A 72,089-nucleotide genomic window follows, 5' to 3' on the forward strand; every position below is an offset into this window, starting at 1 on the left:
TGACACGATAATGACCTGGATCCGGTTGCACAACAGTTAGTCAAATTTAACTAGCCGTTATCTTTGTGTAAAATTTGTTTGACCGCTCCATTATTTTTCAGGAAAGGAGAGTTCGCAAATTACATTGAAAACAGAATTTGTTGTGTTTCTTTTTCTCCTTCCTGTACCTCTACCAGGGAAAGAACTTTGACAATTTTAACAAGTTTATTTTCACACAAAGAAAATAAATGTGGCATTGTGGAGAATCGAACCCGGTACCTTCACCATCGGATTCAGGTACTCATCTCATTACGCTATCGAAGCTGTTGAATGAAAGTGGATTTAAATAACTTCAGTACATTTTTTTCGCCTTACGTTCTCTCAGTTTATAAATAAATACTACTTATATGTTAAACGTATATGTTTAGAGTGTATCTTATAAATATTCTTTATTATATATTAGCAAACATTAATTACAAGCATTTAAAAAGGTGGATTTTACTCGGGTTAATATACTCGTAGCGCTCCATTCCTTAAAAGCAATGGACCCCGGCCCCTTCGGAGTCTCGGCTCCATTACTTTTAAGGAATGGAGCGCTACTCGTACATTAACCCTTACGTAAACGCGATGATCTGATTTGTTAGCCAAGGGAGATAATTTGAAAAGAAACGAAAGTAGACAAACGTAAAAATCTACTTTTAAGGAATGGAGCGCTACTCGTACATTAACCCTTACGTAAACGCGATGATCTGATTTGTTAGCCAAGGGAGATAATTTGAAAAGAAACGAAAGTAGACAAACGTAAAAATCTACCCCTAATCATGTTTTATATGGCGAACTGGGTAGATATCCAGTAGAAAAATTTATTAAGTTCAGGGTTATTGGGTTTTGGCATAGACCTATTTGTGGTAAACAAGACAAAATATATTTTCTCTTATATAAACTGTTATTAAAGCTTAGAGAACATGACTTAATGCATTTTAATGGATTAAGTATGTTGAAAAAACACTAAATGACTATGGAATGTCCGAGTTATGGTTACAACAGTATTCTCCAAAGAAAACGTTGGTGTCAAAATTGGTAAAAACTAGATTAATTTAAGCAGAATTGGTATGTCAGTATTTTTGATATGCCAAAAATCCTTAAGTGTATGTTATTTAAATTAGAACATTGTTTTGAAAAATATTTGATTTATCTTCCAAAAGATTTGAGAAAAGCTGTATGTAAATTTAGATGTATGAATCACAGATTTCCAATTGAGAAAGTCTCTTTTGGGGTGTTGACAGAGATGATCGAATTTGTGATCTTTGTTCCTCTAACAATTTAGGAGAGGAATTCCACTGTCTTTTAGAATGTGCTTTTTTCAAAGGAGAACCAAAAAAAAAAATATATATATATATATATATAAATGTATATAAAAAACTTGTTCCAAATATTTTTTTATACTAACACTAATGTTATTAAATTCGATGACCTCTTAAATTGTAAGGATGTTAAAGTCATTTTTGGACTTGCCAAATTTTGCAAAATTTTATTGTCAGTAATAAATTAATCATAACAAAACAATTGTTTAAAATTTGTTGTAATACATTTAGATTTATTTAATACTAGCAGAGGCCTTCTATACTTTGATGTTTTGAACTATACATGTATATAGTAATTAACATGAGTGCCACTCATTTCATGCTTGTATGTTATTTTGTTGTACCATTTGGATTCATATACCCCAGTTGGGGTCTTTGTCTTAAATAAAAACTTGAAACTTGACAAGTTTTGAAATTCAGGAAAATAGAGTAAAAGTATTTCAGTTTCTTTCACAATTAATCTGGAAGCGGGAAATATATATGTAAAGTCAGCCAAAGTAATATCGGCTGCTAAGTGCAAGCGAACTACAGATTCTATTGGTGCATTTATCAAAGAATTTTTATCCAATCAGAATCAATTATTTTATAGAAATTAAATGATTCACTTATTATAAAAAAAATTACATCACTGTTATCGAATGAAAAAGATTTTAAGCATTGAAATCTCAAAAAAGTTCCAGAGTAAAGTTTCATAGTAGGTCAGGTTATCAAAGTTTTTACTATAGTTAACTATAGTAAACTATAATTAAGTATAGTAAACTATAGTTAACTATCGTTAACTATAGTAAACTATAGTTAACTATAGTAAACTATGGTAAACTATAGTTAACTATCTTTAACTATAGTAAACTTTTGTCGGGGATACTCTAGTTAAAATTAAAAATTTAAGTAAAAATTGTATCTGCATAACTTGAAGATTATGCAAAGTGCTGCTGCTTTAAATAAAATTCGCATTAATTAGTTTAAATTTTAAGTTATTTGGGTCTAGTCGAAATATGTGTGGCCTTTACTAAGTATTCTAGGCATTTATTAAGTTATGCTCTCGATTTCAGGAAACCGGCAGCAATTTTCAAGTTATGGAATATTTTCGTTAAGTATATTCAAAAAATGGTCATGATCTATTAGGTGTATGCCCTTGCGAAAAGACGATTTAATTAGGTATCTCGGCGTGAAACATGTAAACCCTGTACACAAAAAACACGGTAGAATTAATTTAATACATTCTCTCGATAGTTTTCAAATAATGGCACTAAACAAAGGTTTCAGATTTGTATTAATTTTCTATACCTACGATTTGCAAATAATATTCTATTTAATAATAAAATGCATTTTTTACTGTGGAAAAATTACTTGATTTGCCTCTCACTGCACATAAAATGCGTGAAATTTTATCGTGATGACGTCATGTCAACAAGTGCTTTGCGATTAGTGACTTGTTTTTAGCTTGCTATGTGGGAATTATTTAGGACAAAAATGAATTTTGTGGTAGTTCATTACTTTCATGCAATTTAAAATCGCAAATTATTTCATTTTCTGTTATTGTGAGGAATTGCTATATTTGTGTGATGTCATAGTAAACATTTCCCTATAAAGTAGGCCCCGCCCCCTTAACATCCTTAACAGAGCCACATAAAACAAAATTAGATGACTTAAAATTTAAGTTTTGAAATAATAATTTAAAACTTTTGACGAATAATAGCATTTTTAAAAAGTCTTGATTGTCACATTGTGGTGTAACTCATGTTCATCCTGATGAAGTCATTAAGTTTGTTAATACCATCAGGGCGGAATGACTTCAGCCTGTGCAACCAAACTTTTTCTTTGCTTTTTCTCTTGGTATAGGTCCATTTTGGAATATGGTCAATAACCACTACTGTCATGTCCTCCAATTTGTGACCTTCGAGGTTGAAATGTTCTCAAACGAGTGAATTGATTTTCTTGGTCTTAATGGCCGAACGGTGATTATTGATTCTCCTGCGGAGATCTCCCGTTTCTCAAAAATACTGTTTTGAAAAGATATGTTTACATGCTAGTTTTTTTGGTTTTCATCTCTCAGAAATATACACAGTACTGACCAGACACAACCTAACACCAGAGCAGACCCCAAAAGCTGACCCCGAGTTCGTTTTGTGTCTCGTTTGGGTCTGCTTTTTTAGTTCACCTGAACCAAACGTTCAAGTGAGCTTTTCTGATCACTTGTTGTCCATTGTTTGTCTGTCTGTCTGTCTGTCCGTCCATCTGTCTGTAAACTTTTCTCATTTTTGACTTCTTCTTTGAACCACTCAGTGGGCCAAATTTAACCAAACTTGGTACAAAGCAATTTTATGGTATAAGAAAAAATCTTTTAAAATCTTCTTTTCAAGAACCACTTGGCCAGAAAAGTTAAAACTTATGTGGAAGCGTGCACGTGCAGTATAAAGTCAAGTTTGTTCAAATCATGATCACAGGGGTGGGGTAGGGCTTCTGTGTGTGTGCTTCGATTGGGGGTCAAATTTTTACATAGGAGTATATAAGGGAAAATCATAGAGGGTGTGAACTTTTACATGGAAATACTAAGTATAAAAAGGAAAATCATTATTACTTTAATAGGGATTTAATGTTTTAACATGTGTCAGAAATTTAAAAAAAAAAAAAAAAGAAGACATATTTTGCTATATTTTACAAATATTTTTGTATTTGACCCTTTGATTAGACACAAGACAAGTACAACTCTGTAAGTGTATATCTCTACAATTTGTATTAGGGTATCCTTGGTGTTCCATGGGGTTCCTTGGGGTTAAAAGACTCACTACTAACTTTGAATCGACACCTGCACTTCACCATGTCTTTGTTTACTTCACGAGACACCTCAGGAATTTAGGTTCATTGGAACTACCAGTCAAGATTTCAACAGCAGTGATTTCATTGACTAATAAAAAGTTCGCTCTGAGATAATCCCTTACGGGATGTTGTTATATAGAACTTGTATAGCGTATTGTAGAGGAGCGATTTTACCAGTCTATTTGTAAGTAGATTGTCCCAGAAGCCCCCATAATCATAATTAGAACTCCAGAAATTCATTTTCAGAAGTTGGCCTTTGGTGCCCTGGACTTATGTGGAAGCATCCTTTGGTAGTGAAGATTCAAGTTTGTTCAAATCATGATTCCCGGGGGTAGGGTGTCGCCACAATGTAGGGTAGAATCTTTTCATAGGAATATTCAGAGAAAAATCTTGAAAAATCTTCTCAGAAACTATTTAACCAGAAAAGCTGTGACTTTTCTGGAAGCATTCTTGGGTAGTTAAGATTCTAGCTGCAGAACTGTAGCTCTTCAGTCAGAAAAAAATCGGATGGGCGACCGTAGAGGTACAGTTCCTCCCATACAAAAAAATGCAACTTATGGCGCACAAGTAATTATTGCGCTAATTTTGGGCTGATGAATCTTATTTCGAACACATTTTGTACAAATATCTGAATCCAAAAAATTGCTCGGACATTTTGCTACAGATATTGTCACTTTACCTGCGTGTACAAAAGAAGGTCTGAGGCAAGTAAAGCGTAGTAAAAAGGTAAATGTAGTAAATGCCTGGGGAATTTAATGGTACTAAATATCTTCATAGAATTTGGGTGGAAATAAGTTTAATCGGTCTAAAACTAGCACAATTTTTTGTGCGCCGTAAATTGCTTTCCTGATTGGCTGTTATATATCATAATGTCGTTATTAATAAAGAAAGTATGGTTGACGTTGTAAATGGCTTAAATCTCAAATTACCCAACTTTTAGTTTCATTTTTGCTTTATTAATGTAATGGCTGACTTTTGATACATTATGGAAAATACAGACAATCGGATGATTTAGATATTCGGAGACTAGAGATGTTATTAGTCTTCTTTAAGAACGAGCAACTTTCAATGAAATACTAAAATCTGTATTAAGAAAACAAAAGTGGGCTTTTTTTCCGACAATTGAAAAGAGCTGGAGGGGGGCGCTTATTAGGGATAATATGGTAAAGTTGCAAGATCTTTTTATATCTTTTTCTCTCTTCACTTTTACTTTTTTATTGGCTTATATTTAAAAAGTTATTCAGATAAGAAACACCAGCAATCTGATAATATGTCTAATACAAAACACCATTCCTTTGGCATCATTTAATGATATGTTTAATATTCAATGCATTTGGAAAAGACAAAGTTTCCTGGTAAAAGACTGTTTTGATAAAAATATTCATTGATATTTTTGCAAAATTCAAATCCAAGTCACAATTAAGAATACCGGTGGTTACAAAATCTGCAAGTATATATAGCAAGTGCGCATAAGGAAGTTATTGTCTTAAAGTTTTCATTTTATATAACCAATATTATTTTTTTTACCCCTCTTAACTAAAATAGAAATGTGGAAATTCATTTTTTTTTTCCATTTACTACATTGTTATACTTTAACAATGGTTTTAAAAACTTTGCGGCCAATTTAATGTTTTGCATCAATATTAACTTCTTGTTTCTTTACCTACTTTTTATTTAAAGAGATTCTCAGTGGTTTTGTAAATAGTAAAACTGAAGAATTTGTAGGATCAACAACTCAATATCATAGGATCTCAATATTAGGCCATCTTTAAAATAATGTTTGTTTGCCCTCTCCCGACTCAGGGTAAAATCATTGGGTCGGTAGGTAATTGGGGGCATCTTTTTTCCAGAAAATTTCAACGTATTTCTTGACGGAAAAAAAAAATATCGTGTCCTGGAATGAAAAAAAAAAGCTTTGAATGAGCCGGGCCATTTTTAGTCGGTCGGTCGGGAGAGGGCAACCATTTTTTTTTAAAGATGGCCTTATAATACTCACAGAGGGAAGAAAGAAAGATGCAGAGACCAGACAAATGAGAAACACTAGATTTAGTCTAGACTTCAGAAACTGGACGAGAACTGGCTTATTTTCTTGTAGTATTTTATTCCTTTACCATGCAGTTCAGGATCAAGAAGGAACTGAAGAAATTCAAATAAGTCTTTACAAAAGAGTGCTGTCAATAAGTCGTGATATCGTGCCTCCGGTTACCTGTCAAATTTTGAACACGTAATAAACACATAAAAAATAAAACTATAATATATTATAGGACGAGTTCACCATCTTTACTCACAGGGGCTCGTTGTCGGATAGTAAAATATTATTTTTTTTTCGAGGACTAAAATAAAAAAAAATGATAATCTTATATGTGTTTTATAATGGAAACAACTCACAAAATTCCAGTATTTTATCTTTTTAAAAAATGGTATCACAATGTACTTTTAAAAAATAGTTTTTAATGTACATACGTGATACATTTTTTAAACGATAAAATACTGTAATTTTATGAGTTGTTTCTATTATAATTCACTGAACCACACATAAGATTATAAATTTTTTTTAAATTAATTTTGTCCTCGAAAAAAAATAATAACTTTTTTTATGTCCGACAACCGAGCCCCTGTGTCTTTAATTACTTTACTTTGCAAAATAATTTTGAAACGCCTGGGTTTTCAAATCCTCTTTATATCGTTGTGCATTAGTCAATTAGTCGCCCATTTTCAGAAATAATGTGCAATTAATGTTTTACCCTTGTTATCCGATATCTAATAACATAAGAATGTTTTTCAGTACGAGCAATTAAACATATATAAATGTCCATAAACATTCAGCAAAAATATAGCAAAATCGACAAAAGTCTTCCGAGATAAATACGTCGCTCAATACATGGAAACAAAACATATTACTGCTAGATCCGAGATTCAAAATTAATACATATTTGAAAAACTTTAATCTAATAGAGGTGTTTTTTTCATGCACGGGAATTTAATGCACGCCATATTAGATTCATATATAATCATAAAACTAATATTAACTGATTAAACCATCTGTAAATGACAATTTTTTGCAGTTTGTCGTCGCCAAACTGTTCGATACATACGTAACAATCTTGTAAAATGGATCTGATATTTAATTTCATAAAAATATTTTCAAACGACGCATATGCATATTAAATACTTCATCGGTTGTATTTTCGCCTAAACATACGTTTATCATCATTCTAAAATTATATAAATGTGTTAGGCCCTATTAAGTATGCTTCTATTCTTGTAAAATGTTCAGATTTTTTATTGCATATAATGTACGAATTTGGAGATCACTCTCAAAATCTGAAAAATGCAGAGTTTATTAACTTACCGAAAAATAATACGTTACCAATACTTACGTTATCAAAAGAATATTACGCATATTCTTGTATTACGTTTTTCCTACACGATGTACCACATTACTTGCTGTTAAGTAAGAAAATCATGGTTCTAAATACAGATATTTAATCAGTATCAATGTAGTATATGTACAATATATATCAATAGTTCTGATATTTTCGGATACCTACGTAACATTCGGTGACGTAGGTATAAACTGAGCCTTTATCATCTTTCTTTTTAAGAATAAAAATATTATTGTTTTATAATTGGGAGTTACATGTACATGTATGTTGACAATAAATGTACCTTTTTGAATGATAGTTAATCTTATAAATTAAACTTTATTATCTACATACCTAATACTCCTTTTACTCATTAAAAACTCTTTGATCTGTTTTGTGCTTCTTTATTTATAAATGTCCCCCAGTTTATTTTGATAGATGGCCGAAATTGTTGATTAGGTTACAAATACAGTTTGATTGTTCTATACCATAAATAAAATACACACAACAATTGCAAGATCTTCAACCTTAATTAACCCAACAAATCACATTTAAATCTTTTTCATGCATATAGTTAGTCACGCATGTGTCGGTTTTTTACATGTACATTAGGACAATAGCGTAATACAATGTATTTTATCATTCAAGTTGTTATATTCTGGTTCAGTTATAGTCTGGATATTCAAAATGGTATTTGAACTTATCCATATCAGGTATTCAATCAATAAAGTCTAATTAGAATTGATAGTTACCAAGATACGTTATTACTTAATACTTTCGTTACCATGGTTACTTTCTGATGTACACAACTTCTGAGGCCGTATATTTTTTTGAAGAAAAAAAAAACTTATTACTGTGATCATTGATTTTTCCATCATCCACTTATTTTGATAATATCCCGTTTTTCATTTAAACAATTAGAAGAAACACAGTATTATATAACATGCTACATTATTCATGTTTTTACACAAACTGTGTGTGAATAGTAAAAGAGAAATTAAAAACAACAACAGCGAGATTTTTTTTTATTTACACATAATAATTTGGTTTTTTTTTAATACCAGTGGCGGATTTAAGGATTCAAAGTTAGCGTAAATCTATACATGTAGTTTCGTCGAGAAAATGTAAAAATGTGTACTCGGTAGACCTCATTTTTACCCTACAAAATCTCTAGAATCCAGGAGCTTCCGGGGGCTTAGTCCCCTGGGCCCCCACCAGGACTTTTGCCTGGACACACTGGGGCCTCAAGGCGGACCCCAGACCCCCTGCCTACTTTTGGCGCCCCCTCTAACTTCAATTCCTGGATCCGCGCCTGAATACTCATAATGTTCAGTGATGTGTGCTATCATGTTTATCATGTTTATGGCAAATATAACGGATTTCTTCATGTTCTTTGAAAAAAAGTTTTTAAACCCTAGCCTACTGTTTCCACAGGTACAAATGGGGGGGGGGGGGAGGGGGTATACAATCTACCTCTCTCTGTCTTGCGTACGTTGACAATAAACAATGTACTGGTTGGGCTTCTAAAACAGTTAAATTGCTTAATTTTTTTTACACACATACATACGTTGTGAGAAAACAGTGCAAGCTAATGAATTTTCTAAAACACAATATAGAGAACTGAGAATTAAAAAAAAGATTTTTTTTTTTCTTTGCGGCATCCAAGATCGATACCGGTCAATCTGCAAACAGTGAACAGATCAGTTATGTCGTTTCTTAAAAAAAAGAGTAGGCCTCATATTACATTGTAAGTCATTTTAAATTTAATTCCCCGTCGACAGGTGCTCAGTGAGCCTCAGTTCTTTGACACGATCCGACTTGAGCAGTCACCTGGTCACCGTTTGTATGCCAGCATATATAATGGGGCGAAACTACTCAGCGCGAACAAGTATTCGGCGCGAAACCACCTGTCACCGTTCAGACGGTAAAGCCTACTTTCAATTTTGTGAAATCATGCTCACGGTAACAAGAAGAAGGTTATTTCAATGCGTACAAATCTACCAAAATTCATCCAGACGCGTACATGTGGACTTAAAGGAAACACTGAAATCAGCTTTGAGCAATTACGCGGAATTGAAATTGACTCCACTTCGAATTTCAAATTGTAAGTTAGGAAGTAGTTTTTCCAAAACATTTCTGGATTATGAAGTATTCACGAACCCCGATGACGATGCCCTTTATCATGTAAAATTCTCCAGTGTTTTCAAGAAAGGGTTTGACTGTTTAAACAAATATACAGAGAGCAATGTGGGTTTCTTTGATACTTTCCGTTTAAATGGGGTTCCAGACGATGAAAGAGATCATTTTCGTGCTTTAGCTGCGCTGAGGATGTTTCTGTACGAAATGGGTGAGTGTGTACGTATCATTATGACCGTATTTGTCCAAACTTTCCAAACATTTTGCTTTCGCATGAAAATATTATCAATTAATTCATGAAAACATTATGTTGATTATTTGCATTGTTTATGATCATGATGATGTACAAATCACAGTGGCCTGGCGGTAGCAAGTAGTTTCGGCCTTTCTTACGTTCGGCCTGTGGTATGTTAGGCGAGAACCTATTATATAGGTCCCTGGTTAGGCCTACAGTTTTTTTTTTCGGTTTGTTAGAGTTTTGGCTTTAGATAGCCAGTAGTTTTTAAAGAGAAAAAAAAGTGTTATGTGTGGCTGTATAATGCCTAGTCCGAAATATCTGATGTTTTCCTGGCTTTTTTATGATTTTGATATTTTTACATGGCATGTAAAATATCAAAATCGTAAAAAAGCCAGGAAAACGTCAGATATTTCGGACTATATAATGCCCTGATTAGTTTAATGTCCCTATGACCTAATCGCATACTTTTTTGTGAAATACAACTTCAAAAAAGGTTTTAATTCTGGAACTTGTTGAATTTATTGTCAAAATGACAAGTATTATTATTATTTTAATGCATGGTTTGTTTATGAACTTTAAAAAAAAAAATTAGATGCCAAAATTACAACTCGTGCAAATTTTAGCAGTATTTGGGTAGGACTCGGAGGAACCCTTTCCAAACCTTAACCTGATCAACTTTGGGCCAAAATAAAATTATTGTTTGTTTGGAATTGCCTCCCGCCTCATTGAAATGACCCCTCCTGGAAAAATTTTATTGGCCAAAAATAAGATTTTTTTTATTCAATTAATTCTTTGCCTGTTACACTGTACCACATGTGCCACCAAATCACTTAATAAGTGTAGGATCTAAGCAAAACGGGTTCCTGGTTGATGGGAGATACCCCTTACAAAAAGGGAGAAAATAATATGTTCATTCCTTACTGAGATTTTTATCATCAATTTTTAATTTCACTTTAATTTTGAAAAAAAAAATAATTTCCCTCCCTCCCTCCTGGGTCTGAAACCTCCCAGGCGGCAATTCCAAACAAAAAAATGTTTAAGGATGGCCTTGTCAAAAATCAACCCCCACTTATGATTCACCTGTTTTCTTGTCATATTTGGAATAGATAACACAAACTTGTGTAAAAATAAAACATTCATGTAATAATAATATAATTTTTACAAATGCACACCCTTTTTTTGAAAATTTCTATACCTGCACATGGCGTTGGAATTACATGTACATCACACTCTAATGAGCACCACTTTAACCGTTATCAATATTGGATTGTGTTATCATTATTAGTGTGTGTTTTAAATGGATTTATTATTCTATAAAGTTAACAGTACCTATAACGGGTGGTAAGTACATTTATATGAATAAATATTATTTTAAAAGTTTAAAACAGGGTAAAATAATTACTAAGGCCATCATCATGATCATTAAAAATATCTTTAATTCCCCTAACTCGAGCCTAGAATCTGAAGTTGGGTAGGTAGATAGGTAAATATTTATTTTTTTCTGACAATAGCTTTGAAAATACATTATGAATTTCTGATAAGAATGGGGTGTGATGAAAATGTATTTTATAAAAGTTGATAAACATGAAAAAAAAAAAATATTTAAATAATCTTCTTTTAAAAAAAAACTTTTCAGTCGGTGGGATTTAATTGGGTCGGTCAAATAAGATCATTGGAATGCCACATGCAAATTATACATTGACTCTAAGGCAAGTCCCTGGGGTCATTCCCACTCTTTGGAACCGGAAACAATATAATAGCCCCTAAGTCATCTTTGTATTATGACAGGCAGGGTTGGAAGTGGCCTCTGGGTACAAAGTGACTGTTACAGTAATTCATATGAGCTTCTTAACTATGACAAAACCTTCTAAGCATGTCCAGAGTTTTAAAAATTGAAAGTCAAGTTTTAATGCTTTACAATTTTAAATTTCTTGGATATCATTTATTTATTGTCATATATTATACATATATTATGAAATGGAGAATCTTTTGGTTAGATATATATTGAAAAAATTGTCTAGAAAATATAGGAGCAAGAGATATAATATGAAACAATTAAACTCAACATATGAATTCCAATTTCATTCAAAGAAAGATGTTTGTGTACATGATGTATACACATAATATCTAATAATTTAAAAGTCAAACTGTCGGCAACAGAAGATTAGCTCTCAGCAATTTAAAAAAAAAAAACAAAAAGCAAAAAACAAAAAAAAAAACAGTTGTTCTATCTGTACTGTGAATCAAGCACTAAATATCCAAAACAGTTAGATCACAAAAGCTGTAAAAAAAAAAGGCCAATACAAAAAATCAAATGAAGCAATACAACTTGTTCTACATAATTATACCTGTTAATTAAACAGGTTTTATACTGTACATGTAATATATTTATTGTGATAATTTTTGGAGGTCATTTTGAGGCAGAGATTCCATAAATTTTTTACTGCAAACTATACTTTCTGCATTGTAAAATATGGTATTTGAATGGTATGCTACATTTTTTGCATTACAGAATTCCATGAGAAATGTTTGAAAAACCCAAAGAGAAGTGCATTTAATGGCAAAAAGAAAGGAGAAACAGCAGCACTGTTGACCAACCATTTATTGTCACGCTTAGTTTATGGAAATAAATACCTTATCAGCAACAACTACCAAAATCAGCCATCACAGTGTCCATGTTTAAATCCAAATCTATGTTTGGAATATATTTCATATGGCCATACAGGTTTAGGTAAGTTGTGTTTAAAAAAGAAATTTAAGCATGGTATTCAGCCTTTTAACAAAGTTATGGCAATTTTTTCAATCTGGGTTATACAATGACAAATAAATGAAAAGTAGGGATATGTGAAAAAATTTCAAGATTTAAGACTTTTTTCAGTGGTATCTGGTACACCCCTGAGCCAAACACTGTGTGAATTTGGAATTATGGAATAAATACTACAGATTAATTAGACTAAATTCCAATAAATCCAAATTAGTTCCAAATTTATGATTTGAATAAAATAATTCTGGATAATCTATTCAAGAGTTATGGAACATTGCTGAGGATCAGAGGCTGTTAAATTGAAGCTTAAGATTCACATTTTTAGCTCACCATAATAAAGTCAATGGAGCTTAAGCTATACTCTCGGTGCTGGCCTGGAGGTTATAAAACTTCTTGAGTACATACTCTGTGCTCAAACTCATACTCCTTTCTCTAAAACCTTACTCATACTCAAATTTTATATACAAATTAGAGAGGAATTTTTAGCATGAGTATGGGTTTGGAGTACGGAGTTTGAGTTTAAGCACTGAGTATATACTCAGAAAGTTATATAACCTTCAGGCCTGATTACATCCAAAGTTAAAGCTTGTTAATACCAAAGAAATCTGAATTTATACACACTATTTTATCATTACCATGGCCTTTACAGACCTTATTACTAATACAAGAGTCTGTAAACCTCGTTACCCTTGTAACCCTGTTCCTGAAGATACAAGTCTTAAGAGTAAGTAATGACACTTTTGTGATATTGATTTAAGAAAAAGAAATCACAACTAGAGCAAAGCTCTTTGCAACACAACTGTCTGTCTGTTCGTCCATCTGTAAACTTTTCACATTTTCACATTCTTCTCAAGAACCACTAGGCCAATTTTAACCAAAGTTGGTACAAAGCATATTTTGGTACATGTAAATGGAGTTTAAATTTTTAAAATGAAGGGCTTAGCCACTTACAAGGGGAGATATTCAAGAAAAGACAAAAATAGGATGGGATCATTAAAAAAATTTTCTCAAGAAAATAGGAAGGTTACTTGTGGCATTAAATGATTGACTCAGTCAAACTCGAGCAACGAACGGCTGTAAAGTTTAATGTGTATCTTGGAAATTCCTTTGCAGTAGCATATAATAATTTGTACAAAGTTTACAAGGACAAAAGACTTCCAGGAGTTCAATCATTAATTGGATCATTTGTTTTAGTGAAGGAAGGGAGATGGATAGAAATGATGTTTGTTCTGTTGCCCAGTGAAAGCAAGCTGGGCAAGAGATGTGTCCTTAGTTGAGAAATTTGTTATGAAAGACCGCCAAGATAGTTGAATATCTTAACAATGATATACTTATTAAATCCCTAATATATCTTTTACTTTAGACTGTAAACATATCAGATATGATATGATATACTTATTAAATCCCTAAAATATCTTTAACTTTAGACTCTAAGCATATCAGATATGATAAAAAGAAGGCACCCATACTTTACCCACATTGGATAAACGACACTCCCAAGACAGAGGACTTGGGTTGTCATGGTAACCTTGCTCATTCTGGGAATGGATATCCTTATCCACCCATCTTATTGACGAGATTTGGCCATTTTTGACAAATGGACTGTTCTTGTTTTAAAAAAAAACTTGCATGGTAAGAAATATAAGACTCTGAAAAAATCTTTTAGCTTCTGTGAACGGAATGCTTCAGAGCATGTCACGTGACCACCTGTATCACGTGATTCGTGCATGGACAGAACAGTGGCTGATGTGCATTTAAATCAGAGAGGACTTCTTTAAAAATAATGAACACTGAAACTTAATTTCATTTCTGTTATGGAAGTAATTCAGTTAGTTCGCAAACTTTTTGATCACCCCTCGTATAGAAAAAAAATCTTTAAAAATCCTCTTATCAAGAACCACTGGGCCAGAAAAGCTGAAACTTATGTGGAAGCATCCTGGAATAGTTTAAATTCCGAATTGTTCAAATCATGACCCCCAAGGGTAGGATGGGGCCACATTGGGAATCCAAGTTTCACATTGAGATATATAGGAAAAATCTTCAAAATCTTCTCCTCAAAACCACTGGACCAGAAAAGCTAAAACTTATGTGGGAGCTTTCTGAGATAGTGTACATTCAAAATTTTTCAAATCATGACCCCCAGGGGAAGGATGGGGCCACAATAGGTTTTACAAGGAGGGAATCTGGTGAAGAACAGCAACAAGGTTACTCAGGAGAGCAAAATGTGACCCATGGGCCTATTGTTTCTACATTATCTAAAAATCTTCTTCTCAAAAACCATAAAGCCAGGAAAGTTGAAATTTATATGGAAGCACCCTAAGGTAGTGTAGATTCAAATTTGTTCAAATCAGGATTCCTAGGGGTAGAGTGGGGCCATATTGAGAGGGTCTTATTTTTACATTATAGGGAAATTATTAACAATCTTATTCTCATGAACCATTTGGGCAGAAAAGTTGAAACTTATGTGGAAGCATACTCGAGTAGTGTAGATTTATGTTTGTTCAAAATTTGATCCACGAAGGTAGGGAGGGGCCACAATGAGGGGGTCAAATTTTTACATAGGAATATGTATGAAAAAATTTAAATTAAAAATCATCTTTTCAAAAACCGTGTGTCCAGAAGAGTTAAAACTTATGTGGAAACATCCTCATGCAGTGTAGTTTAAATCCAGGTTTGTTCAGTCATGATTCCTAGGGGTAGGATGGAACCACAATTGGGGGGGGGGGGTCGGGTCAAATTTTTGCATGAAAATATATAGGGAATTTTTTTTTAAAAATCTTCTCAAAAAAGCATTTGGCCAGTAAAGTTTAAATTATGTGGAAGCATTTTCAGGTAGTGTAAATTCAATTTTGTTCAAATCATGATCCCTTGGGGGTAGGATGGGGCCACAATGAGTGGTCAAATTTTTTCTTCAAGACTGTTCATGGATTTTTTTTTTTTCAAAATCTTCTCATAAAACATTCGGCCAGAAAAGTTTAAACTGATGTGCAAACATCCTCATGCAGTGTAGAAATCATGATCCTTGGGGTTTAGGGTGGGGCTGCAGTTTGTGGGTGGGGGGGGGGGGGGTCAAAGTTTTATCCAAGATTATCTAATTAAAACCATTTGGCCAGAAAACTTACATTTTATGTGGAAATATCCTAAGATAGTGTACAGTGTACATTCAAATTCCTTCAAATCATGATACATGGGGTAGGGTGGGGCCACAATGGGAGGGGGGTTCAGATTTTTGAATTGAAATATATCTTAGAAAATCTTTAAAAATCCTTAAAAGGGCACTCAATGATAAAATATGTGCAAAAAATTCAATCTTTAAAAATCCTTAAAAGTGCAATCAATGATAAAATATGTGCAAAAAATTTTTTGAAAAAGAAAAAAAAAACATACCGGTGCTTTGCTAAATTTTACAGATAGTTTTGTATTGGACTCTATAAAGCGATATGAACTGCAAGTTTGATTTCAGAAATTTTTGTTGCAAAATTGTAGTTAACCATTTCAATGACAGAAAAAAAGAACTTATATAAACTTCTATTGTTCATATTTGCAATGAATTGATTGATTGATTGTATGTTGTTTAACGTTCCTCTCAAGAATTTTTCACTCATATGGAGACGCCACCAATTGCCGGTGGAGAGCTTCAAATTTTGTCCTATACTCGGCACTTATGGCCATTGAGCAGTGAGGGATCTTTTTCGTGCCAGCACCTACTGCAACACGGGACCTCGGTTTATACAGTCTCCCACAGTGGGATTTGAACCCGCGACGTAAGGATCAACTCCAGGGATTTATCAGCCTATTTTGGGAAATGCCATTTTTGGGGAATTGGGAAAAAATTATCGGCTTTTTGATGAAATTGGGAAAAATTAAAAATGTTGCTTAAATCATGTATTCAGGTGTAATTCATTTAACATTTCAGCATGAACTCTAATTTGGGCAACCAAACAGACAATATATATGATCCAACTTCATACAAGATCAATTATGAATAACAGACTAATAAAAGTAAAATTGACTTCAATGAGTATAAAGTGTTTATACAACTCAGGGTAGTACATGTGCATATGAGATTCCAATTTAGGTCATTACAGAATCTGTTTCTGGAGAATATATAAATCTCCTGCAAGTATACATTTTCTCAAAGTCCTCTTTTAATATGTATTAATGCATTGAAAATATATTTTTCTATTTGAAATAATGCCTACAGACCTTACCATACACTCATAGATCAATTGAGTAGGTAGAAATAACTTAATAAATCTATATAATTACACAATATCACCATTTTCAGAAAAACGGAGGAAATTCGGATTAAAAGTTGGCGATGTTTTTACAGTGTTTTTAAACATGTGTTATGACTGTAGCTTTGCTTAATGACTTAAATAGATGAATATTACAGACAATCTGACAATTTTCCTTGTGTTTTTCCAAGATAATTAAATACAAAAGCATTGTTCACCAATTGGGAAAAAATACTGCCAAATTGGGAAAAATTTAACTCATTTTCAATTGGGAATGGGGCCGAATTTCGGCCCCTGAGAAGGTACTGATAAATCCTTACTTCGCGACTCTAGAGCACTCTAACCACTTATTTGCAATGGAAGAACTCTTTATAAGATTTGATTGAAGCAAAATTACTTTATTGTCGTCCTGTGCAATATTGAATTCTTATATAATACGATGTATTTGATTGCACAGAATCCTTTATTCTGAAACATTTTGATACTTTATTTCTGTTTAATTGATCAAAAAGGTTTAAATAACATACAAATTTATCATCTTAACACATTTTAACAGCAAAATAATATTCTCAAAAATGCAGTTCATATTGTTTTAAAAAACTGTTTTCATCTTAGTAGTAAGCCATTGTTTCTCAGGTGAGTGATGTGGCCCCTGGGCCTCTTGCTCATCAAATTATGCGATTTATTAGTCCCCTACTGGTAAAGCCGGAAGGGACTTTATGTTTCCTCTGAGTCTGTCTGTCTGTCTGTCCGTCTAGCTGTCCCTCTGTCTGTCTGTCAGTCTGTCCCACTTGGTTTTCAGCATTTTTTTTCTAAACGCTTGAAGATATTGAGCTGATTTTTGGTAAGTGAGTGTTGATGAGTTACAAACCAAATTTGCATTTCGTTCTGCTTCAATGATTTTTGATAGAATTATGACCTTTTCAATTTCTCAGGGGTTTTCGGCAATTTTTTTCTTAATGCTTTTAGATATTGAGCTGATTTTTGGCATGCGACTTTACCTTGATGAGTTCAATTAGATCAAGTTCGCATTTCCTTCCACTTCATTGATTTTTAACGGAATTGTGGCATTTTCAATTTTTAACAGGAACCAGATTACACTTGCCTGTAGGGGACTTATATTGCTAATGCAATACTATCAGAATTCTTGTTAACATGAATTTTACAGAATATTTGATAGCAGATTTAGGAATGTTGAGTTAATTGTGCTAAACAAATAATCATTGTGCTGTGTTTGGGTTACGGTCTAGGGAGATTGAACATTTACTGTTCAATTCTCAAAAATGTCTTGAAATTTATAAAAATATTATTCTAGATACATTGAGCTCAATTGGATGGTATGGTGTACTATTTTAAAAACTTTTTAGATTGCCAGCTGTAACAATTTACATGTAGCTGATCCGTCACTCAATGATTCTTGTATTTAAGGACCATATTATCATAAATTAGTTCACAGCTATGAAATTCAACAGTATTTGATTGGCTCCTTCAAAAGATATAAAATAAAAAAAACAAAACAAAAACAAAACAAAAAAAATGAAGTTTTTTGGTGTGATATAGTCTACAAAGTTTAAAGGTCTTTCAAAAGAAACATAATTCTGGTCACATTATAATCAGGAATTCTTGTTTTTAATTTTAGGTTTTGAAGAGCTTTGGTACGGACACCCAGATATAGTTTTAATTCCTGATGAGCTGCCAGATTATATACCCATCTCATTTTTTGAAGAATTCCCAAATGATGAGCTTGATGATGAAAACACAGACCAAGAAAGAGATGGTTTGCAGAGAAATGAAAAATCAACAGAAAAATGTGAAATTAAATCAAAAAACACACATTTTGACAAATGGACAGAACAAATTCTTAGCCAAGCAATCACCTTTGCTTTTTATCAAGGAAACGTTGTGAACAGTAATGGTATTTCACCAGTTTCGGCTTTAATTCCATCTCTAGTACTGACCCCTGCTCATTATTACATAGTTATGTATGATTATGTTAATGACATTTTACTGAGTAGTAGTCTTCAAAGGTGTTCATTGTGGGATGAGAGTTATATGAGGTTAAATTTGTCTGCAGTCCTTCAAATGTGGATGGTACTCAATCATTTGGACTTCGTTCCTGCTCTTAGCCCAAAAGAAGAACATATTTTAGAGGGAAGCTGTAATTTTCACAACATATTACAAAATATGCATCTTTTTGAGAAAACAAAAAATATTTGTCATAAATCAACTTTCAGAGCTCCACACAAATGCGGAAAACTTAACAAGGAAATAAGTATTGATTTGGATGAGTGTTGAGAAGGTGAGAAGAAGTAACAGGGGAAAAGAAAGAGATTTGATAAATTTTTTTTGGTCACCATATATAATGAGAAAAAATAAGATATTGAATTAAAGAAATCATCTTTTTATCATGATTGATATTTTGATATCCTTTTTGATATCCCATTTTTCTCCCTGAAGTTGACCAAACAAGCATTCAAATAATTAACAAGTGAACCATGAACTATTATTACCAGATTTGTAAGGCCTTTTCTTTGTTATTTTCTTTGTTATGACTAGTTATGTGGTCAAAGTAAATCTCTGTAACTTTGTTGTCAAGAGCATTTTTCTCTTCTGTTAGTTCAAATTGCATCAGTTTATCCATAGTGTGTTTGTAGGCAAAGGATGTGCAAGGATCTTGAAGTCATTTAAAATGTCCATCATTTAAGTGGAACCCTTTGAGATGGTAACCATCATTGATATCTAGTTTTACTTTATTGTTGTGCAGCAGAGAAAAACCAACTACACATACTCATCAGTTAGGCTTTTCATTGTCTGGGTATTTTGTTTTATAAATGACACTGAAACTGTTGAGTTATAAAAATTCATATTATTATAATGTATGCTTGAAGGTGTTCGAAAATGTCATAAGTATACATAGGATCATTCTCAATTTTAATGTGTTATAAAAATATTCTTTGAGGTACAGTTTGAAGATTACAGTTAAATTAATATATAAAATACTGTACTAGATTTTCTTGATGTACATCTGAAACACCCACTAACTGTTCCCACATCACTGTTTTGCATTATTGGGATCCATGCTCTGTTATATAGTGATACAACATGATGATCTGTACTTGCTGAAAAATATATACATTATGTAAACATTTTCTGAGTAGGTAAGTTTGATTGTAAACAGTTATATTCTGTAATGCATCATTTGTTTTAGTTGGATGTGCAAAATTTCATTTCTTAGTTGTCCATCAAGTCAAGTGATATATACATGTAGTTGCATGCCAACTCAGATTTATAAATAGTGTCAGTATAAATTATATGTATTACCATAATTGTCTGTCTAAAGACAATTTGCTTTTGAAACATTTAGAGACGTTATCTCATAAAGATAAAGAAAAAAATACCTGTATATAATATTTTTTTTTGAAGTTTTGCATAAGATGCGTGCACATTTTATTATGTATAATACAAAAAATGCTATGCATGCTGCAATGGCCATATGCGTATCTATGACTCAGATGCTTTGAATCTGGGATGATACAACTTTCCTATATCGATACGTATCACGATATTTGAGCCACGATGCGATATGTATCACAATATGTTTAATTGGTTATAAAATCTTCTCTCTTTTTGCATTGAAATGAACAAAACATTTCTTCAGAAGTCACAAATAATTTATTCAAAGAAGTTGCATATCTGTTGTAAAACAAAATCATTTTACACAAGTGGTGTTAATTATTATGTATTTCATAATCATATTTATATTTAGCATGTTTATTTTATATATTAAACCCAAAATGTTAAGTAAACAAAGAAAAACATGTCAGAAATTTTTTGAAGATATTTCGATATTTTTTCATAGGTATCGATATACGTATCGTCCTCACTCAGATTCGGTATTTCAATATATCGTCCCAGCCCTACTGAAAAAAGGTTAAATTTTGACAGACAGAATGATAAAAAGAAGTGTCTATGAAATGAAGGGTTTATCAGAAAGCGAGGGGACATTAAATCTCATTTGTCTGTCCGTCTGTCACAAAAACTTTAATCTTGGTCATAACTTTTGAATGAGAAGAGATGGGGCTTTCATTTTTTTACATGTACATTACCTGTGACAAGACCTTTCCAAATGTAATATGTTTTACGGTGTGACCGTTGGGGCGAGTGCAGTTGCCTTTACACAGCTTACACTTGTAACGTTGATCCGCCTCTTCAAACTGCACGAGAGACAGTCTAGACTGTGACTTCACATGACGTCGGAATTTACGGAGACAGCCGAGCATCTTGTTGAACGAGACTACAGGTCTTGTGCAATATTTATTGAAATACTTAACAGAATACAAGCAATTATTTTTTGTTTCTTTTGAGCTCTCTGCAATGAAAGAAAAGTAAACGTTTCTCTTGGTAAGGAACAATTATCCTTGATCTTTTGTATGTTTTGTAATAATTTCGCATGGAATCCTGGTAGCGAAGGAATTATTGGAATGTTGCACAAGAAAATTTGCCTGACGCATGTACAGATTTCATTCAGAATTCCTCTGTTCTTACACGTTAGTCTATTGATCTCGGAGCGATCGCTACTGTGATTTTTGACCCCGTGACCTTGACGTTGAAGTTTGGCCTACTTTTCAAAAATTTTAACATTACTTTAAATTGGTCTTCTGAAAAAGAAAAGATGACCTATTTTTCAAAAAATTTAACAGTACTTTAAATCTTTCATAAAATTTGAATGAGAAAAGATAGGGCTTTCATATGATATATGTACATTACCTGTGACAAGAACTTTCCAAATGTACTATGGTTTTTGACCCCGTGACCTTGACCTTGAAGTTTGACCTACCTTTCAAAAATTTTATCTTAATTTGCTAAAAACTTTTGATTGAGAAAAGATTGGGCTTTCATATTTGACGTAAATTACCTGTGACAAGATGTTTCTGACCATGCTATGACATTTGACCCTTTGACCTTTATAATTGACCTAATTTTCAAAAATTTTAACTTGGTGATACTTTTGAATGACATATCATAGGGCGTTCATATTTAACAAGTGCATTACCTGTGTCAAAATGTTTCCGAATGTGCTACGATATTTGACCCCGTGACCTTCACTTTCAATTTTGACTTAATTTTCAAGATTTGATCAGTGCATGTTGCTAGCTTTTCAAGGAGCGCAGATAGGGCATTCATATTTGATACGTGCATTACCTGTGACAAGAACTTTCCAAATGTACTATGGTTTTTGACCCCGTGACCTTGACCTTGAAGTTTGACCTACCTTTCAAAAATTTTATCTTAATTTGCTAAAAACTTTTGATTGAGAAAAGATTGGGCTTTCATATTTGACGTAAATTACCTGTGACAGGATGTTTCTGACCATGCTATGACATTTGACCCTTTGACCTTTATAATTGACCTAATTTTCAAAAATTTTAACTTGGTGATACTTTTGAATGACATATCATAGGGCGTTCATATTTAACAAGTGCATTACCTGTGTCAAAATGTTTCCGAATGTGCTACATTTGACCCCGTGACCTTCACTTTCAATTTTGACTTAATTTTCAAGATTTGATCAGTGCATGTTGCTAACTTTTCAAGGAGCGCAGATAGGGCATTCATATTTGATACGTGCATTACCTGTGACAAGAACTTTCCAAATGTACTATGGTTTTTGACCCCGTGACCTTGACCTTGAAGTTTGACCTACCTTTCAAAAATTTTATCTTAATTTGCTAAAAACTTTTGATTGAGAAAAGATTGGGCTTTCATATTTGACGTAAATTACCTGTGACAAGATGTTTCTGACCATGCTATGACATTTGACCCCTTGACCTTTATAATTGACCTAATTTTCAAAAATTTTAACTTGGTGATACTTTTGAATGACATATCATAGGGCGTTCATATTTAACAAGTGCATTACCTGTGTCAAAATGTTTCCGAATGTGCTACGATATTTGACCCCGTGACCTTCACTTTCAATTTTGACTTAATTTTCAAGATTTGATCAGTGCATGTTGCTAACTTTTCAAGGAGCGCAGATAGGGCATTCATATTTGATACGTGCATTACCTGTGACAAGCATTTCCAATTATACTATGATTTTTAACCCCATGACCTTGAAGTTTGACCTAATTTTCAAAATAAAATAAACATTGCTGATAACTTTTAATGGAGAGAAGATGTGGCATTTATATTTGACATGTGCATTACCTGTTCCAAGACCGTTCCGATTGTATACTTTGATTTTTTTTATATCATTTTCACATGTGCATTACTTGTGACAAGACCTTTCGAATTGTATTATATTTGACCTCATGAACTCGATCTTGAAGTTTGATGTAGTTTTGAAAAAGCTATAATCTTTGCCATACCTGTTATTAATTCAATAATTTCTGTCTTTTTTGTATGATGCATAGACAATACATAGTTACAATATGCCATAAATAATGGCAACCCATCCCTAAAACACCGAAAGCGGGGGACAACATTTCTTTGAAATTGCTTGTATCTTTCAATATGAAGCATACTATGGAAGTTGGCTTTGAAAAAAAAAAACTAAATATTATTTTTGAATATTCGTGAAAAGAAAAGCCGGGTATTGTTTTAAATGCTCTATGTAATTGTAAACCCGGAGAGGCTAATGCTGATGGGTTATTATATGTAATTGTAAAAGAATCTAATGAGTGTGTGTGTGAAATAGACCTTCACCTTTGAAAAGAAAACCATTTCCAAAAAGAGTTATATACAGTTGTGTAGATATTTATTTTTTAAGAACATTAAAAAGAGAATATTATCCTAAGACAAAGATTATCCTTTGCCAGGCGTGTACATGTAGTTCTGATCGTTGTAAAAAAGAAGGCGACAAGTTTTGCAATGGTAATTTTGATGTTTAACCACAGCGATTCGTGTTCTTAACGATAAAAGCTCAAGTTGAAGATGCTAATATAGATTCTTTTTTTATATCTTCTTGTAAGATTTTATGTATAGGGACAATGAACATCTGATATCAAAAGGATGTTTTGCAAGATCTTTTGTAAGAAATATGAAAATTAAAACAAGGTAAGGTACCTGTAAGTGAATTGATAAACAAGAGAGGCTTTAATAAGGCTAAAATATACTGATTTATTAATAGATAATTTCAATTTTGTGTGAAAATAAACACATTTTACATAGCTCCCACTACCTGTCACAAAAAAAAAAACGGTTGACCAGATGACATTTTTTGTTTACAACAGGGCGTTCTATATTGAACGATGGCATTCGGAATATTCCAAGGCATACTCGTATACGTTATGCAAAATCAGTGTTCAATAAAACGCCAAGACATTGGATGCTAAAACTCTCCAGACTTTAAATAGTTTTTTTTATTATTATCCCTCAATTTATGGCAGCTAGAACAAACTTAATTTTTTCTTTATCCTCTCAATCCTTTTATCTAAGTAAAAAAAAGTACTTTTCAAACTTGAATAAAACAAGTAATTGTTAAGGACATTTTACAACAAATATTCACGAGAATGGTATTGGCATGGATAGTTTATTCTTGACATAACTTCCTTATTATATCAATGTAGTGTGTATGGTCAAAAACATTTTTGTTACATGCACGGATCTAGAGAGGGGGGTCAAGAATCCCCCCCCCCCCCGGAATTTGCAGAGTTATCAAAAGTATATACTGAAGCAACAAATAAAAAATGACTCACCCTAGATAATGTGAAACCAACCATCACCACCACGAAATAGTTGTTTTTCACGTTTGGGAAAGGGATATTTGGGTTAGAATTTTTTTTTTTTTTGGACTGGGATGGAACCCCCCTCCCCCCCCCCCCCCCCGTGTTAAATGAGAAAATGCTACATCTGCATGAAAAAGAAAGTATTTCATTGAAGGCAACTGTCATTAAGCCAAACTGAAAGAAATACATCTTGCAGAGTACATGTACATATTATTCTATCTATTTACTTTCTTTTCATGAGCTGGATACATCTAGCTGAATACATCATAAATATCAATTCGTTATATTACACGCATCAAAATCGACTACAAATTATAAGGAGCATTCTTTCGTGCAATTCGCCACAATGACCTTTAACCGACATCTACGCATGCGTCTGGATAGAAAATATGTACCTTTATCTTGTTTTGTCTATCGTCCGCCCAACAGTGATAAATCCTTCTGAGGAAAATCTTGGTAGTTTGATTAAGTATTGAAATATATCCACTAAATTTATAATTATAGTAGATTTATAATTATAGTAGCCTTAAACGTAGATTGTTTAGAAGACTCTGGTTTATGTTCGATTAAAGATATCATGCTGACCATCTCATTCTGACAAACAATATTCACAAAACCACACGAATTACAAACATTGCGAAAATCAATATTGACCCAGTTCACCCGTTCTTATGTTACTATGATTTAAATTCAGAACAAGTGGTCTTGGTTGGCCCATTTGAAAGTAATTGGGAGAACCAGTTTTTAAAAGAAAATTATAGTAATCAGGAAATTGTTATAATCTGTTAATTTTAAATACCATGAAATTATGTGTTTCTAGACATTTAATAGATTTTCATTATTTACAAAAAGGGAAGGGGGAAGGAAAGCGACATAATTTTCGCTTTTTGATAATTCACAAGACAGTTTTGCATAAATTATTCATTTCCACCTGTCGTTAATGTCCCTGATATACCCAACACAAGGCAGTGATTCCTTATATTTGTATTTATATGTGCAGAAAAATGTAAATAGAAATCAAAAATGTTGAATTGAAATACAAGAAACATTCTGTTAATTTCCACAGGCCCCGTCCACTGACGTCGGACCCAATGACAACTCAGGAAGTCCATGCATATTAGGTACTTGAACACCGTATTTTCAATAGAATACCTAGCAGCCAGTACAAACGACTCATGGATATTAATAATACAGATAACGAATCATTCAACAATAATTACTCTAATAGAAAATATTGCTGCCATCATTTAGAATGTGTTCAAGTCCAGTTTCACAAACCCGATATCTTTTCATGCAAGTTGTTGAAGTTTAAGCCCACTTCACTCGCTCAAAACAACATCTATAGATATAATGCAGATACAATGTAGTTATTAGACAAAAATGTTTTTCTGGTACATTTTTGACCAATCACTGTCAACTTGCACGCAGTTTCCAAAAATGTTATCTGTCCTATCTGTGAACAAATTCTGTAAATAGGTTAGATGGGGTGTAGCAATGACGAATAATAAAAGGGAAAGTAAGTTTTCCTGAATCGTAAATCTGTATTTTTTTTATTATCCTATGGAAAGACTTCAAGCTGGATTTAATGTGCAAATTTTGCCTTGTTTTAGCGAAGGACGTAAAGTACATAGACTCGCATGACTGGATATCGATATGAGGATAACCCAACTTGAATGAGGCTACATTTTTACTACAGAACAATTATTGTAGTTTGAATTTAGTTGTAAATTCATTAATTGGAGAGTTTTTTTTTTCGAAAATACGGATTGTTTTTTCATTTTCACCCCCTAATAATTCGGGATGACGTTGGTTTCCTTCTACATTCAGTATATCAAGCATAGTATTACCGGCATCTGAGAACGACCATCAACGACTTTGAATAGCATCAATCAGAAGTTCAATCAAATTAATACTTTTTTTAAGATTAACATTTGAAAGATAGAAAACCATTGTATGTTCTTCTTCTGCTGCTGATAATTGTTTTCTATCTGGATGTCAATTTCTACTGTTAGTATGGTTGCCCTCCCAAACATGCATTATTGATAAATGTATATTCATGTATAGTCTATCTTCGTCAGGATTTAGATCATAGTTTTGCGTGAATCTATATTACATGTAACACATAAATCAAGAACAATTAGAAAGGATAACATGACTTTTTAGCTCACCTGAGCTTAAAGCTCAAATGAGCTTTTCTGATCACCCATTGTCCGTCGTACGTCCGTCTGTCCGTCCGTCTGTAAACTTTTCACATTTTCAACTTCTTAAGAACCACTGGGCCAGAAAAGCTGAAACTTATGTGGAAGCATCCTGGGGTAGTGCAGATTCTAAATTATTAAAATCATGATCCCTGGGGTAGGATGGGACCACAATAATGAATCTAATTTTTACATTGAAATACAATGTACGAGATATTCAATAAATCTTTAAAGATCTCCTTTTCAAGAACCACTGGGCCAGAAATATTGAAATTTATGTGGAAGCATCCTGGAGTAGTGTAGATTACAAATTGTTAAAATCATGACCCCTGGGGATAGGATGGGGCCACAATAGGTATTACTTGGTGGAAAGTCTGGTGAAGAACAGCAGGGCCAAAGTTTCTCAGGTGAGCGTTGTGGCCCATGGGCCTCTTGTTTGTTTTTGTCATTAAAACCTTGATCTATCGACGGCTTTTGACTTAGAAACTAGGGAAATCTGTGTGATACAACAGTTACTGTAAATCTCTATTTACAACCACGATAACTCAATTAATTCAATGAAATGTTGGTCGAGGTCCTTGTCTTTGAAATGTGTGGACGTGGAAAAAGAACATGCACTCATCCAAATCTTTAAATAGCAATATGTTTTATCCTAGTCCTCCCAAGTTCTGTCTTTTCGCTATTCTTTTAAGTTTCTAAATTACGCCGATTATAAGTAAGTGGGTAGGGTGTTTACACTGTGCCATATAATTTACGAGAAATAACCTGAGTTTTTTCCATCTTATGTAGTCATTCTGAAAAACTCGAGCTGTGCAATTGCACACTAGATACATTACATGCAAACTGAATCATAATAAGATACAAAAGAAAATTTTAAAAAGTTCTGAATATTGTAACAAAGACCCACCATACCTAAATCCATGACTTCCTGGTTATACTGCTATAGATCAATGGTTGTAAGCAATATGTATTATCTTATCGCAAAAATGCTCAGAATACTGATTTTGTCATTTGGATTTATAAGAATATTTGGTTATGGTATGTAATTCCACTTTTTATTTTCATTAATCATGCAAGTAACTTAAGTATCTTGATAGTTAAATGTAGCAACTGTTACTCTAACACCTATCAATGCAAATTATTCGTACTTTTGTAAGATAACTAGATTAGACTAGGTATTGATTAATTGATGAGAGCTTTTTAAATGTGTCGTAATTTTCTGACTTTTATTTACCCCTTACCTTGACCTTACTTTTCCTTATTTACTCTAATCTTAAAGAAGAAAGGTACATTACGTATACTGAAGAATTTATTAGCCTTTTTGGGAGGGGGTTAAAGAAAAATTGAAAAGTATCGATTAAAGCATTTTTTCAAAAGATTTACTGTATGAGTACTTTTTATTTGTGACCGGTTATGTGCTTAAAGCTGAACACAACTCGTAAATAGGCATACGCCATTTTCGATATTACTATCTACGATATCAGCACCGGGGTATACTCTTTGCATTCGTTACACCTGACTGCTTTATTGTCACGGGTATCGGCTTGGATTGGCGACCCGTGTTCGTGCTGGTTATCTTGCACGTTTGTTTAAAATTTATTGCAGTTACGTGTATTTGTGTTTGTTTGTATACTGCACTGACCTGTGCAACTGTTGTACGTCTCTTTGGTATCTTACTCTCCTGCATTAGAAGTATCCAGTTATTTTTGTCGCTACCGAGTGCTGTATAGCATATACATCCGTCTAGATCGGTGACAATTGAACAGTGACTAAGTGAGCGGCTCTATATATAGGGGCCATCAGATATAGCGAGAGTCCAATCGAATATTGCGGACAGATTCTTTTTACGAAGCGTGTTCAGCTTTAATCTTGTCCCGTGCAACTCCTACTTTCCTGAGCGTGTCACCACAGGTCTTGAGGGCACTGTGATTAGTTTTGTGTGTTCTATACAACATTCCCCGGCAGCCATTGACATCAGTTTCCAAATATAGTTTTCTTCCATTGGTTTAAGATAAAACCAAATTTCACTTTAGGAGCAATTCGGGCCTTAGGTAAACATGCCAGATAAAAAAGACGACTTGGTGGCCCTACCCAGTTCTAGACCACATGTACCATGACCGATCTTAAAAGACTGAAGAAATGAAAATATTAAGGAAACTGATCATTACCTTTGACCTTGACTTCATGTAAAGGGTCATCAGCGCACAAAATAGATTGAAGTTTTGCCCTTAGATGTTTCAATGGTTAAGCATTTCGAAATATGGAATTATATAAGAAGAGTTTCGTGATCTTAACATAGACAATAATGACGATGCAATAATTTATTACTTTGCTTGTCAGTCACTCTCTGGTTGCTTAGCAGCGCAGTTTAATTTAAATTCGTCAAATGTTTGTTTTTTACTAATATTTTATTACTTTTTTGATTTATGATACAAATAACATAACAGAACACATGATGTCGCTTTAAGCAATAAGCAATCATTCAATTTTATAAACAAATTGTTTTTTAAGTCGATTTGTCACATGATAAAGCTTCAAGTCAGACATTAACGAATCCTTGTACTGAACCATATTTTTGTGGAAGTTGGTATATTGCAAGCAACGCAGTTGACAGAAATATGTCATCATGTACACGGACCGGAGTTATAGGAGGATCCTCTCCCGACACCAGTGTGTGGTGGAGAGTTGATCTTGGTGATATCTACAGTATTCACAGTATCAGGATACTATTCAAGGACTTTGGCTCAGCATACGGTAAATACTTTGTATTAGTTAAAAGCTTTACCACAATAATTATGGTTTATTTCAATGTAAAGCATATTATGTGAAGCGTTTCAAAATCAAATTGACGCAGGTTTTGCAAAAACTAATTTCTTTTCAAAATAGTTTTCATTCTTATTCCGTCTTAATACATGTACAAGTTAATGTGATAATTTAGAATGGTGTATTCTGAAGAGCTCACATGCACTGATGTTCAACTATCTACCTACATTTCTGAGATTTCTGTTGTCTTGTAAGTCAACATTCGACTAAGGGTGAGTTCACTATGCATCGGATATCCTCGTACTTGAACAAGTAGTGATATCGCTGCCAACCGAATATTATCAAAATGGAGCTTGTAGCATGTATTATGTGATTGAAATATTAAATATGATAGAATATTGCTTATTATTGAGAAAATATTCATATAAAACAATTTGTTTGAATGATTCTGAGTTCACCATGGATAGGACAATGGCATCGGCCAAATAATGTATTGAACCGGAAAAATGCCCTACCTTTATCACCGTGGCCTTGAAAATGCCTGAATGCTTATAAATAAGTCACAATATTTGATGATTCATTTAACATTAGCTTTTTTTTTTCTATATTTTATTGTATGTTTTGAACCACAAATGTGTAGAGATTTTAGTTTCTTCACATCACCTTAGATGAGGCTTGCTTTGCCTCGTAATTTGGCAACTTGGTCTGGAATATTATCAAAGATCTTTTAGTGCCAAGAAACATCGTGTCATATAAAGAGAACTTGTTTTATTTTTAGTTTATATTTTTTATTTCTGCAAAAAAAAGCTGTAAATTTGATATTATATATGTATCTCTAAACAAAAAAGAAGTAAGCTTTAAGATAGAAACAAGTTAAAAGATGAGGTCATTCAGGTTTGATGTTAGTTCGATGCTTAAAGTTGTCCGAAGCAAGGTACTAGTGTGTGTCCGATGCATGGTGAATTCACCGTAACGATAAATTGTAATTGCTAACAATGTCATTGTATCGGCCATAGAATTTTCGAAATGTTGACTTTAACGAAACTGCTAGTATCCTTGCATTATCAACTTATTAGCCAGTAGCTTGCCGTACATATGTAAAATAATTGTTCGTTCGTAGAACCAATTCTTGCCTACGCCATATGCAGGTGATATTTAAATTAGGAAAACTGACGTATGTTACGAGTATCTTGATCTAGGGACAGAAGTTAAAAGATGAGGTCATTCAGGTTTGATGTTAGTTCGATGCTTGAAGTTGTCCGAAGCAAGGTACTAGTGTGTGTCCGATGCATGGTGAATTCACCGTAACGATAAATTGTAATTGCTAACAATGTCATTGTATCGGCCATAGAATTTTCGAAATGTTGACTTTCACGAAACTGCTAGTATCCTTGCATTATCAACTTATTAGCCAGTAGCTTGCCGTACATATGTAAAATAATTGTTCGTTCGTAGAACCAATTCTTGCCTACGCCATATGCAGGTGATATTTAAATTAGGAAAACTGACGTATGTTACGAGTATCTTGATCTAGGGACAGTGTTTTAAACATGTAATCTTCTAATACACACTTTTCTTTATTGTGAATTCAATGTCATTAGTTTTTGGAAAATAAGGGGGAAAACAGATTTTAGAATTGTAGTTCGCATGACGTTCATAAAAATACCTGATTTTTAAGTTTTATTTCTTATATTTTATTATCATCTCAATTTTATACAATACTTTTAAAATATACATGTTAATGTTTTTAGCTCATGTTTTATGTATTCAAAATGAAGCACATCAAGCAAGTAATACTGGAAATCAATAATATTCGTCGGGGCCATTTTTGGAGGATTGTCTAAGTTTTGCAGAGGGGACGTAATTTCGTGCATTCGCTCAAAAAAGAAAGATGGCTTTTAACACCCCAAGTTTTAGTTTGTTTTTTTTTTTAGTTTCAAGTTTTAATTTAACGATATTTAGAGAAAATTTATGTTCTGATATATTGTTCGTCAAAGATCTTAAGAATTTAATGTGTCGCAAAAGTTTTACTGTGTTGCAGGCATAATATTTGAATAGTTACTGTGTCGGAGGAAATTTCACTGTGTTTGGGCCGACACAGTAAAGCAGCTTATGGAGAACTCTGATTTTACAAATCTAACAAACAAGATAATAGGCCCTTTTGCTCTAAAAACGGGCTTGAGACACAACTTTTCAACTTCAAAGCCACTATTGCATGAAAGTGATTTAAGAACATTTTTTTACAAAATGAAATTGATATGTTAACAAATTTTTAAAAATATTATTTCCAGTTATGAGACAAAGAGGACGATTTGCAGGATTCTCCATCTATCTTTCAAACTCCACCAACAGAGAAGATTGGGTTCTTTGTTACAAGGACGGACCTGAGCTGCCTCCTTTGGATTTTAACACAACTTGCATAAAATATGGACGATACGTCGTTTATTACAACGAAAGACTGGATGACGTTACCTATCCTGATGGTTACAAAACTCAAAGCATAACAATGTTATGTGAAGTGATAGTTTATGGTAAGAGCATACCAGCTAGTAATATTCTAAATTTTATTATGTAAATGCGTTTCTCTATGGTACCTTCAATCAGTTTTGATAATTTTCCTATCCATGAGCTTTGTGGTTTTACAAAGGAACAGTCAAAACAGTTTATGAATTTCATATGTCATAAGTACACTTGAAATTCATGTAAATGAAAATAATGATAATACACAATGTATATGAAAATAATGATAATACACAATGAGTAAAGTATATGTTTTGCATTACTAATTTGTAAGTTTTTGAAATAAATTTTTGCGAGTCTAATATATTTTTAAAAATTTTTTTGTGTTAACATTATGGGGTGAAAAAAATAAACAGAACAAATTAAAAGGCTAATGAGTGTCTCTGTCATAGTTACGTAGATTTCACAATGTCGCAAGGGAAACTGTAAATGACAAAAGTCCAGAAAACTGCACCATCCTGGTACATTGGATTAAAAACATTTACATGTACTTCGTCATGTATTGTACAGGTTGTGCTAAAAATGGAGTTTATGGCGTTAACTGTGATCTACCATGCCCTGCCAACTGCCAGGAACTGAGATGTCACATAGTTAACGGAAGTTGTCTGGGATGTAGGCCAGGATGGACGGGAGACAAATGTGATAAACGTATGAAGAGTAAAACGTGTGATAAGTTTTTAAACGAATAAGTTATACATGTATGAAAACTAATGCTAAAATATTTTAAACACTTTTCACCGTTTATCGCTAGAACGAATATTTTTTAACGCAATCTAAGAGTAGATATTGATAATTCTAAAATATCAGATATTTCAAAAAAATTTTAATTAGAATATCTAGATGGTGAAGAGAATGAAATACAACTGAAATTGGGGAAAAAATTTTTGAAATATATGGGGAAAAGAGAAAAGTTTCTCTTTAATCAAATCCATAATTTATCAGGTCTCTTCCAAATAAACATACAGCCACAAAAGTATACAAACTATTCATTGAAACCAGATTTCTGCAGCATTTGTATTAAGTGATATATTTTTGCTTGTTTTTATTGTGGTGAAATTTCAAGCAATTTGTTTTTTATATTACCTTTGAACAAAAAGCATGCCCTTTTGGATGGTATGGAATAGGATGTGAAAACAAATGTCTTGGTTATTGCAAAAACAACGTTACCTGCAATAATGAGTCGGGCAATTGTGTAGGCGGATGTGCTTCGGGATGGATGGGAGTCATATGTAATATAGGTAACGTTTCGGATTTTATATATATTTTAAAAAGTCACATTCCATAATAAAATATAAGTATTTCTCTTTAAAGATATTCTCTTGATTACTGGTATGTAATTTTGAAGACTTCTTTTTTAAGTATTCAATGTTTATTTTAAAAAAGAGTCTCCAAACCGATTAAATTATCCTTGATGAAATTCAGGCAATATGACTCAGTTACAACCAATAACACTAGACAGTTCTTTGATTTAAAGAAGGAGTTCCTTTCGAAAATATGGACCAATCATAGCATTGTCAAAATGAACTTTGGTCATAATCAAGAAAAGTTTCACTGTTGTTTTTTTTTAAGTTAATTTCAATACGGACAAATCACAAATTTAATACTCTTATTCTAAGTGGCATTTTACATTGTCATAGTGAAGTTGGATTATGATCAAGAAATATTTTACTGCCTTTCATGTAAGGGGCGCTTGAATGTAACCCTCTGTTACATTTCTATATCAGTGTCACAGGGACGATTATTTTACCCTTCCACTCCTTGTGTTCATAACCTTGTTTAAACGAATTCAAGCCTATATTGTTGACACGACCGTTGATCATAAGCTTGCCAAAATTTCTTTAAATATAAAGTCATACATTATTGCAAAATACTATACTTGAAGTTTCTTTGTCTAGTACTTTTTCAAATGCTTATGCTTTAAGGTCATATTTCGGAAAATCATACCAATACGACGTTGGACTGTTTTTCCTCTTACAATTCCAACTTTAAAGTTATAAATTCCACTTCTAAAGCTGGATTTTCCACCTTAATCTTGGTTTTGTCAATCAACTTTTAAACGGTTATTTCCATCTCAAAAACTTGCTTTTCCACCTTTAATCTTAGCTTTTCCAAATTAAAAGATTTGTACTTCCCAACTCAAAAGTAGGTACCTGTGATTCCAACTTTAAAATTTACTTTCTCAACTTTATAGTTTGTGATTACAACTTTGAAATTGGCCAAAGTTGGCTTTTCCAACTTTAATCCTGACCTTTTCAACTCTAAAGTTGGTAAATTCAATTTAAATATTGGACTTTCTACATTTTTTTTTTTCGATTTCACGCATTTTATTTGTATACTTAAATACGCTTTAGTACTAAAAAAAATTATGCTCTACAATTACAGTATAAAGAAATTAAAATATTTAGAATTTTTTGTCACATGCTTTATCAATCGCTGAAAGTTGATATATATTGTTGTATTTATATCTTAGTATATAAGACAGGTGAACAAAGAACACATTTACCACAACCGACATATTTTTTCAGCATTTGAGGTTGCTCTCAAATTTGCATCCCATAGTCTCTCTATATTTGTATGTAAAATAAAGATCAGTGGTTATTTAAATGTTAAATGATGTTAAACTTTTCAAAATCTCGATAGACTAAGCTTGTTTGTACTAATTCCTTTATACATATAGGTACAATGCACTATTGCAGTATCGGATCCAGTGGGGGATTGGGCCTTGGGATCTTTATCCCCCTATCCCCTGGATTTTGAAGGTTTTAATATTTATATTGCAAAATGTAAAATGGTGAAAACTCTATGTATTTTTGAGCAAGCTCATAAAATAATACACCCACTGCAATTTTTTAAAGTGGGTTTTCAAATTTTGTAAATGTGACTTTGAACTTGCCAAAACGACTTTGGTTTGAAAAAATGATGCATCCTCTGGTCGTAAATAATCTTTTATTGAAATATGGACATCCAATAATTCTATATAACAAAGTTCTAGACCAGTCATGATCTTTATACTTTTTCTACCAGTGACCTTGAACTTGCATCTATGACGATGGATCAAGGTTATGAAAAATCCTCAGTTACATACTCCCTTCCAAACACCGATTTCAGGGGTATAAAAATAATCTTAGACCCAGTCCAACCCTGGAAAATAGGAAATTCTAATGTTCATTCTAATGTTCGTAGGATATTTCTAAGACATTTTTTTCCCAATTAGTGGAGACCCTCCCTGAAAAAAAGGGTATTCAACATGTATTGATACGAAAAGCTAAATTCGATTTAGCTATTTTAATAAAAGAAATAATAAGTAATTGCCTGGATGGTTTCCAGTAATTTCATTTTTTTCTCCTCATTTACAGTTTCTTTCACGCAAAATTAGCGAAACCAAAAACAAAGTCAGTAGAAAAATTTGAAGTTTATCATGTTAAAAGTTTTAAAGTTTTAAAAGCTTATATCGAAGTTGGAAAAAAAAAACATTGAAAATTGGAAAAGCGAACTTTAAAGACGGCGAAGCAAAGATTAAAGTTTGAATTATCAGTTTTTCGGATTGTTTTACAAACTTCAACAGTAGAAATATCAAATATAAAGGTCGTTTGCCAGGTTTAATCTTAGAAAAGCCTAGATGTAGATTAAAGTTTGAATTACCATATTTTAAACTGGAATTACCAACAACTTTGTTGGGCAGTTAAAAGCTGAAAAAGTAAACTTAGAAGTTGGAATTGCTAACCCCAAAATTGGCAGTGATTAGATAAAAGTGTAATCAAAGTTGGAATTACCGATTTTAAAGTGAGCATTACCAACTTAAAAGTCAGAATTCAACCTAAAGCTGGAAAACCAATGTTAAAGTTTAAAAAAGCATTTATAAGTTTTTATCAAAGCAACCATGGAGCTCCATGTTGTTATTTTGAAAAATACTATTCATGAAAGTTGTAGAAAAAGAGTGAAATTGATTTGCAAAATGAGAATTAAAACAATCCTGAGTACTTTACGAGGAGAACATGAAAAGATATGTACATGTATCGTAATACCGGGTAGAATTGTAAGAAAATGAAACAATTAAAGATCTGAGAAGTGTGTACACATGCAATTTAAGTGAAATTACTTAATTACAGAATGTGTAAACGGAACATTTGGTCCAGGTTGTATTCATAATTGTAGTGGAAATTGTTTGAATGATTCTCACTGCAACAAAACAACAGGAAGTTGTGACTTGGGTTGTAGACCTGGATATATAGGACCTTTCTGTAACAAAAGTATGTACAAGTTAGTATCCCCTGCCTTTATCTGAAAATACTGTAAATTCTTTATATCTAAGAATGATTCTCAGAAATTTTATTTTTCAAAAGTTAGCGTTGATCTGATTAAGTGCATTTCTAAATAATACATTTATATATATGCATAAATGTATGATATATAATGATGTACTGTATTTATCTGTCTGTCAAAAATGCTAAATAGAAAACACAAGTAAATATGATACAATTACTGTATTTAATTTAAAAAAAAAAAAAACTTCTGTCGATTTTTATATCTGTTTGATAATTTATCTTAAATATTTTATTGACAGCGTGTCCTGTTGGAACGTATGGAAACTTTTGCAGGAAAACTTGCAGTGATAACTGTTTTAATGGCACAGTTTGTAATTATGTTGACGGAATCTGCAGTAACGGTTGCAACAATGGATATACTGGATATAGATGCAACACACGTAAGACATACAAGTATAAACAATGATACTTGCTATATGGCATCTCAGGGAAAAAAAGTTATCGTTTTCAGAGCTTTGTTATGGACATGGGTTCATATATAGTAAGTATCATTGTGACGTGATATAAAAATTTAAAGGTGCTTAGACACAGATTTGAACTTAATATTTTCTCAAATTTTCTGTATAATATCACGACTTATATATTGCAATAACAATTTACATGAAAATATAATTAAAAACTTAATTCTGGAAATCATTGGAACTACGAATTCCGGGACGCGTTTGATTAACACAACTTTGCACTTACACAAATTTTAACTTTATCCTTAATATTTAAGAAAAGAAGCGATTTGCTATGTATTAATGAAAAATATTACATCTATAATCCAGAAAACTCAGAGTAGAAATGTTCAAAAGGAAAACCAACTCACCAGTATTGTCAGTCCGTGCTCTGTGATGTGTAACAAAATTTTAATGGAAAACACCCGTGATACGTAAACTGTTTTTTGTAAACAGGGCACGAGCTCTGTTATTGTTAGTGTTTACGATTCAACGGGTGTGTTCAATTGTTAAATTCTGCACACACCACTGAGTACGGACTGTGAGTGGGTTTTGCTTTCGAACATTTCTACTCTGAATTTTCTGGGTTATAGTTTTAATATTTTTCATGAATACAAAACAAAATTGCCACTTTTCTTAAGTATTAAGAATAAAATCAAAATATGTGAAAGCGCAAGGATGTGTCAATCCAACACGTCCAGAAATTCGAAATTTTAATAATTTCGAGATGAAATAAGATTTTTATTATATTTTAGTATGAAATGCTATAGCAACATATAAGTCATGAAATTATACAGAAAATTTGAGAAAATATTAACTTAAAATCTGTGTCCAAGCACCTTTAATAAGTAATAATGAGATAAAATAAGTTATTTTAACAAATAAATTACAGCATATGGTGATGAGCATAAAGAGGTTGCATGCATTTGTGTTATCCGTTATTTATCAAAGAGTGCAAAATATCACCTTTTGATAACATGCAATACTGCAGAAACAAATCATGTGTCATAAAGGACGTCACTCGTCTTGACTTGACGCAGTAAAGGTGATACAGATAAGTGGATCCATTGAACAATGCTTAATTGAAATCAAAATCGCTTTAAATCTTAAAATCTAACCAAGAAAACTGTAAACCTATCAAGATTATATCAAGTTGCAGTATCACATAATGTAAAGAAAATAATAGGAATAGGCTAGTCCTGATAAACCTCTAAAGTGCGAGGACATGCATGTAGTAGACTGTTAAATCTGAAATAGGGAATGTAAATTATTTATATCATGGTTAATTTAAAAGGTGCTGGGAGTTGATTTTTGTCTAAATAATTTTTTTTATTCATTACGATGTAGACCGTCACGGTAGCTCCGTCGGTTGATCGGAAGGTCATGGTTCAAACCCCGGCCTCGACTGACTTAAGTCGATTAAAGATAGGTAGCAGCTGTCCCTTCGACAAGTGTAGAATGGTACATGTGTAGAATGTGTAGATTTGTAGAATAGAGAGGTAGAATTAAATCGGTCCTTCTTTTACTTATTTATTAACGATCAAAAACGCTTGGCGTTTTCTACGCGAATTGGAGTCGGCATGGACAGTTTAAGGACCTGTTTCCAACTGAAGATCTTGTATGAAACAACCAATTCATAGCAGTAATGACAGAAACAATTACAATGAAGAGTAACTCTGAGCATTAAGACATAATTGGATAATAATTAAAGCAATATAAGCTGTCAGCGGCGGCAATTTTTTTTTAATCACGAATGTAGCACGAAAACATTTTATCGATCTGAAATTTAAAATTATAGACTAAATTTGAACTCATTGAAGGTCTAAAATAAGTCGAAAAAGAGAAAAATAGCCGTTCATGAATTTTTGTCTTGCAAGACAATATTTCCCCGACGTAGTCAGAAATATGCAAGTGACCTCTGGGTCAAACGCTCGGAGACTGATGTTCGTACTGATGTACGCATGTGCAGCTTGTCGGAGATGCAGAGCAAAGATGTCGGGAAAACGTGGTGCGAAGATTAAATTAACGGATTCGGCGAGAAAAAGGAATAAAAGGGAAGCGAATGCTAGGTTAAACAAAAACAAAATATATATTGGAGATCAATACGATCGTTGGACGGAGCTGCGGACAAAATTATCCGTGAAAACAAATATCGAAGTTGCAAAGATTCTGCTTGACAAGTAAGTGTGTACAAGTTTAATTATAGCCAATTTAATGCAAGATACTAGTATAAATGATTGGAGAAAACTCTTAGTACCTTACTTGACTTGTAAGCATCATATCTTATTCAGCCGATGTTAGTTTTTTGTTGTAATATACAACAAATAAGTATCTTCGTAAGCCAGTTGATAGCGTAAATATTGTGAGGCACGGAAAGGGTAAATAACCAAACTCTGTTAAACGTTTAGATAACTATACAAGATATTTATATAATTATGTTAAACGTTTAGATTTCATTGTTCTAGCTATGAAGCTAAGGATGAGCAAAAATATACAAGTGTTCCTGCTGGAAAAAACTTCAAACCCTGTGTTACATCAACGCCTGGTCCACCAGCTTTGAAGAAAATATGTATTGTTCAGTCTGATTTGTCTGACATTTCACCAGATGAAGTGGGAAAAGAGTAAATATCCAAGCTTGTTTTACATTTGCAAAATTTTGAGAAGTATTTGTGTCAATTTTTGAATACATATATAATTACCAAAAACATTCTAAATGGAGTTTTGAAATTATTATCATTATTATTATGTAGAAAATTTACTTTTAAAAAGAAAATTTAAATAATATTTTCAGTGTTGAAAGTGCTATGTCTGGCATTGAGGAAATTGCAGAACCTACAGATCCAAGGACTAAGAGCTTTAAGCCATTTTCAGACAGTTTTGTGGATCCTTTTAGGTTTGACAACATTGCTCTTTTGTCACACATATTAAAAATGTTTCTTTCTAAGGCCAATAAAAATTAATTTGTTTGATGTACTCCGACTGACCTGTCAAAATTGCCCTTACCCTATCTTTTCCCCAGTACTTTAAATTTTAAATGTTTTTTTTTTTTTGGGGGGGGGGGGGGGGTCAAGGGAAATAGACATTGTTTCATTTTAAAGGTTTATAATTCTCTAAGATACTTTTTAGCTCACCTGAGCTTTTCTGATCGAAATTTTTCCATTGTCTGTTGTTGTTGGCGTTGGTATCGTAAACTTTTCACATGTTCATCTTCTCAAGAACCAGTGGGCCAATTTCAACCAAACTTGCCACAAAGTATCCTTGGGTAAAGGGGATTCAAATTAAAGGCCACCCCCTTTTCCAAGGGGAGATAATTATGAATTCGTGAAAAATTAATGGCATCATTTAAAATTCTTCTTCTCAAGAACCACTGTGCTTGAAAACATGAAACTTAAATGGAAGCATCCTCAGATAGTGTAGATTCAAGTTTGTTCAAATCATGACCCCCGGGGGTAGGGTGGGGCAACAATGGGTAGTCAAAGTTTTACATAGGAATATATTGGGAAAATCTCTAAAAATCTTCTTCTCAAGAACAGCAAAACCATGATTGGTCATAATTATATGGAAGCATCCTTAGGTAGTGTAGATTCAAGTTTGTTCAAATTATGACCCCCAGGAAAATACAGGGGCATATTTGTCATATTAACTCATAAGCATCCATATGAAGTACATCCCCCCCCCCCCCCCCGAACCACTTTTATATTTAAACTTTTCAGGACTGAATTGATTTCTGCTGTTTCCTAGCCAGAGTGCTCAGGTGAGCGATGTGGCCCCAGTGCCTCTTGTTTGAAATAACATTTTTATAGCAATAAATATTAAATCTGTCTTATCCGGTGTATCATGAAAGCATCAATAAATCTTAAGTTTATGCTTTTTATGACAGTAATTGATGTTAGCTATAGATACTGCAAAAAAAAAAAAACAAAAAACAAACAAACAAAACACCTACCTACATTCCCACCTTGAAAAATGTAAGTCGGAGTACATAAAAAAATATATTATTATTATTAGTGATGGCCTAAATACGTCATGTATTATTTTAGCATGAATGATTTTGATATATGCATTTTTATTAGATTGACAATGAGTGCCTCTGAATTGACATGCGAAGAAAATGACTCTTCTGATGATGAAGAATATGAGCCAAGTTTCCACCTGTCTTTAAAGTAATTTTTATTAGAATTATTATTTACTTAGTAATATAAAATTTAATTAAAAGAGGTTAAATATGTTTAATCATTGTAAATATTTCAGATAGCATGAAACATACTAATGGGAAAAATTATTGGTAATTGGTTCATTAAACTGTAATAACATAAATTTTTATAATTTTGTTATGTTTTTTTTATTCTCTCTATAGACTTGACCATGGTGTGACGCTAGATGAGTCGGATTCAGAAGAGATTGAGGACGATCAAGAAAGATTTGTAGAACATGCTGAGTATAGTTGTCTACCAGTTATACGCAACAATGATGAAATTGAACAACTGGTCCATGATTGTCCAGCCATGGTTTACATTAATCAGCTGATTACCTTGGCAGAAACAGGAGTCCCTAAGATTTGTAGGGTGAAAGGATGTGAAGCTCAAGTTCACATTTCATCAGAAGTAGTGTCTTCAGCTGTGTACCTGAGATGGGTAATGAACTTCAGTATAATTTTAAAAGAATCATATATAATACATATTGTGACAAGGCATCATTCACCTTTCTTTTTGAAATACAAAGGCACTTTTTAAATTTCTGTTCCAGGTCTGCACAAACAATCATGAGGCACACAAATGGTGTTCGCAACCTCTTCTTAATAGACGGGTTCACAGTGGGGATGTTTTAATCTCAGCAGCTTTACTGGCGTCAGGAAATAATTTTCAAAAGATTTCCCTGTTTTTTAAGTTCCTGAAGCTCCCCATTCTGTCTGTCTCATCATTTATAAAGATACAAAGAACCTATGTCACTCCAACAATTGAAGAAATTTGGAAAAAGCATCAGAATGATATTCTAGAAGAATTCAGAGGAAAAGATGTTGTTGTTCTTGGTGAGTACAATATCAACCAAATGCTTGTATTGTTTGTTTTGTCAAGAAGAGGATATATTTAAATTTTCTTTTATTTTGATTATTTGTTTTTTTTTTTGTTTGTTTGCTTAGGCGATGGTCGTATGGACAGTCCAGGTCATTCCGCACAGTACTGTACGTACACATTTATGGAAAATGAAACCCACAAGATACTGTGCTTAGTGACCATGGACAAGAGAATGACAGGAAGAAAAAGTGCAATCCTTGAAAAGGCGTGTTTTCAGAAGGGCCTGCAGTTTCTCCTTGAAAAAGAAATAAATGTGGTGGAAGTGGTGACAGATGCACATGTGCAGATTGAAGCTTTAATGAGTATGTGTCTTTATATACTTCTTTGTTTTTTTTTTTTTTTGTTGTTTTTTTTCTTTTTTAAACCTTAAATCTGTAATTAGGATTTTTTTCTGATTTTTCTTTAGGGATAAATATATAAATTAGATTTACTGTAGCTATCATCATGTTTTTATAACAGAAAAAGATTACCCAGAAATAAAACATTCATTCGACATCTGGCATGGGTCAAAAAACCTTGGGAAAAAACTAATAAAGGTGAGACAATTTAAGATTTTTTTTTTAAGAACATTTTCAAAATTTGGAAAAATGCTAAATGAGTAAACTGAATTTTGAACATTATTTTCAGACTGGACAAGAAAAATCAAAAAAACCAATATTACAGTGGACAAGAGAGATAGTAAACCATTTTTGGTTTTGTTCCTCTGTAGCAAATACAGAAGAAGAGTTTATTGTAAGTTTGAACTGTAAATAGAAAAACCACTTGATTCAGTTTGTGTTAATAGAGAGTGAAAAAAAATTTAAGACTGTTCTTCTTTTCAGGGCATTTGGTTTGGAGTCATACATCATGTTGTGAATGAGCATGAATGGATTTTGCCATACAGAGCAGGAGCAAAAAGTTCATGCCAGCGTGGTCCATTAACAGAGGAAAGGAACAAAGATTGGCTTGAGGCAGGATCCCCAGCACATGTTGCCGTGCGTGAAATTGTTAGGGACAAAAGACTAATAAAGAAGATTCCTTACTACCTTAATTGCCGGTATACACAAAATTGATTGTATACTACATTTTTCTACAGATATTTTCTATTTATGCATATCCAATTATAATGTTTCCATTAGAAAATGAAAACACAAATGTGATATATATATAACAGATTTCTTAAATGTTAGATTAAAACTTTTCAGGAAGGTTTCACCATGTATATAGTTTATTTAGTGATTTTTTTTTTTTTTTACAGAAGTACAGCCGCTTTGGAGAACTTTCAAAACCTTATTTTGAAGTACTCATCAAAGCGCCATTCTTACACACCTCCAGTGTACAGAGCGAGAAACCTTGTTGCTGCACTGGACCACAATGCAAATTGTGACAGAGAAGCTGCCAAAAGAAAAGATGGATCACTAAGGTTTCTTTTTCTCTCATTCATTTATTTTTTAAGTTAAAATCTACAATATACCATTGTAAATTATTTTGCTGACTAGGTTGGAATGCATTTTGAAATATATTGAATCTTGTACTTTAGGCATCAGCGGTACTACAGCAAAAAAAGTGGAAGATGGTCTGCCTACCCAGTAAGAGAAGAAAAACAATATCCATATGCAACTGACATCATGAAACTGTGTCTTCAGAATAGGATTTTTGACCCTGTTGGTATGAACAAGCCAGTTGTCCTTGATGTGGAGGATCCACGACGTGTGTCCGAGACCCTAGCTCCTGTTGCTCCACCGCCAACTGAATCTCTGGTGGCAGAGAAGAAATCTCGATTTCTCCATGAGAGCATTTAATTAGTCAGAATCAAGAAAAGAGACACGTCTCTGATCTTGTTTAATATTGCAATTTTGAACATTTACCTGTAACAACAAGAAGTCGGTGAGCGAATGCTCACTAGTAATACTCCCACTCTGATGTGAATATACACTCTCATGTTGACATCTAATTCATGCAAAAATGAATCCTACCATATGGCATGCCTAAACAAAGATTGTGCTAAAATTTCAAGCATCTGCGCAGAGTAGTTGCTGAGAAAACTGCGACGGAAATTTGGTACATACAGACGCATGGATAAACAGGAAGTTGACATCGGATTCAAACAAAAATGAATCTACCATATGGCTTGCCTAAACAAAGATTGTGCTAAAATTTCAAGCATCTGTGATGAGTAGTTGCTGAGAAAACTGTGACGAAAAATTTGTTAGTGACAGACGCACGGATAAACAGGAAGTTGACATCAGATTCAAATAAAAATGAATCCCACCATATGGCATGCCTAAACAAAGATTGTGCTAAAATTTCAAGCATCTGTGATGAGGAGTTACTGAGAAAACTGCAAAAAAAATTGTTTTGGAGAGACACGGAACACACAGACATACACACAAGGGTAAAACAGTATACCCCCCACTCCTTTGGAGTTATGCAAGCTACTTATAACAAGGATAATGTTGCAATCAAAAAACTTTTTAGATTTATGATATGCAATTTTCTGAATTGCTTGGATACTTTGAACATTTATGTTATTGCAGAATTTTGTAAATAATACCTTTATCTCTGACACCCAAGTAACTCATCAATAGGTGTTTGATACAGTCTTTTAAATATGACATTGCATGTTTTGCTTTTTTTGTTCTTTTCTTTTCACATTGATGAATGAAAAATGATACATAGTATTTCAAAGATTTATTCAATGTTTAATTAACCTTATTATTATATAAAAACAGCAATATGTGAAAATCAAATGTTGTCTTTATCAATCTAAGACTCCTTCTATGTATCCCACATATTGACCAGAAGGTTCAGGATATTGGTCTCGAATTTTCCATATGCAGCAGCTGGGAATGACCTTTCGGTTTCCAGCTCCAAGACGGCCATGCATCCACATAACATATTGTCTGTAAGCTGTATGTCGATGAGCTCTGTTGTAGTTGTCATCTCTAGGTTCTGCCAAAGCATCATTCCTAAATCTCATGGCAACTTCGAGAACCAATTCATCTAGCACTATGGTATAGAAATCCTATACATAATAGACATTACACTGACTGTTTATCTTCACCTTTTTTCATATCTAGTTGGTGTATAATAATATTTTGATCAGAATTTGAAAAAATGAAAACTTACAGCTAATTTTGTGTGACAGTTCTGGGGTACTTTTCCACAGCACAGTTTTTCCCTCTCGGTAGGCATCTCCCTACAGTTATTGCAAGAGCACCAGTCTGGAACCGCAGGGCTATTCCCTGGTGTTGGATCCCCATTATCATTTGCAGTCTTCAGGACATCCATCAATAATGAAGGCTGTTTCTTGCAGACTAACTTGAGAGTTTCCTGTAGTGCAGCCAAGTCCATATTGGAAATACATTCCTGAAATTGAAGTGCTTGTTTTAAAAGAATTTTATTGATATTTATAAGCTGGCTGAAATAAGAACTTTATATATTTCAATTGATATAGACATTGATATAGACATTTTATAATATATAAATATTAATATATATGTGTATATACTTCAAGCTGAGATTGTCTGTCCCGTCGAGCCTGAGCTGCCATTTCCAGTCTATTCAAGCCAGCTGGCTGCACGCGCTGTCGTCCTCTGCACATTCCACGTCCTCGACCTCTCAAGACCTAAAATCATAAACAACACTTCATTTGTTTTTTATGTTTTATTTGGGGGGGGGGGGGGGGGTAGGGGAGGAGTAGAACTGCACTACTACCTCAGTAGCTTTAAACTGTCACATTTTTTTGGGAGAGGGGGTAAAGAGTTTAAATAATTTGCTCCTACCCCAGTAGCTCTAGGCTGTCTGCCTCTACCACGCCCTCTTCGTCTGACATTGGATATCTCTTCATCTGATGAACTTGGTGAATTTGGTGAAACACTCCTTGATCTTGATCCATTTGATAACTATAAAATTAGTACAAATATAATCAAATATGATTTCAAAAATTATTTTTATTTTTTACATTCAAGTAAAACCCACAGTACCTGACCATATGTGAGCCATATTTTTTTCCACTATATATTTCATTGAAAATCCATTTTTCTAAAATATTATTGCAGTGTCTTTTGTTGCTTATTTTTATAACTAAAACACATAAATGTAGAATTTGTTTGCAGATTCTTCACATAATTTCAAAATAATTTTATCTGTAGTGTAAGAATTGCATTGATATAACATGTCAAATGTGAAAGTAAAATTCCAAGACTCTAATTTACAAGAAATCATAATTTGAGGTAAGAAATTTTTGTCTTGAAAAATTCATGAATTATTCTCACTCTCAGTGATTAGTGTATCATTTTGTTTTGCATTTTGAGACAAGAAAATTTGAACTATTCTGTATTATTCAGAAAAAAAATAATGGAAATTGGACCTCATAACATTTTTTTTATTAAAAAAAAAAGTTTTTCCATGAAATATATAGACTGAAAATGCAGTTATGACTCACTTATTGCCATGATTATACTACATACACGTGTTGACAGAGAAATAATATTCTCAGCAAACTTACATAAACTTGATCTATGCACAATTTTTTATAGGCCTAATGGTTAAAATTTTTATTACTTTTTTTTCTATGCAGACACTAAAAAAGAAGTTCAAATTACTTGAGAGTGCAATAACTAGGCAAATAGGAGCGTAAAACGCGACTTGCACTTGCAGCATCTTACACATTCTACTGATCTGGAGATAGAAATCCCGTTGGGGGCCTCTTCATTTATGCAAACGTCACTCTATTTTCTGTTTAGCCTGTTATGCTTTCGGTGAGGCTTATTTAAGTTTTTATGCAATACTGTGAAAGAAACAACACTTTAAAAATGTTAAAGAGTAAATTTATCACGTACCTCTGATTCTTCCATCTTCGATTTGATAATGGATTCAGCATCTTGCACGCGCTGCTTAATACTCGGTTATCTCCGTATCCCGTCCCGAATATTAATTACCGGTGGCTGGAGAGACGGTCAGTTCAAACAAACGATCGATTTAATTAATGTATTTGTGTATACGCAACAGCTGTAGTTTACTGATACTTGCAGATTATCTATTTCTAACACATTATTGTTAATTAGCCTCATAAAATTGGGTTAAAAAATTGCCGCCGCTGACAGCTTATATTGCTTTAACATTTTAACTCAAGTACAGGTGGCATCAAATGTCTTGCGGTCAAGGTCTATTAGTTTGTATTTAGCACTATCACAGAAAATTATTGTCACTCAAGAACCTGTTCATTCCACACAGTGACAGTCCCTCCACCAATTAATTTTGACCGAGACAAATTGCTTAAGTCGGTTTCCGTTTCACAAATTTATTGAAACTCCAAAAACTTATAACAAAATCAGTAAGGTTGGGAGTTGGTGGTACGAGCGCCTTGACTGTCACTCTCCAACTGCCAAATATTAATATTCTTACATGACAATGAATACAAATGTTTCAAAGAGATAGTTTCACAATAGAATTAATAAAAGAGAGAAAAATAGATATCGATTAATAGCTTAATTATATAAACGTTATACCATCGTCTTCAACTTCTCTCAATATAGTTTATTTTCTCCATCCATGAGTCTACTCTGCTCTGTTTTTTGCAAATAAAATAACAAACTATTTGTCGTAAATGGGCATTTATTAGAATGACAAACACATTAACCAAATATGTACAAAAATTACGCATACCCATATTTGAATATATCCCTTATAAGGATATTAATATACATAACGAAAAAATACAATTATGACTAGAAGAATTGGCAAAAAAGATGGGAGAACAAACACGCCAAAACACATGGGCAATTATTAAAATTCCCAACAAATTAACCAAAAATGGACAAAAGTTACACATGCCAAACACGCCAATCTTAAAAACATATAAAACACACGACAAAATAAGTACGATATATTATAACATCGTTAAAGGTGTTTAGACACAGATCTGAACTTAATATTTTCTCAAATTTTCTGTATAATATCCCGGCTTATTTATTGCAATAGCATTTCACATGAAAATATAATTAAAAACTTACTTTATCTGGAAATTATTGGAACTACGAATTCCGGGACGCGTTTAATAAACACATCTTTGCACTTACACAAATTTTAACTTTATCCTTAATATTTAAGAAAAGAAGCAATTTTGTTATGTATTGATAAAAAATAAAAAAAAGAAATCTATAATCCAGAAAATTCACGTGCTCTGTTATTGTTAATGTTTACGATTCACCGGGTGTGTTCAATTGTTAAACTCTGCACACACCACTAAGCAAGGACTTACAATACTGTGAGTGGGTTTTGCTTTCAAACATTTCTACTCTGAATTTTCTGGGTTATAGTTTTACATGTAATATTTTTTATTAATACAAAACAAAATTGCCACTTTTCTTAAGTTTAAAGAATAAAATCAAAATATATGAAAGCGCAAGGATGTGTCAATCCACCGCGTCCAGAAATTCGAAGTTTTAATAACTTCGAGATGAAATAAGATTTTTATTATATTTTAGTATGAAATGCTTTAGCAACATATAAGTCATGAAATTATACAGAAAATTTGAGAAAATATTAACTTAAAACCTGTGTCCAAGCACCTTTAACATAGCAAATCTGAGAACAAGTAATATACCATTACTTAAATATCAATACATGTAAATTATTGAATCAAATACAATTGAGTATATATTGAGTGGTTGCAGGGGAGGGGGTGGGTCAAAAATTTGTTTCCATCAGAATGCATGGTCTGGAGATAAACAAGATCAAGTTACAAATATATAGTAGCAAGAATTAATTGCGGCACTGAAAATTCCGGAAAAATTCTCTAATATCAGTAGAATAACAGAGATAGTATAAATTACTTTATGTTGCACATAAATACAATTATTCCATCGTCTTCAACTTCCCTTAATATAGTTTATTTTCTCCATCCATGAATCTACTCTGTCTCTGTCTCTGTTTTTTTTTTTTTTTTTTTTTTTTTTTTTTCTTTTTTTTTTTTTTTTTGGCAAATATAACAACAAACTATTTGTCGTAAATGGGCATTTATTAGAATGCCAAACAAATTAACCAAATATGTTAAATATTACACATGCCCATATTTGAATATATCCCTTATAAGGATATTAATATACATAATGAAAAATACAATTTTATTAAGACTAGAAGAATTGGCAAAAAAGAACAAACACGCCACGATAACTCACAAGTTATGGACAAGTGCCAAAATGTCACTTTGATTGTTCAGATAAAAGTCACTCAACGGCATAACAGGGGAGAAGGTGATATATGTAGGTGCCTCTTTCTCCAAATGAACACGTTCCCGTGTTCCAAGGTTGCGTACATCTTTGGGGCCTAGCACTAGTCTTGAAATCCTGAATTAACACGGTCATTGCACCTGGCTAAATTCACATGTCTGCCATGACCACTAGTATACCGAATCGCATCAATTTTTTGCTTTGGAGATTGTATATCTGTCTTGCAAAACTTTGTAACAATTGTCTGTAGTTCCTTTTCTTTGTTTTGAATTAGATATTTGTTTCACTTCCTCTTACAATCCAGTAACCAATTTGTCGCTTGTAACATTGTATGACGTTTCTCGAAAAATGTCTCAAGTGCAGTTTTGTGGTCGGCTTCGTCACGTAAAACATTAATCCTGTGGTGCGCAGCCTCTATTTGACTCTGAAAGAGTTTCTCTTTAACGTCCGACTCCTTGATTTTTGAAAAAAAGGGAAGTTTGACTAGGATCAAACGCTTTTCAGGAAACATTCACGGTGTGAAATCGATTAATTTACTTTCAATTCATTTTGGACATTAAATGTTATATATTTCATGTTTTGTTTTTATTTGAAATTTAATGTTCTTTAATTATTTTGTTTTAAAAGTTGCAGTTAACAAATCTTTCTCATGTGAATTTACTAATTTTATTTACTGAGTGACACTTATCGGACAGCAAAGGGGCAGTATTAATGCCCAAGGACCATATTAATCAATCATACAAACATAGTTTAATTATACCCCACGCAACAAGTTGCGGGGGTATAATGTTTTTGACACTTCCTTCAGTCATTCAGTCCTTCAGTCCAGTTTTTTTTTTTTGTCAGCGCAACTCCTCATAAACCGCTGCACAGAATTTCGTCAAACTTTGCAGATATTTAGGACACGATGTGTAGATGTGCATATTACCAGGAAATTCCGATTCCATTTTTTTTCTGGGAATTTTGGCACTTTTCAACTTAGATTTTTGGCCATATCTTGAATATAGAGATGAACAGTTTGTCAGCGCAACTCCTCTTAAACAGCTGCACAGAATTTGTTCAAACTTTGCATATATTTAGTACACAGCGTGTAGATGTGCATCTTACCAGGAAATTCTGAGTCCCTTATTTTTGCCCTAAGAGTTTTGCCTATTATTGAAGAAACTTTCCAGCTAGGTAATAATTCCATCCACTGGAATCAGCTTTTGTAATGAAATTTTATGTGAAATATTTTATGACCTTAAAAGACCTCTACTGATTTTGAGATCAAAATATTAATGATTTAACACACCCACACACACACACACCCACACACACACACACACACACACACAATCTAGGCTAGTTCGCCCCCCCCCCCCCCCCCCTCAAATTGGTGCTTTGCCTTAAATACATGTAATTTCATAAGTACAATATATAAACAAATTCATATGACTTCATCATAATTTTGTTTCCATTAATTATTTAAATGTGTAAATTGTCATGTGTTGGACATGGACTTACACTCATTAACAAATCAAAATCACAGAGGAATTTAAATAACAGTTTGTCAGCATAACTCCTGCACTGAATTTCCTGAAACTTTGTAGGTATTTTAGACATATAATGTATAGATTTGTATATTACCAAGAAATTTTGATTCCATTTTAACTAGAAACTTCAGCCCAATTAAATTTGTAACATACAAAGATTTGAATGTCCTTATGTGCAAGAAGTTTTGATGTGATGATTTTTTTGCAAGTAATGCCACTTTTTAAATTATATTGTGAATTAAAAATGCACTGTGCCATTCATTACGTGTTGCATTGTTTTGGGGGAGCGTGGGGTATGTGAGCTTGCTCACTTTTTCTTTCATTATTTAAATGTCGGTACTCTTTATGTCCATGTCATCAAAGCACTTCGTTATTCTGTTCATGATACACTTTTACTCAATGTCAATACTTTTCATCTTTAACGCATTGTTCAGTACCTCTTAAATACCCCTGTCCAATTCTATTGGGCAGTTCGGAGGCCGGGTGTACTACCGGCCATGTCCGACTCGTTCCTCTCCATGCTCTACCATTTTTACTGAAGAGTTTGGAGGCCCGATGATCTACCGGCCGGTATCGGTTAAGATTCGACTCTTTAAACTATTGTTGAAATTCATGTTGATTGGTTTTTACCATCGTCTATAATAAATTCGGAATCCTGATTTTAGCAGTTTTTGGTTTATATATTGGAAGACATTAGGAAATACGGCAAATCTCTCGCTTACCTATCATTACGCCTCCACAGCAATACTGCTTCATTACCCGTCAACACTCCTTCTCTCCGTTTGTGCTAAAACAACAGAATGATATAGATAGTTCAGGAATAAGTATTTACATCTTATAACCAAAAAACTAATGGTTATAAGACCTTAAAAACTGATGAGGCCTGTGTCACCGTAGACGTTGGCAGATAAAAATCCATCACTGCTCAATGGATCTGAATGTCAAGTAAAGGTCTAAATTGAAGCCCTTTAACGTATATGGCGACGTCTCTGTATGAGTCAATCAATCATTACGAAAAAAAAAAAGGCGAATTGGATTTATTTTATTTTTTTATTTATATTTGCTATTACACACATACTCGGCTAAATAACAAGTACTTCCCAAATAGCACAAACTAGCTCCCGGCACTTTTAAGGTAAGGGATGTAAACCTCTTTAAATATGTATCGATTCTTTGGCCAAAAGCAACTGGATGCCCTTGCATCAGCGGTAATTTCTACATTCAACCTATCAATTGAATTTTTATACCAGTCACATGACACACAGCAGATACATGCGGCGTAACTGATACTGACCTATTTCGTTTTGTTATATTTAATTCACTTTTCCTATATTTTTTTACTTATTTTTTACGGTATTAATAAAATTATAATTATGCAAATGAACAAAGTGTTAAGATCACATTTCCCAATACCTTCCTTAACATAGCTGAGTTGTTACTTCATAAGAAGACATTGTTGATATGGAGCTAGAATTTGTAATTTACGCTTTTTTTAAGCATGTGAGAGAAGCTTGTTTGGTTCAAACTGTTCCCAGATATGCTCATCTAATTGCCGCACTGCTTATGAATGTGATAAAACTGATGGATCATGTGTTTGTACTTTTGGATGGACTGGATCACCATACTGCAACAAAGGTATATCTCATAGAGAAAAAAAAAACATATGATCTCAGTTCTGAAATCTAGTCTCTTTTTTTTAAATATATTTAGAATAAAAGTTGATGCTGCCCGTGTATTACTTATTATTTATAAAACATGGTTATTATTTTTAAAAAAAGCGGGAAGTGTCTATTTTCTTTTCCAAGCTTGAGAATTTCATTTGAGAAATGAAATTTTTTTGAGAATTCATGAGGACATGAACTACAATGCTTCACGCTGGCATTGTTTGTGAAGCGCATTAGCGCTTCATGATAAATGTGCAGGTTTAAAGCGTTGTAGTTCACGTTCCTCATGAATACACAAAAATTATATTCATATTTAATAAATAATTTAAATATAAGATATGATATCTTATATTTAAATTATTTTTTTCTGACGATTTGCTATAGATGTTTGTGATTCAACGATCATTTTTGAAACAAAAAAGAATGGAGGTACAAATGTATTATTGCTTATTATTGTAGGTCATGAAAAATGAACTGTTTTTTTTTTTTTTTTTTTTTTTTTTTTTTTTTTTTTTTTTTACAAAGAATCTTAAGAACAAAAAATAAATATTTTCATATGAATCATTTGAACGCTTTCTCAATTTTTGTTACTGTAAAGTATAAGGAGAATTTAATATCTTTCTTTTGTTTTGAAACACTATACATTATAACGTAGCAACCTTATTTCAACACTGAGTAGTCGGCAAACCATTTGTGGACGACATTTATGCAAATATCAATATACAGTACAATCATTCCAATAACAGCGTGTCACTTTGCATGATCGACCGTAGTAAAATTTCACAAATTGATTACAATATCACCCATCGATTGGATGTTTGATTCAAATGACATCAATACTGCTTTACATATATAATTATAACACAGAAGCCAGCCATTCTACTCATAGTATTTCCTCTCACAGTGTAATCTGTAACTTAAAAAAAGACGTTTAAACCATACACGAAACTAAAGAAGTTTTAATTTTCATATTCTATGCATTTTTATAAAATTAAGGACATGTCATAAAACAAAAGTATAAAAATACAATTTATAAAATTAAGGACATGTCAAATGCAATCACCTGTTGTATAAAAAAAAAGGAATAGACAGAAAATTCATCTGTTAAAAGAATCCAAGGAATATTTGCCTGAGGCAATATCTCATGCACCGAGTAAATCTGTATTATTTAAGATTATTGCTTTTTATACTTCATCGTAATCGGAGTAAATATTTTAAACTAAATATTTTTACACCAACGTCTTTTTAAGAATGTGATGCTGGGTTTTACGGAGAAAACTGCCAACACATGTGTAGCTGTCATTGCATAAATATGACTTGTGCTAAAGACAATGGCACCTGTTTGACTGGATGTAAGAAACCGTTCTATGGGGACAAATGTGATCAAGGTTAATCTTAAGTTTATATATATCAGCATTTGCGTGCTCAATCTATTGAATAAGAAGGAAATGAGTATAGTTTAGATACAATATAATATATATAAAAGCTGAATAGAAACTGGATTGTCATTTGTTTTTCTTCTTTGCTAAACAAATTTGTTGTAAAAAATAACTTTTTAAAAAAAAATATTTCTAGGGGGGAAAAAATATACGATATCGTCCTATGCGAAAGAGTATCCCATAGTGAGTGGCATATTGGGAGCATTAGTGGGTGTTATGATAATGGTGTTTGCTGTGTTATACATAAGGTACAACTGTGTTGCACTTTTATACCTGCGTTTTATTTTTTTTTTTAAAGTCATATTTTGGATTAAATTGATTCTTAAGAATATCAATTTTACCTAAAACTCTAAAACCATGACAGAATTCGTTAACTTACAGAATCAGTATAATTATATTGTTTAAAAGTATCATGGAGATTTTAAAAAAATGACGAAAGAAATTAATGTTTTGGTCAGTTTGGTCTTAAAAAATGCTGTTTTTTTTTTAATTTCAATATAGCATTTTTGTTTAATATCTTGGTAGTTAATTATTATTATTTCGCATTAATAAATATTTCTTTTGTATAGTATATTGGAAGTTTATGAAAAATTTTTAATCAAGAAAGTTTCTCTCATCTTTACTATTTATTGATGTTTTTTCCTCGTAGATAGCGTTCATTTGTCATTGAAAGAAAATCAAAATATAGAAACAATTCTACTCAAATAGACAATGAGGAAGGACATTCAGATGCAAATGCAGAAAAAGAAAGAGCCTTATATCAAGAATTGAGTACGTTTGAACACAGGAGTGTATATCAAGAATTGCATGTATAGGGTGAGGGAAATCCTTATCAAAATTTTGATTAAGAATAATTCGTAGAGTCGTCTCAAGCCACGGCCTGGAGTCTGTACATATATATACATGTATATTGTTCTCTCCTAACCATGACTGCTTTATCACATAATGTAACATAATTTTGAATTATCACACTTCTGGTGTGTGACATCCTTTTGAACCAATGACAATTTGGCAATATTTTAATGAGCTACGAAATATTCTCTTCTCTTTTAACAAAAGCCGAAATGGGAGATTCATTTGCTGTCTATGGTTTATGACATTGGTTGTAGTTTATATACAATACACAACATGGAACGAAATATCCTGTGTAGGCATTTAATTTTTTTTAATTATATACCCTTTTCACAACCTGTAAGAAATAGATACTAGAAAAATACTGAATGTAGTTGTACATTTACTATCGGATATGTTATATTTTACCCTTGTGAATGTACTTAATGTATACGTAGTTAGATTCTGTATTCATGTACATTATTGTAACCAGTGTTGGGGTCAATTACTTTGAAATGTAATTAAATACTTTCAAATACATTGAAAAATTTGTCAATTACTTGCAATTACAATTACATTGATTTTTACAAATGTAATTAATTACTCTCAATTACTTTGAAGAATGTAATTAAATACATTTCGATTACTTTTGTTTCATTTTCAAAAATCCTGAAAAACAAATACATGTATATGTAAATTTAAGGTAGGGTGGATATTTTAAATAAATAATGTCAGGTGTCTGTCATGTTTGTGTGTTTCATCAACATAAGACCTAGTCCTACATGTACATTTATCAATCAATTGACTGCCTTTATGAAATCAAGTTTCAAGAGTTTATGAATCAACCATAAAATACTCTCAAATTATTTCAGCTACAGGTAGGCAAGCTAAACACCTTAAATTGCAAATGTTTGCAAATAATACTTGTTTTATGTAATAACTATTTTAAATACCAAATGTTTTATGTAATAACTATTTTAAATACCAAATGCATACATTTAGGTAAAGATCTGTTTAAATGTTAAAATAGTGATTCTTCTCTAAAGTACAAGTAAATAAATAGTAAAGCATTCTTAATAGCATTTAGTAAATCACCTCTAATGGTCAAAACTTGGAATTTAAACAAAGCATGGTATAAAATTAAATAGAATTTTGGAGGGTTGTTTTGATAGCAATTTACAGCTGGGAGTTGAAGGGCAACAAGGCAGGTCTTTTTTTTTTTTTTTTTTTTTTTTTTTTTGACAATTAAGCAAGAAAAAATTGAAATGTTTCATGCCTATACCAATGAGAGGTAGAGCAAAATTTTTGATAAACATTAAAATTAGTCTAGTATTAATTCTTTATGTGCATTATAATTATAACACAAGCTTACATTTTTATAAACAAGTCAATATATCAAATTCATTTATTGAGATATAAAAGAGTTTAAGATTTTGAAAAACAGAAGGGCTTCTTTGAACAAATTAAAATAACTGTAAAATGTGTCTGTGTTAGAAATATTTTCCTATTAAATACACATATTATGTATTTTGTAAAGTAATTGAAATGCAATTGAAAAGTAATTGAAATTACAGGGTATTTTTTCATTGTAATTAATTATAATCAATTACAAGTATTTGAAAAAATGGTCAATTACAAATTACTTCCAATTAATTTGAAAACTGTTATTAATTACACTCAATTACAATTACTTTTTTCAATTACCCCATCCCTGATTGTAACTTTAAGAATTTCAGAAGTGTTTTGTACTTATCCAATTTTTTTTAATTATGTCGCGGTTAAACTAAACTAAACATGGTCCCATGCAATTTATTTTTTTTTGTTGTTTGTGATCTAAAATAAATATTCCAAAACTATGAAAGTGAATGATTGTGAATTAAATTAAAAACACCGTACCATCCCAGTCAGGTTGGGTTGTAGGGGTATGAAAAATCCTGTGTATGAGTGTGGGGCTAAAAACATAAAAATAATGAAATGTTTGAAAATCTCTTTTACTCCTGGACATCAAGCTGTCAAAATGTTGACATGATTGAAATACATATAAGCATTGACCTCTTCCATAATTGTGAATTTTATGACCAAGGATCAGGGGTTATGGAGTTAGGGCGGGGCTCTATTGATCTATAGTGAAAATGCATAAAATCTCTAAAACCTTCCTCACTTTTGGTAAACTAAATGTATGCCTATGGTAATGAAAGCACAGAGATTTGTGAAATTTTGACCACTGGATCAAGTTTTATAATGCTGGGCAGATTTATATTGATCTTGTATGGATATGTATAATCAACTTATAGAGTTGGATTCATTTGCGCTTATAATATAATTCACAGTAAATAATAAAATTGTTAGGCCAATTTAATAAAAGAAATGTACAAGAATTTTTAATGTAAACTATAAAAAGTTTGTATAGTTTTTATGCTGAGATAGACTTGTAAAAAAAAAAAAAAGATGATAAAAATGAGACAAAAATACCTTTTTGTACATTGAATATTATATAAAGACCAGAAGAGGTCAGAGCGAGAGGGAATCTGTCGGGTAAACTCTGTTTGTTCAGAAATTATAATTTTGTTTCGTCCGTGTCGTGATAATAACAAATGGGAGAGTACTAGCAATGGAAGTACAGGCAATTTAATAGATCGACTGTATCATTTGCTACTGAGTACTAACATGTACATGTAATTAACATTTCTGCTGATTCCTGAAAACTCCATTTCTCTTGCATTTTGGAACCATTTCTTCAACTTTCAGTTTATTTTATTCTTCTATGGGTCTTTTACAGTAATATATTATATAAGAGGATTATTTTCGTAATTTGCATTGGCTGAGAGGACGTCACGTGATATTCCTCCTTTTGTGATATCGACGTGAAAGCGCATCCGCGGAAAATGATATCGCTTGACATGTACCGTTCTGTTGCACTAAAGTTACGTAGAACGTGACGTCATAATATAAGAAGCATGATTTTAACCATTCTGACTTAATGACAGCCAAGTCTGTTCAGTTAGGACTGTGTCAGTGCATTCACTTTCAGTGATTATATAATATAACTATTATGGACTTCAGTGAACGGTCAATATGTGCTCGGTCGCTATCACTTTCTGTGTCTTCGGTCAATATCAATTGCCATGAGTCCTTACAACCACATATCGACCTACACTGAAGTCCATGATTGTTTAATATATCACTCTGGTTACTATTAAGGTCTGTAGTTTTTATTGATATACATTTTTAAAACATAAGCATTAGAATAATCTTTCATATTTTGTTATATACCTTATTTGGAAAAAAAAATTGGCAAAATTTCCATTGCAACATTTGTGGTAAATTAGACATAGGAGTTATTTTTTTATTGATATTATCAACTCTCTTCGAATGAAAAAAAGGAACAGTGATTGATTTTTAAAATAACGGACAATACAAATCGGTAAAACAGGGCAAAAACACGGACCCCCCAGAATTTCTAAAGTTGGGATCAAGTGGTTAGGTGGTTAAGCATTCCCTGTTGACCGGTCACACCCTTCAGGATCCCTATGTATTGATCAGGTAGACATAACAATTCCGTATTCAAATTTAGTATAAAAACAGGGTTTACAATTGGCATGAAACACGTCAGCCAAAATACGACCCAATGGCGGGAAATATTTGCAAATAAGGTCATTATAACGAATTTACGAAATGCTGAATTTAAACATAGCAATTGTTTTTAGATGCGTCAGTCTAAATAAAACAAAGTCAGCATAATGACCAGACCATAGACTTTTGAATTTGATCTTTAACGAGATAGATTGAAGTTCTTCATCATCGACACAAGCCCGCCAAGGAAAACAAATGCACTGTATGCAGAATAATTTCTCCTCTGGAGTACCGTATTAGTTTATGAGAATGCATTCCTCTCTTTTCATGGACACTTTGCAGGCAATATGAAAAATAATAACAACGAAAAACGTTACGTATTTCATCATTTTGAAACTCAAGACCTCTTGGGTCCAGATTTCAGATTAAATAAAATGTTACATTGTGACTTTGAAATTCTTGACATTAATCAAATAAATTTGGCTGTAAGCTTATGTCCCAAGAGAGAAAGCCCAAGGTTGGTGCTGCATGTATTTTGAACATAATCATATTTTAAATGTCCTTCAACTTTTATCATCTGTCCTACCCGTAATCAAATAATTTAGGAATAAGTTTCATGAATAAGATAGTGAATATAGAAGCTTCACTAAATTATAATCTTTATATCACAGACGATACAACTGAAAATCTGTAAAATCCATCTTTTGTCCTGTATATAAATAAAATTGTTTACAAAATTTATGAGATTTGTTACTATTCCTTATCACCGCCTCTTTATTATATATCCAATGATAGAAATGTTGATGAAATTACATTTCATACAAATCTCGAACAATGGCATATTTGGTTTGTAACTGAGTAGCATTTCTTAGCAAATCAGTTGGCATCTCCATATGGATTTTTTAAAATGAAGTCCAGCAAACCCCTATCCACGAAGATACCACCGTCATTGATCCTCTTTTTCATTTGTTCTGTGTTACAATGTACAATATAATTATGAAATTCTAAAATTCTTGGTGTACGATATCATAAGGAAGTGCACCTTTTGCAGCACTATCAGATATGGTGTTGCCATGGATACTAAATCAAATATTTTTCCTTGATGCATGAAATAATAGATTCTTAGAACTAAATTGATTTATCCAAAATGTATAGGTGGTCATATTTGTCAAACACTGTGACATTACGAGTTCAATAGATATATGGAATAAAGGAATAAAAATGATATTATCGTAAGGTAAAATTCTCGAGGTTCGAGGAAATATCATTGTTTCGTGGGGATTTGATTTTGTGGGTTAAGGAGTGCTGAGTTGTCATAAATACGAAATTTTACATTGCGTGAAGGACATAAATTCGTGGGTCTCTTCATACCACGAATATAACGAACATTAAACCCTCACAAAAACTATGATTTTCACAGTATTGTTAGTTAATAACACGTCTTTGGTAGATCTAACTGTATAAATGTAATTATAGGCCACATCAAAAAACTTCAAGTAGAAATTTTTTAATAAAGCCTGCTTTGTAACAAAATCAAACCAGGTCTGCTAATAATGGGCACAATAGGCACCCATGATGTCTCCAGCAAATTATTGGAAGGCATTGTCTTCAAAAGATTTCAGAGTACTTGTGTGTAGAATTTAGTATATATATTAAAATATGAGATAAAAAAAATGACCTTGAACAAGGTAATGCTTATGATTTCAAATTTTTTAAATATTCTTCTGAGTTTTGATGTATTAACAATTGATTTACACCACTTCTCCAATATGATTTTGTGCATTCACCAGATTGACTCCTTCATGAGGATTTTCCTTTCTTTATCATTCAATTCCTTCAACATAATTATTTTTGCAAAACAATCTCCCTGAAATCCACTATGTTTACATATATTTATAAAATAAAATGCAACTTCATTAATGCAGTGTGAAATGAAGAATATTTTGTTTGTATGTTCTTTTTTTTTCATTTATAAAACAGGGTTAAATATGCATATCACCATCCCTTAAAAGATACTTTTGAAAGTATTGTTCATTTCTATTTAGTTTTTAGATTTATTTATACTGAAAAAGAACAGTTAATAGGTTAGATCTTATCATACTCACATGTAACAGTAGTTAATAGGATCATTCACATGAAAAACACACAAATAGCATGTGCGGTCGAGAATATCACATATTGCTGTAAACCATATTTTTCTAGTTTGTAATTAACTTAAAGATTCTGATAACCATTTTCCTCAACAAGTAATTCCTGGTATATGTTTTTGTTTTCACAAACACTAAGCTCTTGATAAAAAGCAGTCTCTTTTTCTGCATATGCATCTGTTTGTTCTACTCTAGTTGTGTCCACCTGAGTAGAAATGTTCCGACAAACTGGCCTTCTGATAGATACAGTTAGACGTCTTTTTCTTGATAATAGAAAATAAGAAATAATTACTTATGAAAAAATCATTTATAACAGCAAAATTTTAAATACTCAATGTATTCTATAAAGATACTTTAAATGTATTGTATGCAACTGAACCTAATAAAGAAAAACAGACAAATCAGTATACCCCAAAAATTACGAAAAAGAAAGATAATTAAAAAAAAAAACTTTTCGACAGTTTTTATCTAAACCAAGATACTAGAATTTAGTTAATAATTGTAAATATCTATAACACTGGTCCTGCATTTTTTTATTAATACGTTACTGATGTGACCTTTTTTAATAAAATAGGTTCAACCAATTAAGCTATTATGACCCCTTCAATGGTTAAATTTCCAGTTATTTTCCACTGAAGAAGTCAAAAACTTTGTAAACATATACCTTAATAATAGTACAGCAAAAATTATAATGGTAACAACCGTGTATGCTCCAAATATACCACTCACTGTGTGATATTCCTTAGCGTAAGAAACTACCATATATTTTTCTCCTCCTATAAAAGAAAATATCCAGAAAATATCTTGAAAATAAATAGAAAATAAATAAAAAGCTAAGAAACAAACTGAAAAAGGTGTGGAGTTTTAAAAAGATTACCTAATGGCATCGTTCTTATTAAAGATATAATAGTTCCATCGTTAAAATGATATTGTAGTAGGACCCAGTTTAACAACGGAATATTGCATTGTAACAAAAACAAGGACAGTTACTATAATGAATTCATAGACGAAGAACAATTCAGGGAATTCCGAATGGCAACATGACACACCATATTGCCATTCGGATATCTTTGGATTATTCTAAGTCTATGCGAAGGGAGAAAAAGGAATTGAGAAAATCTGTTGATTTTAAATTTGACTTATATGGATTTTTTTCAGTGTAGAAGACAAGAACAAGCTCAAAAAGGTTTTTTTTTTTTTTTTTTTTTTTTTTTTTGTTCGTTTGTTTGTTTGTTTGTATTTTTTTTTTGGTTTGTTTGTTTCTTTTTATTATTATTATTACTATTATTTTGGTGGTTATTTTTAATGTTACTTTATCCAAAATCATTTCGGAGCGCATTTGCAATGTTCTGATACATTGAAGGTATACGGACACATTCTAACTGTGGTTTGGGCAAGTCCGGAGACACAGTTAGATTATTCTAATTAATCAAAGCAGAACAATAACTCATAGAAATATTATTTACATTAACCTTGATCACATCTGTCACCATAGAAAGGCTGCTTACAGCCAGTTAAACAACTCCCGTTTCCTTTTGCGCAAGTCCAGTTTTGACAATAAATGCTACAAATATTTTGGCAATCTTCTCCGTAAAACCCTAAATCACACTCTGAAAATAAATGATTGATATGAATGAAGAAAAATGAAATTAACAAAATAGTATTAAATCTTATCTCATCTTTCTTAACTTTATAACAGGTTTACTAATAAAGTTACCGACTCCTGTGACCTGGAGAAGCCAGATGATTAATCTATTTCTTTAGCATGAAAGGCCATGCAAGGTAAAGCACAGGGATTTATGTGCTAAATTAAATAAATAATAATATCTTTAAAAGCTAGCGTTAAATTTGGGATCGATATATCCTTTTTTTAACCCGCAAGTAGAAATATGAAGAAAATTGCTGATTTTATCAGCTTAAAACCAAAATATTGTAAATTTTACCAGCTGTAACAGTAAAATGAATGAGTCTCTTTTCAGTTACACTAATCTAGACTGTTTTCTTCCCCCTTCCTCTCAACTGATTAAAGAATAAATCAACACTAAGTTATATTTCTTTGTTTCGATACTTGTATAAAACAATGGGACACTCACAAGACATTGCCAAAAATTATTGACTACATAATTTAACAACGTTCTGTTTGGGGTAGGGAGCACTTGTATGTTTAATGATTGATGACTTTAACAGATAATTTATACTTCCATCCTTTTTAAACCAGGAGAGAAAACAAAACACACTATATATTTAGAAAGTTGGAATGAGGGCTTCCACTCAAGAACTCCTAGAGGTTAACATGTATGCTTAAAATGTATTTAAATGTAAGGAAAAAATTGGCTTAGAAGATAAAAAATTTACTTATCATATTGAATTGGTTAGCGTGTTGCATAAATCTGCTTAACTGTTAAGTATATGCTTAGTACATAGTTAAATTCAAGCATCTCTATTTGTCGTAAATTCCTGCATATAGCCTAAGACATTTGTCGCAGAATCACGGTCATGATTCAAACACAACAAAACTTATTCAGTCTAAAATTTTATAATTAAATGATGAATACAAGGCAATTTTGGTAATTAGATAAACACTCTCGCGATACACTTACAAAACAATAGATAAATAGACATAACACATAAAGGCGACATTAAAAAAAGTACAGCAATAAAGGTAGTTTTACGACAACCAGTAAATTTACATTAATATTACATTACATCAATATTACAGGATCAATGTACATCATACCAGCCATCCAGTAATAAAGTAAGAAAATAAATCATAGACATCGAATGAATCGATCTTAGTTGAAAATAATTACAATCAGCAGTCACCTGACAGAAACAAAGCTTGGGATGGGGGCTTACTTTATGCGATACACGTGTTAAACATGTATGTAAATAAGGATTGTAAAATTCATTGATCCTCGGTAGGTCACTGATCAATCAAATGTATAAACGTATTTTGTATTTCTCTTTTTTTTCATAAATTACAAGAATCGTACTTAATTGTATAATGAAAGAATGCCTAGAAAAAATTCAAGTGTTCGAATTTTATATTTATCTGTACAAGCCTCAATGTACATGGAAGGATACCTCTTCATCCACAACTTTATCACATGACAAACAATAAAAAAATTCCAAGGTGGACTCAAAAGTGTAGAAGCTCCATCCGACAAGAGGATGTATGCTGATGATACGGAATGCTGTCCAGTAAAAATGTTAAAATTGTTATTAAAAAGACCCCCTCTAATGCCACCAAATTCTTCAACCAATATGATAAAGCAGCTCTCGCCAATTCTGAGAAAGCAATTTAATTTACCTCTAAACCTCTATCTAAACGGACTTTTCAATTTTTTTACTTGACATTTGTAAAAATGCTGGTGTTCAAAAAAGTACACACCACAGCATCCGCGCCACCACTATTCAGCATATTAACTGTTCGTGCTGGGAAGCACGCCATATAATATTTGTATTCGGGCCACAGAAAGGAATCATCATTAAGATCCTACAGCAGGACTGTCTCAACATCACAAAAAAGGGCTCTAAGTACAACATTATCTTCGCTGAAGTCACAAACCATGCCAGCAACAACGTGCCATGTCCAAGATGCATTGGCTCTTCGGCCACCTGTCCAAAATGAACTAGTTACTGTAGAAACCACTACCTGCCAAACTATCATATCAGCTGTCACTCCAATCGGTCACACAAACGCCTGGATTCTTCGCAAATTCTACATTTACAAAATGTTCTTTGCATTTCAAATGAACGTGTGTAACCGGTTAACAGTCGTGCGCAAATAACAGCGCATGGCAATATAGTTCTATATTTGGCATTTAAACTTCTATTAAACTGGTCTTAAAGCAACAGTTTAAAGGAATTACTGTTTTCAACATATGTTAACAATAAATTGTCACAATCTATATGAGTTAAAAAAAAAAATTAAATATAAGTGTGAAAAGGTTTATTTTTGATGCAATATCTCAATGCCAAGGTCTAAGGCAGGGGAGCTACAAAGGCGGTAAAATGCAAATATAAGCAATAAACAACGATTATTTTGTGAACATGGCGTTATGAATAACAATTGCTCTGCTGGCATATTTTCAATGATGCGCTATCAATTGTTATTCATAACTCCATTTTCACTGAATAATGTTTAATCTTAAAATGAGTAACATCGCATAGAGGAAGACAACGATGATGTATGTATATGTGAATTAAAATGGGGATTAAAAGTTCAGATTAGTATATAATCAAAATGTTCTTTTGATATTCAATTCATAAAATATAAAACACACCATGTAATTATGAAGCAACATAATGTAATTAAAAAGCACAGTACATGATTATGAAACCACGGCATACAATATTAGAACTGCATAAAATAGCAGAACAACATAATGTAACTAAATAAAATCACATCATAAAGTTAAATATTCACAGCACATTATTATGAAATCATTTAAATATAAAATTATGAAACTAAATCTTATAGTGTGAAAGTTCAGCATATCTATACTTATGAATATTACACAATTAGTTATTTAAAATAGAAAGTAAGACATCGTGGAAAAAAGTATGTTCCTTTACCTATATCTGTGATTGTTTTTCTGAAAACTATAATTGCTATGTTGTATATTATTACGAGTTCTCTTTTTAATTGCAAATATAACTTTTTAAAACTGTGACTTGAAAAAGAAATACTGCATAGCTTTGTCAACATTGGTACAAATTTCCAAGTGCAGGTCTTTTTCTAGAAGTTATGAAACCACATCATATATCAAAACTGCATACAATAACAGAACCACACTATTTCATAACAGAACTAGCTATATCCTTGGCATATAATGCCTGAATTGAAAGCATAGCATATAATTATGAAACTACATAATATAACTACCAAAGCACAGCATATACGAGGGTTGTCCGTAAAGTTCGTGGACAAGCTAAAATTTAAATAAAAGTTGCGTCATAGATATTTATCATTAGTATATTTATAATCCTTTATTATGTGTGATTTACAAAATGAAAAATCTTATTCAATTTTAAGTGTATAATTACAATTATGACTTCATTACTAGACTTGGGATGGTGACCCGGAGCACAACCAAGTTTTAATTAAAAAGTTATTTATCACTTTATGCATTTCATTTATATTTTGTAAAATTCCGCGGAAATTTGGATGGCTTTTACATTAAAATGTTGACAAAAGTTATAATGTCAAACCTGTAAAATTTGAACGTTCCAAGTTTCGAAATGGCAGAGAAATCGAGGTCAGAGTTTATTAAGACAGGATCGTCATTGTTCGAAAAAGGGACGTTTTCGGAAAAGGTGGAGCAGAGAGTATTGATATAAGTTTGTGTAGACATCGGAAAAACACCAAAAGAGACTCATAAATTCCTTAAACAGTCGGGAAATCATGGTAAAGTAATCTATTTTTTAGTTCTAAAGTGGCACAGAAGATTTTCGGACGGAAGAGACTGTTTACTGGATGACATGCGTGAAGGAAGACCATCTTTCCGAGATTGTAGTGCTGTCAAAAATGAAGTTCGTAACGTGACTTTGCCGTATTTCCGTACATACAGTCGTTTTACGCGGACAGAGGTTTGATGATTTGCAGGATCTGAGACAGGAACTGCTAAATATTATTTCACGTATGAAATTAAACCAGAACAGTTTGTGCACATTTTTGATGACTGGTTGAAGAGACATAAGAAATGTGTTGAGTTTAACGGTGACTACGTTGAGAAAACTTAAATGTATTTAGCTTTTGACGTCGAATAACGTCAAGGATTTTCATTCTAGTGCTCCGGGTATGAGTGTGTATCTTTTTTGTATCTGATAAAATATAACTATTTGTACTTCGTTTGTGATTAAAACTTGCAAATTAATAAACTGAAACATGAATTTAATGAAAATAATAGTTTCATATATTTTGTCAGTAATTATCAATGTTGTCCACGAACTTTACGGACAACCCTCGTAATTAATATGAAACCAGAGCATGTAAGGATGAACACGCAACATAAGCTCAGCGTATAAAAATAAAAGCACGGGTATAATTATAAATGCTCAGCATATAATAATAAAGCACAGCATTAAGGGGAGGAAGGACACATAGTCACATGACTTAGCTTAACTATGTCAGTCTCCGATAATTTTGGTGCAAAACATTATTTAAACCATCAGTACTTGTTTAATTTTTTAACAATTTATTTTTCCTTCACCATCTAATGTAAAACTATTAAAAAGTTTTAACTTTCTTGTAAACATTAAAAATAATTGATGATTGGTCCACTCCTCTGTTTCCCAACACTGCGCGTCGAACAAGTCGGTGATGTCATACACGATCTATTAGTGCAGCAAGATCACACTCGGTGAATACACGGGCAGTATGATTTCGTAAAAACAGGTCATAATCAGCACATGGTGAGGTATTTTGAGAAACAGGGAAAACAAAAAATTATTTCTGCATGGTTGATGACAGAAATCCTCTGTAGGTATATGTTATTTCGCTTACGTGTGACGTCATAGTTTGTTTTCCAGAGATGCATTCTATTAAGCGACCCAAGTTACACGGGTTTTACTCCTGACAAATCGAATGCCGAGAGTTGGCGTCTCGTGTCAAACACGACCAACGAAATAAAATGAATAAACGTTAGTCGCGCTATTAATTTAGGAACATGTATAACCTGATAATGTCATTTTTTTTAATTTGCTGTCTTAAATAAATTTATATTTATATTATTATGAAACCAAATCCATTTTATTGATTTTCAGTGATTTTCAACATTCCATTTAAATCAATCATTTTTTTTATATCCATGAAAATTGATTGGAAAGATGTTCAGATCTTAGGTGACTGCCATCTTGTAGAATTGCTTAACTCAGACGGTAAGTATGTTTATTTCTTTATTTCGTATATTGGATTTGCTGTTTTTTAAGACCAGCATGGTTTTTACATTTGATACGAATACATTTCGTATAAGTGAGAAAACTTTAAAATTGCAGATTATGATCAAATAATATAAAATTTATATTTGAAAACTGCAATTTAATCATGAATATATAAACGCCTTTACATATACTTCATAAAACCCCGTATCAAATACTCTCAAGTATAATGTACTTGCTCATTTTTCAGATGACTGCGCAGAGTCTTGTGATGCAAAATCAGGCACTGCAGTGCAGTACAGTGCAGATACAGAATCTGAGTCACTGCCCTGGACCAAAATGTGGAATAAACAAGACACTATAACATTATTCGATATCAGATGTAAAATGGAGAAAGACTTTAACAGTAACAAAGTGCATAAGTCTCTTTGGGAAAACATTGCCAAGGAATTTGTCTGCTGTTGGTGTGACAGCCACATCAACACAATGCATGAATAAGTGGAAGGCGCTTAAAAGGGAATACAAGAAAATTGAGGACATGTACAATAATGCACAGACAGGATCAGAGAAAAAACATGCCCTTTTTTTGAGCAATTTGGTGAATTTTATGGACATAAAAGTGGTACGCAACCAACATTTACACTATTTTCAAGAGTGCAACAAAATAACAAGACAGAAAATAAAAAAGTTGATGTTGAAAATGATGAGCATCATGAAGCAGAGGATTCCAGAGATTCTAACTCATTTGATAGCTGCACTCCACAACCAAAGAAATCCCCCAAACGTAGGAATAATAATCAGTCTGCGTTTCTAGCCCTTGAAGATTGAACAAAAAGACATGAGGAATACAAAAAAGAAAGGTTGGAGATTTCTAAAAAATGGTCAGTAAAATTAATAGTGAAGAATTCGTAAACAATTTCTATCTTAAAGTTTGTGTCTTTGTAGATTGTTTGCAAGCTATGGTTACAACTTGCTTGAATTTTATGAGTTTACCAAGAACATTGAGAATTGCTACAAGGACTTGCATATGTTTATTTTTCAGTCACCGAAAGTAGGTCCTTTTATTCACCTTTTTCATATTGTTCATATTGTTCTGCTTCGCCTGAATCTCCAGTGAATTTGTTGTCCTGTGAAATGTCTAGTAAGTGTTTTACGCCGGACACTTCGCTTAAAGAGGCATGTTTCAATGTAGAATCAGACTCTAGTAATAAACAAATAGGGAACAATGTATTTGTCCCTACAATAGAATTTCATCACATGGTAACTAGTTCATTAGAGAACTGGATTGACAGTATGACAGTACGATTCTACACGATTGGTTTGTCAACAATAACGTTGCACCCATTGTACCAAGGGAGGCATTTCCATATAATGGTACGTAGTTGTTAACATTATTGTTTGGAGGGAGGTCATCCAGTATGTCATTAACAGAGTCATTTGACAGAATGCACATGTTGTGAAAAACAGCGCACGCAATTATTACTTTGCAAGCACGTTCTATTTCCAAGCAGGGTAGGCTTGTGAGTCCTCTGAATCTACATTTTAGTAGGCTCTTTCAACATTCTGACGTGATGCTGATAACTTTCTATCATAACCTTCCATTATCACGGAAAGGAATCATCAGGTAAGGCTTCAATGGGTAGGCAGAATCACCTGTAATGTTTTGAAAACTAAACTAAGTTTCTATTATATGTATAAAGAAGAAGGTACAGTTTTGACTTTATTATGCCCTAAAAATTTTATGTCTTCAAAAAGTTTTGAAACTGACTTAAATATTAGTAGAGTATATGAATGTGATAAATCAGGAAATAATATGGCATGAAGACGTACCATTCTGGAAATATGACGTCATTAATTTGATGCAATTCTCTGTTTTAAACAGAAAAAGCCTAAAAATGACCTATTACAAGGGTTATTTTCCTTAAGAAAATATTATTTTCCTTAAGAAAATAATGTCCACAGCCATCGCCCACTATAATTTTTGGATATGTTGTGTAAAATTCCTTGAAAAATCACATATCTCAAAATCTTTGTGGGCGATGCATGTGGACAATATTATCTGAAAGAAATTTCATTGAAAATTGATGTCTTCTGCAACTTTTTAAGAAAATACGGGAAAATGCACATGTTTATTACGTCACAATTAGCATTTAGAAGGTCAAGTGAGAAAAATGATTTGCAAGATCTTTCTGCATGGAATTTCAATGATTCAGAAAGCATGAATTTTAGGTTTTTTTTACATCACTTTCATTTTTAAGAAATATACAGGGAAAGATTTGTATTGAAACCGTACCTGTTCTTTATTAAAATAAGAAAACTATGTACAGCAACGTACTAATAGTTACTATTATGGTTGTTTCACCCCAATAAGTTTGATAAAATAGATTAATTGTAAAGAGGGGTATTCTTGTTGAAATCTTAATGTGCTTTAATTTTGGAACATTTTACAGTTAAAATTTTCTTACCAATAATGAAAAAGTGTGGATTTAAAATTCCATTTTCCAACTCATCAAAGATATTCGACTTTCTGAAAACTCTGGCATCATTGGTACACTCTGCCCATCCAACAAAGCTATCCGTAATAAGTAACATATGGTCTACAATATCTTGCCACTGGAGTGAGGGATACCCTTTTCTGTTAATATAATCTTGATCTCCATTGGGAATATTAGTTAGAGTAACGTGACTGCCATCAATTATTCCTACGATTCCTGGTATTTTACATTCGGCCTAAAAGTGATCAGAAATTTCTTGCTGACGCATGGGACCTGACCAAGAAATAACTCGATTCCGAACTGAGTATAATGCATCACAAAAGTCATGAACACAATCAAAAACTGTTGACTGTGAAATTCCAAACAGTAAAGAAATTTCTCTCATGGAAGTTGTATTACATAAATACCACAGGCCTACCATGGCACGTTTCTCTGTCAATATCGGTTGTTTGCCCTGTGTCCGAATATCCTTTGCAAGATTTGGTTCTATCTCCTGGAATAAGCGTGTAAATGTTTGCCGTTCTAGTCTAAAATGTATACTAAAATCAAGAGAAGAAAACTCTGGACATACTTCTTCGTAGAATATTCTTATCGATGTCACACGTTCTCTTCTGATAAAGTTAGCAAAAAAATATGGGACAATATCATCGTCATCATCGTCTATGTCCTCTTCCTCAAGAAGGTAATCGACGGCAAACACTAATCCCACGTTATCAGCCATATTTGTTTACATTGGAACTCGACACGAGGCATTCGATGACATTCTCTACTGCGCATGCTCAACGACGACACTAGTGTTTGAAGAGTTCTTACAGTCCCTGAAACGGTCTACTTTCCCACTTGAACGGTGAGCGAACGGTGAACGAATGCAGAGCGAACGGTGAGTGAATAATGTGTGAACGCTGAACGCAACTTGGTGAACGATGTGTGAACGGTGAGCGAACGCAGAACGCGAAAGGAGCGCAAACGCGAGCGCAAAGTGAACGGTGAACGAACGGTGAACGCAAGATGGACGATTTATTCGGAATGCCTCTAATCTTTTCCTTGCATTGAAACTATTCTATTGTATTCTAATGCCTGGTGCTAAAAAATAAATAATAAATAAATAAATAAACAAATCAATGAAAATTGTCTTAAGAAAGACGATACATGCACATTAAGTAAAATGATTAATTTTAGTTTCTTTCAATATTTTCTGCACATATGTACGATATTTAAAATCAACTTTTTTAAACACGATTTTTATCGCTGTAAAACATTGTAATTGTTACCGAACGCTGAAGTATAAAAGATAAAATAATCCAGTTGTAAAATAATTATGTTAATTCTTATTTGATATATAAAACCATTACAAATAACGTGGATTTTAGAAAAACAAATATTTTATGATGATACAAAATGGCATTCATATTATTTGTTAGATTAAATTTTCACAACCTGATATTTAAGTAATATGCTGTCATAGTTTTTATTAAACAAATGAGAGAGAGAGAGAGAGAGAGAGAGAGAGAGAGAGAGAGAGAGAGAGAGAGAAATTTTAGCCCCCCTTTCCTCAAATGTTTGTACCTATATCAAACAAAAATTCTTAATTTTTTTTCTAAATATATCAGGCAGTGAAAGTAACCATTTTTTTTTATCAGCAAATCCATTTGTTTTACAATCATAATCGGTTTTTATTTTCCTGCTTCAAGTTCACACGAAGTCCACGTGCTTGACCTGTCAATCAAAATCATTCGATTGAAGTCAATTGAAAAAAAGGTTACTAATGAAGAAATTGGAAGCTCTGTTTTGTTGGAAAATAATGAGGAACGAGTTGTTACTGGAGGTAACATTGCGACTTCATCTTTCGTTACACCTGGAATGACAGAGGTAATGAATTTATTGAAGTCTATTAAAGAAAATCAAGATAACCAAGACCGGAAGATTGAAAAAATGAATAACAGAGTTAACGATATCTATTATGGTGATATAAATGAGTAGGAAGAAGAGTTGTTGATGACTCCAATAAACCAGTTGTCTGATGTTGAGGGTGATAGGGATTCAGGTGAACCCCCTTGTAAAAAAACGTAAGGAGGACGGTGAAACGTCAAGATTTAGACAACTTGGCGTAAAGTGTAAAGTTAAGGAAGATTGTGATGAAAATGTAGACGAGGAGTTGGCCTCGATGATAAACGAACTGTTCAGAGAGGGGCTAAATGATGACTACTTAAATGAACTGTTGAAAAGTATTAAAAGGCCAGAAAATTGTACGGCTTTAATTAAAACAAGAATAAACCAAGCTATGTGGAGTATTTTAAATCCAGAGACACGAAATTGTGATGCCAAATTTCAGGTAATTCAATCGGCAGTGATTAAAG

General features: G+C 32.6%; 4 protein-coding genes and 1 pseudogene across 4 annotated transcripts; 4 read left to right on the forward strand and 1 right to left on the reverse strand.

Annotated features, from left to right (window-relative positions):
* The first annotated feature begins 9,388 nt into the window (after positions 1-9,388).
* Positions 9,389-19,265, forward strand: LOC133193238 (uncharacterized). Its single transcript, XM_061329199.1, has 3 exons — positions 9,389-9,875; positions 12,415-12,633; positions 18,544-19,265. Exons 1-3 carry the CDS (start codon positions 9,389-9,391, stop codon positions 19,197-19,199), a joined length of 1,362 nt encoding a protein of 453 aa, XP_061185183.1. The 3' UTR covers positions 19,200-19,265.
* A 6,863-nt stretch (positions 19,266-26,128) lies between these two features.
* LOC133193240 (multiple epidermal growth factor-like domains protein 10) lies at positions 26,129-36,846 on the forward strand. The gene is made up of 7 exons (XM_061329200.1): positions 26,129-26,150; positions 29,344-29,586; positions 31,887-32,126; positions 32,626-32,763; positions 33,213-33,353; positions 36,225-36,365; positions 36,680-36,846. Exons 1-7 carry the CDS (start codon positions 26,129-26,131, stop codon positions 36,844-36,846), a joined length of 1,092 nt encoding a protein of 363 aa, XP_061185184.1.
* A 1,961-nt stretch (positions 36,847-38,807) lies between these two features.
* LOC133193071 (uncharacterized) lies at positions 38,808-43,818 on the forward strand. Its single transcript, XM_061329057.1, has 12 exons — positions 38,808-39,060; positions 39,346-39,501; positions 39,672-39,773; positions 40,954-41,043; positions 41,238-41,514; positions 41,627-41,909; positions 42,021-42,257; positions 42,415-42,491; positions 42,583-42,687; positions 42,777-42,991; positions 43,193-43,357; positions 43,475-43,818. Exons 1-12 carry the CDS (start codon positions 38,822-38,824, stop codon positions 43,734-43,736), a joined length of 2,208 nt encoding a protein of 735 aa, XP_061185041.1. The 5' UTR covers positions 38,808-38,821; the 3' UTR covers positions 43,737-43,818.
* An 833-nt stretch (positions 43,819-44,651) lies between these two features.
* LOC133193066 (P2X purinoceptor 7-like) lies at positions 44,652-45,505 on the reverse strand. The gene is made up of 3 exons (XM_061329052.1): positions 45,446-45,505; positions 45,064-45,303; positions 44,652-44,959 (listed from the first exon to the last, which is right to left on the reverse strand). Exons 1-3 carry the CDS (start codon positions 45,485-45,487, stop codon positions 44,696-44,698), a joined length of 546 nt encoding a protein of 181 aa, XP_061185036.1. The 5' UTR covers positions 45,488-45,505; the 3' UTR covers positions 44,652-44,695.
* A 26,144-nt stretch (positions 45,506-71,649) lies between these two features.
* Positions 71,650-72,089, forward strand: part of LOC133193067 (uncharacterized) — a 2,663-nt pseudogene continuing 2,223 nt past the window's right edge.

The sequence above is a fragment of the Saccostrea echinata genome, unplaced genomic scaffold, assembly GCF_033153115.1.
Source record: "Saccostrea echinata isolate AGI-Se365-2 ecotype Australia unplaced genomic scaffold, CSIRO_AGI_Sech_v1 ptg000027l, whole genome shotgun sequence".
NCBI lineage: Eukaryota > Metazoa > Mollusca > Bivalvia > Ostreida > Ostreidae > Saccostrea > Saccostrea echinata.

Bases quoted from the DNA above. Each gene is read 5' to 3' on its own strand.
- LOC133193238 (XM_061329199.1), top strand. From the start codon at position 9,389: ATGGGGCGAAACTACTCAGCGCGAACAAGTATTCGGCGCGAAACCACC. The intron at 9,876-12,414 runs GTGAGTGTGTAC...TTTGCATTACAG, and splicing joins GATGTTTCTGTACGAAATGG to AATTCCATGAGAAATGTTTG. The intron at 12,634-18,543 runs GTAAGTTGTGTT...TTTTAATTTTAG, and splicing joins ATATGGCCATACAGGTTTAG to GTTTTGAAGAGCTTTGGTAC.
- LOC133193240 (XM_061329200.1), top strand. From the start codon at position 26,129: ATGACGAATAATAAAAGGGAAA. The intron at 26,151-29,343 runs GTAAGTTTTCCT...TTGTTTTTTAAG, and splicing joins GACGAATAATAAAAGGGAAA to TCGATTTGTCACATGATAAA. The intron at 36,366-36,679 runs GTATGTACAAGT...TTTTATTGACAG, and splicing joins AGGACCTTTCTGTAACAAAA to CGTGTCCTGTTGGAACGTAT.
- LOC133193071 (XM_061329057.1), top strand. From the start codon at position 38,822: ATGTTCGTACTGATGTACGCATGTGCAGCTTGTCGGAGATGCAGAGCA. The intron at 39,502-39,671 runs GTAAATATCCAA...TAATATTTTCAG, and splicing joins CCAGATGAAGTGGGAAAAGA to TGTTGAAAGTGCTATGTCTG. The intron at 42,992-43,192 runs GTATACACAAAA...TTTTTTTTACAG, and splicing joins CCTTACTACCTTAATTGCCG to AAGTACAGCCGCTTTGGAGA.
- LOC133193066 (XM_061329052.1), bottom strand. From the start codon at position 45,487: ATGGCAGCTCAGGCTCGACGGGACAGACAATCTCAGCTTGAA. The intron at 45,304-45,445 runs GTATATACACAT...CTTCAATTTCAG, and splicing joins ACAGACAATCTCAGCTTGAA to GAATGTATTTCCAATATGGA. The intron at 44,960-45,063 runs GTAAGTTTTCAT...TATTATGTATAG, and splicing joins ACTGTCACACAAAATTAGCT to GATTTCTATACCATAGTGCT.